The sequence below is a fragment of the Tachypleus tridentatus genome, chromosome 12 (genome assembly GCF_004210375.1).
Source record: "Tachypleus tridentatus isolate NWPU-2018 chromosome 12, ASM421037v1, whole genome shotgun sequence".
Classification (NCBI taxonomy): domain Eukaryota; kingdom Metazoa; phylum Arthropoda; class Merostomata; order Xiphosura; family Limulidae; genus Tachypleus; species Tachypleus tridentatus.
In genome coordinates, this window is record NC_134836.1 from 51,994,253 (window position 1) to 52,047,625 (window position 53,373).

The following is a 53,373-nucleotide window of genomic DNA, read 5'->3' on the forward strand; positions in this document are numbered from 1 at the left end:
AGGAAGAGGTCTGAACAAACCTGACCCTCCCGGGTCTGTATGACCAGAAACCTGATAAGGAGAAAAATCAAAGAAAACAAAACTAATTTTCATTCTTTTCATCAAATATTGAAATCAGAACTATTTCAAAAACTGAATTTAAAATAACTGTGTGTGTGTGTTTTATTAGAGCAAAGCCACATCGGGCTATCTGCTGAGTCCATCAAGGGGAATTAAACCCCTGATTTTAGCTTTAAAATAGCTAAAATTATTATACAATAAATGAGGCTGTGTTTCGAACTGTAACATAACACAGAACCTTGTGCCTTAGTTCTAATATAATTAATAGTTGAAAGCACACTGGGCCACTTTTTCGAGCTCCAACTACATAAGTGTTTTACACTAAACTTACATAATATAAGAATGTACAAATCGCATGACCAGAATGTTTTAATTCTTGTTAAACATGATATAAAAATATGTTTAGTACTACAATATTAGGAGAGAATATAATAACAAACTATAGTATTGATAGTTTTGGTTTTTCCTTCCTGTGTAGGAATTGTAAACATTAGTATTTCTGGGTAGAAATAAAGAAGCAAAGAATAGAAGTAAAAACTGTAATGTGACATAAGGTTCAATAATCAATCCTTGGAGAAGATTACAGGGAATCAGTAAAAACTGTAATGTAACATAAGGTTCAGTAATCAATACTTGGAGAAGATTACAGGGAATCAGTAAAAACTGTAATGTAACATAAGGTTCAGTAATCAATCCTTGGAGAAGATTACAAGGAATCAGTAAAAACTGTAATGTGACATAAGGTTCAGTAATCAATCCTTGGAAAAGGTTACAGGGTGTCAGTAAAAACTGTAATGTGACATAAGGTTCAGTAATCAATCTTTGGAGAAGGTTACAGGGTGTCAGTAAAAACTGTAATGTGGCATAAGGTTCAATAATCATTCCTTGGAGAAGATTACGGAGTATCAGTAAAAACTGTAATGTGGTATAAGGTTCAATATTCAATCTTTGGAGAAGGTTACAGGGTGTCAGTAAAAACTGTAATGTAACATAAGGTTCAATAATCAATCCTTGGAGAAGGTTCAAGGTTACAGCATGACTGGAAAATGCAACGTGAATTGTAACGAAATAGCAAACCTTTAAAACTACATTAAATGCTGCGTATTTGACTTCTGTATAACACTGGAAATAAAATGATGTAATCGAGGACTTGCACTTGCAAAATACTTCAGTAATTATACATTTTCTTACAATATGGTTCGACTGTCATGAGAATACGAATTAGTTAACAAAAACGTTCAGTTAATTGAAACATTAATTTAGGTCCATCAAGGAGAATCATAGAAATTTAATAAAGATTTACTAATTATTCTTTTGAGAAATAAAATTACTCAGAAACTGCAGTAAGGTTTTATGGCTGCTACTCATGTGTTTACTGTAGGTTTTCCATTATTTTGGCAAGTTTAGTCATATATATCAAAGAACCTTTGTACAAAGAGAAGGAAATTATCAAGAAATTGTCATAACACTTTTATATAGCATATAAGCACATATTACAGACATCAAAAACATATACATATGTACAAAAAGTTCGACTTTTAAAGTATATAAAAAACATACTTAGTATTTGCAGGAAACAATTCTTCAATTTAGCTAATGAAATATCTTAGTCATAAACCTCAGACATCTTCAGAAACCCATAATCTACACAGACTTTAACATGTACATGTACAAAAAAAATTTAAAAACAAAACAGATTTGTGGTATAATTTTATTTTGGAAATTAGACTAATTTCTAGAAGACTTAAATGCACTTTTACAGCTTAGATTTATGTAGAAAATTCAAAGATTTTCTTAAACGTTTATACATACAAAATAATTCATATTCTTAATATTTAGTTTAAGAAACTGTATTATTAGAACAATTTAAACAAAACTCAATATTAAGAGTCAGTAGAACAAACAATTGCTACACCTCGTGAGAAATGGTTTCTCTGTCGTGGGAAGAGCAGTAGTATTTTTTATGAGCAATAAATGAGGGTAAGTACTTAAATGAGATATTACAAGACTTGCAGAATTTTGGGCCTTGATCTTTCCTTGTTAATCGGTTTTCATTGGAAACTTTTCTTTTAGATCTGTTATTCTGTTGTACATCCTTACCGAGATGTTCATCTGTATCAGAATCTTGTTTGAGCTCCTTGCAATTGATGTAGCTTTCAGTTTGGGTATTACTTTCTTTTGAAAGATTGGAAGCTTCATCATCATTAGAAGTTTTATTTATATCTTGGAAAAATGTTGAACTACTTAACAGAAACATTGTTGTATTTTGTGGATTTACAAGATCCTTGTGTGTATTTTGAATATGGCGGACAACGTTTCCTTTGTATTTAGAATAATACGGGCACAACATACACCAGTGCAGCTGTTCATTCAAAAATTGATGGTGAGCATCACTGGGTTCGTCATCTGAAGAAGATCTTGCAATTATTTCTTTGTCTTTAGAAAGTTTTAAAAGTCCTCTAGCGTCAATAGTGTCTTGTATGAAACTGGATGCCAAAACTGAGAATTCTTCTGTTTTGACATTTTCTTTTCTATCATCACCCATTTTAAAAGAAACCTGAGTTTCGTTTTGGATTTGACGAACTGGTGAATTTTCAGGGGACCTTCTTTCAGTTTCTGCAAAAGGGTACTCCCTCTTAGAGCAAGTATTGTGAACTCCTTCTGAAGGTTGTCTACTCCTAGTGGCCATGCTCTCAAACAAACTGAAACTATATTTAGGATTGTTGTCATTATTTTTAGACGACGCTGGAGTGCTTTCAGTTAAATTAATTGGGCTGTTGTCCTCTTCCTGATGTCTTTCTAGTGAAATGTTTTTGTCATCGTTCTGTAATGGGTGAGTTGATTTTGAGACGGATCTTTTTTCCTTTTCATCAGTAGCAGTAGTTAAATGTGTTGGGAGTTCACGATTTTGATGCCTGTTCTTGTCCTCGTCAAAACATGTGCTATTTGGATCTTCTAGAGATGATGCATTAGCTTCCAGATGGGCACGGACGTGCGTTCGCATTCCACGTACTGTGTGACCTATATATCCACAAAACCTACATTTAAAACTGGAAGCTTCATTAAACATGTTACGATCAGCTGTGGCAGAACTCAGCATAGATAAAGCATCAAATGGACTAAATATGAAGTTTTGTATTGGTATAAAACATGGATGAGACCTAAACTCCTCTTCAGAGGTATAACACATTCTACACCGATTGCACATAAGACCTTGTGGTGTTTGTTCTGATGTTAATCCAACCATTTCACTTGGTTTTGGACAGTAGTAGGTTTGATGGGCCTTCAAATTTTTTAGAGAAATAAACTTTACACCACAAGCTAAACAAAAAAACTGAAAATACTGTCGTTCTGTAGGTTGACTAGGCAAATTTTCCAAAGTTTTGTTTACTGCTGCTGCCATTTTACTTGAATCTATTTCTAAATTACGTGTCCTCGATTTTTGTGACTCTGTGTCTATTATCATAGAACTTGTGACACTTGGAGTAACTATGTTATGCTTTGTTTTCTGCTGACGTGATGCACAATAATTTTGTTTGTGTATCATGTAATTTTCGTACTTATAAAAAACAATATTACACTCTTTGCATTGACTGCTACCTTGTTTGACTAGAACTTGAGAGTGTGTTGAACTGCTAGGTACGTCACAGAATGGATTACTAGAATGGACCAAAGCTGGTTTGTGACAAGACATTTTCAAATGTGGAGGAAGCAATCCACAACTGAGGGCACACGAAGACTCCGTTTTCATAGTGGTATAAGGTTGTTGAGTTTCGATTTTTTGGTGGCATTCAGACTTGCATATAACAGGATCTGTTATATTTTCATCAGATGATGATTGACTATGTTCGCTTAATGCATTTGCACTATTAATATTTTTCCCAACGGTTAGATCAATTGGACTTTCTGGTGCTTTGTGTTCCGAACATTTATCTAAGTCTAAAACACATGATGGCTGTGTCTCCAAGATCTCTTTTTTGTGTTTTTTTTCAAAACCTCACCACAATTCTTCATTGGAGAATTTTCTTGTTGATTGTCACTTTCTAGTGACATATTTGAACCCTGGATACACAGCAGATTATCACACGATACTCCTATTTCTAGAGGCAAGGAGTTTCTTACTGAACTGTAACATGTTGGGTCACTTTCTGAAAGTAACAAACCATTATGTTTTATTGTCGCTGATGGCAAAACAACATTTGAAGTTATGGTTTTCACAACAGCTGCTGGAAGATGAGACATGGAATTGAGAGTGTCATTAGAAGAGGTATAAGGACAACTATTAATTAACGGTTCCGTTGTCCCTAAAGTGTGGATCAGCCGTAATTTAGATTCTTTCGAGTCCTGTACATTCAAGCTTTGAGACTCCACGAGTCGTGATTCTAAAGATGTTGTTTGTGGTACTTGGACTTTCCTACTATTACAATAATGTTTTTTATGTACTTGAAACGTATTCATAGAACAAAACTGAATATGGCACAAAGAACAATACCTGGAATGTGGGGAAGATGATTCAGAAGTGTAAGAACCAGGAGTCTCGTGGATACGCATGTGTCTTGTTAGTCCACTCTTTTTGTCTGACGCATAAAAGCAATACAAACATCTAAATTTTTCAAACTTCGATGGAGTTATTTTGCTCTCCGATTTCCCATGTGTATCTAATGTTAAATGATTTTTAGTTACATCGACCCGAAATACACTGTTTTTGCTGCAGTTTTCTTCTCTGGCTTCTTCCTTTTTAGGCTTAGATTCAACACTGTTTGCAGAAATTTCAACTATAGGTTCTTCTTGATTAGCTATGAAGAAGAAAATTGTTTTGTTAACAATACTAATTTCACAGTTGATTGACTTTATTTGTTTTTAGTATTAAAAAAAGTACTTGAGAAATTTGGATTATGCTTCTTTTATACTTAAGAATAAGACGTTACACAATTTTTATGAATATTTCTTTCAATATTGAAATGCAACAAAGTGTTACATCGTATGGTCCAGTTGCTTTGCACCATAAAACAGCAAACCAACCAACTACATCATATGCTTTTATGATGTGTAATAATGCAAATGCTTCTGTGCTACTTCTAGTAAGAAGAAACAAATGGTGCTATTGACTCACCATTAATATTATTCACCACCAAGTCAAGCAGCAACCAGTTGTTACTATAAAGACTAGAATAACTTTAAAAATAGTGTGAACAAACTAAAAGGTATGAAATACATCATGTCCCCAACAGGTCAGCAGTAATTTTACAGACTTATGATATATAAATCCAGGGTTAGATCCTGTGGTAGGTAGACTACAGACACATTAATATAATGTTTTACTCTAAAATATAAAAATATAGAGGGAAGACAGTTAGTCATTACTACCCATTGCCAACTGTTGGGCTATTCTTTTACAAACGAATAGTGGGACTGACCGTAACATTATAATGCCCCCACAGGTGAAAGGGCGTGTATATTTGGTGTAACAGGGATTCAAACCTGTGACCCTCAGATTATGAGTCGAATAGGCCATACTGGGCCTATTTCAAATAACTTTTCTTTTAATATCATGACCAGGAGTTACAAAAACTGAGAGTTAGTTTCAAAGACTTTCTACTAATAATCATAAAAGTAGAAATCAACTTCAAATATTTCAAAAAACAAATTAAGGGTGTATCAAAACAAAATTATCATCACAATATTCCACTTAATTCTTCCTGAAATTAATTTATTTAAACGATTTACCTCTAATACTGCATTTTAATTTTTGTAGCTAGAATTACTCTTAGCAACTGAATTTTATCCTCGGTGTTTTCATAATCAACGCTTCAGATAATTACAGTACGAACATTTATTTTATGTGTACAAATTGGTAAAAATAATGCATCATATCCTTGACAGATGTGTGTAGTGCCGTTTTCTCTTCACAGAGGGCGCCACTTCAAGAAATAGTGAAGGTGGTTGTTAATACCATCTTTAGGTTCTATCCCCTCCCCAACATATGGAGGTGGATAAAAAATTCGAGAATTTTTTTCAAAATTTTTATTAAAGCATAACCCCCTGTACAATACTTTTGAAAATTAACACAAGCAAAAATGCTAAAAAAGCACTAATCATTGCAAGGTTTAGACATGTATTTCACTAGACATGATTTCTATGTGGATAAAATTTATCCAAATGGTTGCAGTGGAACTAAATTTAGTTTAATATAAAAACATTCGTATTTTTCTTTCCATAATTCTATGTTTTAAATTGAAAATACTGCCATATTGCTTACACTATTCACACTAAGTATTTCAATGCAATCTGGATTAGTCGATCTTAATGCTCCAAAAATGCAATCAAACACAGTTTGCTGCTTTGATATAGCAATTAATACACATAAAACTAAGTTTAATCATTATCAAACTTGTTCTCTGTAATAATTACAAAGTGTTATTCAGGATACCCAATGACATCAATTGGTCTGTTGAGGTCCTCTGCTGCGACCTCATCATTTGGAACTATATTGTCTATTATACAGCTTCATGTTTGCAAAGGGAACTTCTTATGGTAATTCATTAGTATAAAAATATCACTAATTTTTAGCCAGAATAGAGAGGTGTCTCTTAAATACCTCACTTCTGAGTGATTTCTTTCATCAGCCTCAGATGTCCCATCCTTATACTTCGAATGCTGAAACACACTCACTGTGACAAACTTAAAGGCAAGTCCCTTCACATTTAAGAAATTACATGGTTCATTTTCCATCAATTCATTGTAGAGTATTTTGAAGTCTGGGATGAGATTTTAGTACACAGTTGCACAGGATGTAGTGAGTGATAACAATGGTTCTTACAAGTTATATTCCAAGAAAGGCACCCATACAAAACATCACTTTAAAAAACCCAAGTCTATAAAGTATGAAACAGTGCATGCCAACTGATTTGTCACATGTTCATACTTTTTAAGAAATGATGCAACATCATCACAGTGACATGGAGTAATAGCACATGTGAAAGCTAATAACACTGCACAACAAAATTTTTGTTTCTTGAACACTGTTGGGTGTTCCTTTATAGATTTTTGGCTGCTGATCACGAAAATCACATCCAAAGTTGCCCATCACATACTATTTCATTTAAATCTTCAGTTTTGCTACAATGGAAAAACGATATCAGGGCGACTGGAATCCGTCAATGCTTGCTGACTACTGTTGGACACTGCAACGTGATGCACCGGACATTGAATACAAACTAAAATCAGGAGCAAAACACTTTTAATTATGTTGAACTTAATTAATAGTGTATCAGAAAGATAAATGCAATTAAATACGTTACTGCTGGTAAACAGTTAACTGTCTATTTCTCAGAGTTCCTATGTGATGAAGCAAAACTAAAACTATATTTGTTCATACCCACCAGGTACCTGTCACAATCAGCAAAAACTTTTCAGGAAACAAAACTTTCCAAAAAAGTGTTGTGCAGTGTATAATTAAAGTGTAAATCCCTTTGACTTCTTCCTTGGAAAAAAAATGTTTGTCAAATTCATTTGCCTTGTTCCAAAACCTGCAATCACAGTGTTGGTTTATCAGCCTTGTAATGCAGTCAAGAGTTTTGTCAGTGACACTAACTGCACTGTGGAATTAACAAGAAAGTTTAAATATATTTCATTATATCCAATGGTTCTTTCAAGCTCTGCCCAGTGCTTCACAATTATACAATTAAACATGAGGCTTGAATGGACATTACAAAATAAATGGCCAGACACTTTCTCTAAGCCTACATGCTCTGAAATATCAGCTTCCATGTTAAAACTGTATGTTGTCTGATCAGTTATGAGAAAGTCAATTTTTTCAAACAGTGTTTTTTGTTTCAAGAGCACTTGTTGTGGACAGTAACTAAAAATGGCTTATTTATACACATCAAACATATAAATGGGTGCATACAGGGGAGTTACATATTTTTATAAAAATATTAACAAGTTTGTGTTTGTTTAGTTTGTTTCGAATTCCATGCAATGCTACACGAGGGCTATCTGCGTTAGCCATCCCTAATTTAGCAGCGTAAGACTAAAGGGAAGACAGCTAGTCATCACTGCTAACTCTTGGACTACTCTTTTACCAACTAATAGTGGGACTGGCTGTCACATTATAATGCCCCCATGGCTGAAAGGGTGAGCAAGTTTAGTGTGATGGGGATTTGAACCCACAATCCTTGGATAAGGAGTCAAGAATCTTAACCACCTGGAAATGCCAGGCCAAGTTGTTTTGATCCAGTAAATAAATTCAGGGGGATAGAACTTTAATATTTAGAAAAAAAAAAGTGAAATAACACCCACAGCTAATAATAGGCATTGAATTATGTGTTATAAAAGATTAATGGAAATAAGAATATACAAACTATCATTTAATCATATTTAATGTAAAAAAATCTTAAGTTCTACAAACGTTCTGAAAAGTTGCAGTTATACCCAACTGATGTCATTGCTAATAATCTACACTACAATGTAAATAGGATTTAGTACTCATTCTGAGCATATTTTACAAAATTGTACAACTTTGAGGTACACAAACAAAATAATATTCAATATTATAAATGATATTAGCATATAAAACAACTGTAAAACTGAAATTTTGCTATTTTAGTTTGATTGTCTGGCAGTGCCTATTGTTTATTATTGAGCTTAGTTTGATGGTTTAGCAGTTTTTACTGTTTATTATTGAGATTACTTTGATTTATTAGCAATACTTACTCTTTTTTGGTACTGAGTTTACTTTGACTGTTTAGCAGTACTTACTGTTTAGTGTTTAATGTATTTTGATATCTTAGCAGTACTTACTGTTCTGTACTGGGAAAGAGACATCATGTTTCATTTCTTGACGATGAGAGCAATAAAACGTTTTATGAGCAAGAAGCGTCTTTTCGCTGCTAAATGTTATTCCACACGGATCACAACGATAACCACCTAATAGTAAAGATAGGTTTACAAAATACATTTTCAGTCATGTCGGAGTAGAACTTTACTTCTCATACAAAATAAACTCATTTATAACATTTTCTACCAGTTGTTTTAAGGTCTCAGCAGTTGAAGTTAGGTATGTACAAGTATGCAGAGCTTTGGCTTTTTTCCACGTAAACTATTCAAATAATGTTCAGAGATAATAAGTAACTAAGTGAAAATCCATGATAATGTAAAGTACAAAAGTATTAATTATTGTTTTAAATAAAACTACTTAAACAGAGTTATCTTAACTGAGAGGCAAAGCAGTCATTTCCTTAATGTATGGAAAAAACAAGAACAGTAGTAGTAGTAGCAATAGGAAAATATAAGAAATAGAGTTTAAGTAAAGTGAAAAAGAAAGCAAGTAATATGTAGACAAACCGTAAGGGAGATAATAGAAATAAAGAACTTAACAGAAACAAACTGATGAAAGAAAAATAACAGTTGCTGTACAGTGCCAAACATGTCACAGAACAAGCTAAATTCAAGAATATTACCTCTTTCCCTTACTTTGAGATACTTTACCTCCTTTCCTTACTGTGAGTTACTTTACCTCCTTCCCTTACTGTGAGATACTTTACCTCCTTCCCTTACTGTCAGATACTTTACCTCCTTTCCCATACTGTCAGATACTTTACCTCCTTCCCTTACTGTCAGATACTTTACCTCCTTCCCTTACTGTCAGATACTTTACCTCTTTCCCATACTGTCAGATACTTTACCTCTTTCCCATACTGTCAGATACTTTACCTCCTTTCCCATACTGTGAGATACTTTACCTCCTTCCCTTACTGTGAGATACTTTACCTCCTTCCCTTACTGTCAGATACTTTACCTTCTTCCCTTACTGTCAGATACTTTACCTCTTTCCCATACTGTCAGATTCTTTACCTCTTTCCCATACTGTCAGATACTTTACCTTCTTCCCTTACTGTCAAATACTTTACCTCTTTCCTTTGCTATGAAATTTTTTTACCTCTTTCCTTTACCATGAAATTTTTTACCACTTTCCTTTACCATCAGATCTTTTACCACTTTCCTTTACCACGAGATCTTTTACCACTTTCCTTTACCACGAGATCTTTTACCACTTTCCTTTACCAGGAGATCTTTTACCACTTTCCTTTACCACAAGATCTTTTACCACTTTCCTTTACCATGAGATCTTTTACCACTTTCCTTTAACATGAGATTTTTTACCTTTTTCCTTTTCTAAAAAATGTTTAACTCCATCTTTTAATGTGAGATTTGCATCTTGATTATTTCATGATTAATTACTGTCTACTATATAAAAGGATGTGAATGCAAAGCAGTTCAATAAAGAAAACAGAATTTTCACTTATTTTTTCCTTAGTCTCTAATTACTCTAGTTATTAGTGTTTACTCACAATGGCACACATTGTCTGTCAGGAAATAAGTAGAGGAAACAAAAAGCAGCAACAAAAAAGTGAGAAAAAGAACATAAAGATTTAACAGACACTAAAAACAAGTGTAATATTATTATATAAAAAAGCACAAACTGTGAAAGACGAAAACAAACAAACAAATTCTAATAGTAAGAGACCAGATGGTGCTAGCACCGTTGATTACAAATTATGTATGAGTACTAATAGTATGAGACCAGAGAGTGCTAGCACCGTTGATTACAAATTATGTATGAGTACTAATAGTATGAGACCAGAGAGTGCTAGCACCGTTGATTACAAATTATGTATGAGTACTAATAGTATGAGACCAGAGAGTGCTAGCACTGTTGATTACAAATTATGTATGAGTACTAATAGTATGAGACCAGAGTACTAGCACCGTTGATTACAAATTATGTATGAGTACTAATAGTAAGAGACCAGAGAGTGCTAGCACTGTTTATTACAAATTACGTATGAGTACTAGTAGTATGAGACCAGAGTACTAGCACTGTTGATTACAAATTATGTACGAGTACTAATAGTATGAGACAGAGAGTGCTAGCACTGTTGATTACAAATTATGTATGAGTACTAATAGTAAGAGACCAGAGAGTGCTAGCACTGTTTATTACAAATTATGTACGAGTACTAATAGTAAGAGACCAGAGAGTGCTAGCACTGTTTATTACAAATTACGTATGAGTACTAATAGTATGAGACCAGAGTACTAGCACTGTTGATTACAAATTATTATGAGTACTAATAGTAAGAGACCAGAGTGCTAGCACTGTTGATTACAAATTATGTACGAGTACTAATAGTATGAGACCAGAGAGTGCTAGCACTGTTGATTACAAATTATGTATGAGTACTAATAGTATGAGACCAGAGTGCTAGCACTGTTGATTACAAATTATGTACAAGTACTAATAGTATGAGACAGAGAGTGCTAGCACTGTTGATTACAAATTATGTATGAGTACTAATAGTAAGAGACCAGAGAGTGCTAGCACTGCTGATTACAAATTATGTATGAGTACTAATAGTATGAGACCAGAGAGTGCTAGCACTGTTGATTACAAATTATGTACAAGTAAGACAGTAAAACCCTGATAGTATAAACAAACAATGACAGAAAAAAACATGTTGACAACAATGGCATAAATGACTAGGATCACTGAATCAAAGTCTCAGTAGTTCCTGTAGACCAAAGGATATTAGAGATGATTTGAAATGACTGTTTATATACCAGAAGGTCCACTACAAGTAAAATGTATAAACTTTCCACAGGGCAAAAAATAGAAGATTTGTTGCAACTTATAACCATTATCTTGCCAAAAGAGAAGTAATACAGATACCTTGATTACTTCATCAATTTAAACTATGTACAATGTATTTGTACTTTTGAGAGCTGCTTGCTTCAACACAATTTGTTTAGACTAACCTCCTTGTCTGTTGCTAAGCACAAAGTTACAAAATATCTAATTTATGCTGTACCTACAGCTGTATCTAAAGCATATTTTTAGTGTTATAAGCTATCAGCCTTACCATCAGGCCACTGAGTAATGCCTTGGTTAATAATGATATGTATGACTGCCAAAACAACCAGTGAAAATAACAATCTTTAAGAAACTTGTAAAAATGTATGTTCAGAAAAGGTAGATACCATTAAATCAAAAACACTTTAGGGTATGATGGTGGATGAAACAAAATATGTGACCGAACTGACAAATGAATGTTTGCTGTAAAACTATTATTCATGCTATAAGGTAGCTACCAATTTGACTCCCAGTTTTGATTTCATTCTTTTAAGCCGCATGCTCAATCCTATTTTAGCCAATCCTTTTTTCATGCCTAATATGTTTGTGATTAGATATCATGACTTTTTTGTCAATGCACACCAACAAACCACAACAAGAAAGTTACATTGAAAAGTAGCCAACATTAACTTCAGGATAGCAACCCTGTTATTCATAATAGACCCATAATCTACAGAACCAACAAGATTCTTTAAAGTACCTGGTGGTAGTTTTCCTCACTAAAACAGTTTAAATAACTTCTTTAATAGTAACACCATGGAACTCAGATTAAGACTATTTTGTCATGAGATGCATGCACTTGGTGCAACCATATCATTCATCATTATTTATGCTAGTTGTGCTAATATTAAATGACACTAAACACTCTTTAATCAGAAGAATCTCATGTAAGTTAACAAATTTGAATAATGACCTTCCACTTGTATAATAATTTTAAAAACTTAAGCTAGAAACTCCTAACCTAGTTTGCTTGGCCTAACCAATACTTATGCATCTCCACATGGTTTTACCTTATAGTTTTGCTGCTCTAAATCACCTGACCAAATAAAAATAGCTATAAATGGTATATTTTTAATTTTAAGTGAAACTGTAGTAAAAATGTTAGTCTGATGGCTCATTTGATATTTCACATAAGCGTGCACAATGATGTTAGTTAATATTGAATAACTTTGCACATGTGGCTTATACTAAGAGAAAATTTGACAGCTTTATATCTATCAGTGTACCAAATTAAAAATTCCCCAATGTTAAGTGTAATTCCTACTGAATAAAGTTTCTGTATTTACACTGCAAAAAAAAAAGGAGACATTCAACCAAAATTGGAAATTTTAAATTTCAAGCATTTCTTAATGGATTGTCTTATAATTTGGTTTATGAAATAGAAGTCCAGTAAAGCACACCCACTGAAAAGTGTGTGTTAGTTTGGATTACCACAGTCTGAACTACAGTAGGTTGAATATCTCTAAACTATCACAACATCTGGTAATAACACACAGTGTTTCTTTGACTGCATGACACATTATGCGCTGCTGTATCTTGATTACTCAAAAAAATAAAAAGTTAGATAGCACCATATCTTGAAACTTAGCATCAGCAAGATGTTTTACAGAAGTATAACTATTACATAAAGTGCTTTGTTCAGTACTGCCTTTCAACTACAGGGCTATTCAGAGCTTTTATACAAACACAAAAATTTAGTTTCTAGGATGTTTGCTTGTTTAAAGTTGCAGTAAAACAGCATTGAGGAGTGGGAGTGGGGGACGTACAAGAGGGTAATGATCATAGTTCTGGAAAAATAATTAAAAATGAGCTAATAGGGCTGATAGTTGGTACAACAATTTAAAGAATTTTGAGTTTGCCCAAAATACAAACCACTTTTACATTATATTAATTACACTCCAGGTATCAGTAACAAACAACTTATATCAATGATTATTCAGTTCCTTAAATTATATTCTAATTATATTGAATTTAGAATGCATTTTATAAGATTCATATAAACTGACTCTATGGGTATTGAATATATAAAAAACACAACAAAAACATGGTTGCTGAGTTTAGAGTTCTGAAATTAAATTTAAAAATGTTCTTTGTGTTGTATGTTTACTCACTCTCAAGGGCATTGCAGCATTGTGACTCAAACTTGTTCTCTTATATGGATGTATGTGTTGCCTTTTTATTTTTTAGGCTTACATAAAGAATAGATGTTCTGATGAAGTTTGTAACCACAGTAACTGGGAAGCCACTTTCAAATAGACTTTGGGACAAGAAGGTTGTCATGCCAATAATTACCAAGTTACAAAGTAAACAATGCTTTAATAGTTGTAGGAAAAAGATATTACACTAATTGAAACTTGTGGAACAACAACACTGTGTGAAGCTAAACTATCAGAAAAGATCTTAAGATTTAATCAATAAAAAGTACTTTAGTTCCTAATGAAATCAAAATGTTGTCAATAATCACCACTAGGTGTCCAATTTATGCAATGGAGATAATTTATTAAAAGTAAAAATGTTTCTTTCTTCTCAAATGATTTTTTGTGGACTAGTTGAAATTTATAGTTTTCAAACTGTAATATAATTTCTTCTGGAAATGCCAACTACAAGTGCAGAATAAATATTCTAAACTTTAAAAAATATTAAAAACTGACCAGAGATCCATGATAATGCTGTATCATTCAGTTGGTCCTTTTACCATAACAACTAAACATCATTTGCTGAATCACTGAATGTGAAATAGATTGTTTGATATTGGGTTTATTAAAAGCTCAAAGATGGAATTTTAATTAAAGAAAAATACATATTGTTGTACTGTAGAAATATCACATTCATATCATTAAATGTTTATTTTTTTAATTGCAAATTTCAAATTCAAGTAATTTCATCTCTCTTACACATAGTAACTAAAGTACATGATGTACCATGTGAAACTGTACATCTTATTATCATTTACCTAGCCTTTGTATAGAGCAGTGTTTCCCGACTTTTTTTTATACCCCGCACCCCTAAAAAATTTTAACATGTTATCGCACCCCTCACAGTAATTATTTATTTAAGAATAAAGATGAAGGTAGCCAAAACAAGATTTTGGTCTGCACCGGTGACAGTAGAAACGATAGTTTATCGTAACAAGGTAAAAAGCTACGTCTGTAACAAGAAAAATATGAAATAAATATTAAATGTAATTTTTGAATATATACGACAGTACCCTTAATATGAACAAAAAAAAACTGAAATGTTATCTTGCACCCCTGGTTGGGAACCACTGGTATAGAGAAACCCAATAGTAAATTTCACTTCTACCTGCCCACCTCCCAGTGGCAGAACAGTAAATCTAAAGGTTTGTACCACTAAAAATTGATTCTTGATAGTTGTAGTAGGCACAGCACAGGTAGCTTGATATATATGTTGGGCATGACTTCAAACAAATACAATGGTCAACGTTGCTCTTACCTAACGTTCTATAAGTATTTGAGAAAGATAGTGAAATTTCAGCCACAGTTTCACATGAACTTTTCCAGAGAATAAAGCTCAGGATGTTTTAGAAACATTATTTTTAAAATCTCCTTTATACTATAAAAGAAAAAAAATACTATTCTCAATCAATAAATATTACTACCAAAATGGTGTTTATATTTGTGATTTTCTTCCAAACAAACAATCTACAGTGAAAATACAGTTTTCCAGAATAGCTACTATTTAAAATGACTTTAGAATTAGATGACACCCTTGGCCAAATTGTTTACCATTTTAAGAGGCCTCAATCTGGAATGTCTGGAATTTCTTAACACAGCCAATCAACCAAGAGATTACCACAATGTTATATTTGATTAAATTTGAATGAAATAAGCATTTAGTTATATTTGTATATAATTACATATCAGTGGCTCAGTGATAATTCCAAAAATTATAATGCTAAAAACTGGGTCTCGATACCTGTAATGGATAGAGCACAGATAGCCCACTGTATAGCTTCAAATTTATTAATAACCACTAATACACCACATGCACACACTCAGATATGAACACTATTATAATTTATATAAAATTAAATAATGTTTTGATGTCTTATTCATTAGACATAAAACAGGTGGTATTTTACTAATGGCTGAATTCAGACCCTATAGCAAGCTCTCTCTCCTTCCCAGGAAGTTAAACAAAAACTTATTTAAACTCTAACAACTGGATTTGTTTATCACAGACCTACTTATGACTGCAAACTACATAAAGTCAACTTACCTACACAGGGTGCTATGATTAATATAAAACAAAAGATCATTAACTAATGACATAAGGCTAAGAATTAAGTGAGGGTGACATACCATGTTTCTTAACAACATGGACAGATCCTCTACTCATATCTTGATCCTGAGAGGCAACAAGTGGCAAATAAAAAATTTGACCACCTGAAATGTAAGAAAATGAATTAGGTTTTTCTTTTGAAGCAACATTTTATTTACTTAACAATATAAAATGTCTTAGAACTCTAATGGTAGGAAATAAACCTAACTTAAGAAAAGAAACATTTTTTCTCCATATTGCTTATCACTAACAGCCATTTTAGAATAACATAACACCATGGACAGTGCCAAACAGTGTTTAAAAATCTCCTAAAAAAGCCTAAGTATAGCTACCCCTTCTTAACTTGAAGAAAAAGAAAAAAAATTACATGATTAATAGAAGATTGTTGTTAGCTTTATTTTTATATTATTAATAAAACATTATTATTAATTTACATTATTTTTGTATGATTAATATAACATTATTGTCAATTTATTTTATTCTTATAATATTAACAGCACATTGTTGTTAATTTACATTGACTTTCTTTTTTAATATGATTAATAGAACATTGTTATTATTTTACATTAGTTTTTGTATGATTACTAGAACATTGTTATTATTTTACATTATTTTATATGATTAATAGAACATTGTTGTTAATTTACATTATTTTTATATGATTAATAGAACATTGTTATTAATTTACATTAGTTTTATATGATTAATAGAACATTGTTATTAATTTACATTAGTTTTTGTATGATTAATAGAACATTGTTATTAATTTACATTAGTTTTTGTATGATTAATAGAACATTGTTATTAATTTACATTAGTTTTTGTATGATTAATAGAACATTGTTATTAATTTACATTAGTTTTTATATGATTAATAGAACATTGTTATTAATTTACTTCAACTAATGTTACACTTTATCCACATTTTTTTTTTCACACTACAATTTAAAATGTTATAAGGCAACATGTAAAGTATTTAAATCAATTACTTGTTGAAGAGAAAGTCCTTTAAACGGAAGGATTCGTCATTTTTTCTTAGGTGTATCAGATTTTACTAGAAATAACTGGTTAGTTACACATATTGTGCTGTGAAAACGTGTTAGAACAAGAGAATATTTTGTCATTCTTTCCATTTTATGGGACAAATTCTTCCATCCCATTACTGTATGCAAATTACCACATTATAGTAACACTTCACTGATCCCTGTTGACAACTGAATGAGCAAGGTTGAGAGTATGTATTCTTTAGAGTTCCCATATATTAGTATCAAGGGTATGTCATAAATGTTCTCGAATGAACATTCTGATCAAATTTAGGATATAAAGTAACTGTCATGGTACTCCCTACAGTATCTTAACTGTATAGAAAGAAGCTAACATATGGTACCAGTATATACCAGAAAAAAACCAATTTATTAGCACTCCACAAATAAACTTCAATAAAAACAGTGTTTAATAATAATATATATTTATATGAAGCTTTGTTTTCATGTCATAAAAGTTCTATGTGATGCTCACATGACATTTTATCAAATTGCTGCAGACTTGAAACACTGTCAAGTTCACCCTAAGTCGTGGGACCGAGACAGGTGAATTTTAAAATAGGAAAGTAAGATACAGAAAACCTAAACTCAATGTTACTAATGTTAAGCATCTTCGTTCATGCAGCCTTCAGAACAGAAGGAAGACTGACACTGATCTTAAGCATGAAATAAACAACCATGTACTAAATGATAGAAAAGTGTCCATACATACAGTATCAAGAAGACTTAATAATAATGAAATGTTTGGTTGTGTAACAATCATAAAAACAATATTTACTTCAATCTCCAAATATTGTCAAAAGAGTGAAATTTGTTGAAAAGTACAAAAACTGGACTTCTGATTATTGGAGGAGGGTATTATGGATGGATGAGTCCAGGTTTCAAATATTTGATTCAAAGTGTAGATTATACATCTGGCAGAAGAAAAGTGAAAAATGCTTAACTTCAATGCATCGAACCCATTATGAAGCATGGGGAAACAGTGTAATGGTTTGGGGGTGTTTTTCTGCTGAGGTGATTAAAAATATTTGCAAAATAGATGTAATAATTGACCAGCACAAGTACCATCAGATACTGATCTATAACAATCTGCCAAGTGGTTTGTATATTATTTGTAAAGGATTCTATTACCAGAAAGATAACGACCCCAAACACTCATCCAACCTTTCTAGGAATTACTTAGCTAAGAAAGAAGCTGCTGGAGTCACTCAAATGATGCAATGGCCCCAACAGACTACCAGTGTGAACCCAATTGAGCAGATTTGTGATGTGATAGATCAAATACTTGATAAATCAAAAGTTACTTCCAAAGTAACTTTTTGAGAACATGTTAAAGACATTTGGAGTAAAATTCCAAGGAACACTTTAGTTAAATAAGTTTAAACAATGCCTTAAAGATGGTCTCAGTTATTAAAGCAAAAAGGGGACACAGAACACATTAACTGTTTGCTGAACTCAAGCACTTCCACTGAGTTTCTGTTATACTAAACATGAAGATTAATAATATTTATATGTTTCACTTGTGATTTACCTACCAATTTTCTAAAAAGGTAGCCTTAAATTTAATTTTTGACACTGTCCTAGTTTTGTGCACAGTACTGTACAGTTTTGAGGTTATTACAGGAAATAGAAATTTGAGTATTTATCATTATGTAGGATGACAGTTGAGGGTTAAATCCTAAGATAGTTTAACCCATTCAGTTTGTGAACAAACCTAAAGTGAAAACCTATGCAACTGTTTTTTCTTAACATAAAACCAATATATCACATTGTTTATAACTGAGAATTATGTATTTTAATTTATATATTTTAAAGATGGAAATCAAGTTCTTCAAAGGTTAGGTTTTTCAGAAAAGTGTAAAAACATCACATGATAATGCAGTATTGACAACAAACATGTTGTTCCGTTGTCACAAAAATAACCACTTTCACATTTTTGTAAAACATAATCCATAAATTACGTTAGGTTTTTTTTAATATTAAGTTACATCAATGCATTTTGTGCAAAGTGGAAGCAAAAACAATTTCAGTGTGGAAATGTTTCCAGTTTGAGTTGTACGAAATTTATCAGACATACCAGGTGATACAGTAGGCTGTAAAATTGGTAATGGTGATAATAATTCTGGACTTTCTTTACATCCATTCTTTTCCAATGTCGAGTCCAAATTCGGGCTTTCATGAGACGTACTCGCATGGCAGTCTTCGCTATGCACAGAAGTACTTGTGGATGAGTCGCTTGTTGAAAGGGATCGTACCCTGTTCTTAACAGCTACTTTTTTTCTCTTTTCAGAAGACCCTACAGACGTGTCCTTTGTTTTCACGGTAACAGAGTCCTTCTTTTTAACCAGTAAGCGTTTTTTGACACAAGGGTAGCAACCTTTCGGTAAAATTATGTTTTTTTCGGTTAGAATTTCTTCGTCCACTGAACTAGGTTGTGAACTAACCTCGTACCAGGCAATTATTTCTTTGTCTCTACGAGCATCACAGCACACAGTGCACCATACACTGTGACCTATAAAGAGAAAGTATCGAAATAGCATGCTTAAAAGTATAATAATATTAACTACACGCTCTTGCACAATAACACCTTTTGAGTAGTATAACTGAAATACCAAAGTATTGTTACAACGTGTAAAAGAACATTGGGGTTGTAAAATAATTGTTGTATGCTAAGCCTAATTCTAAATTCTCCATAGTTTTCAATTTTCTTGCCTTTTTTTGCGGAACTTCTGGAGGTACAACACGCAAATTATGTGGTCAAAAATTCAAATGACATGCACATTTCGAAGATGGATTAAAGTATGCCAGAAATTATCGATATAACTTTTGAATTCGATGGTGTCAAATTAACGCACAATATATATAGACAAATATAGCATTAAATTGAATGTAAGATTTAGTCGGCAGATAAGAAGTAGGTAATAAAAAAACTTTAATTAATAATACATGTCAACAATAACAGGTTATTTAATTATGTAGTAATTCATGAAAACAGAAAACAGTTCACCCACTGACATCTGTCAGGACTTTCGGAAAGTTAGTCATGCTATTATTGTGAAGTGCATAACAGCCCAGCGACTCAAATAAATGTAGGTGTCCAGCTAAATTAAAAAATAAACGATACAACATCGGGAACAAACAAGATATAATAATCTCTTCACAGAACTCTTCCAGCAAAACGTTCCTAGAATAGAACTAACTTAGCAAAATACAAACTAAATATCGCACACAACTTGAACCTAAAACAAAAATGCACAAGTGTTTCTTCCGTCCTAGAAACCTAGTTACTGTAATGTCAGTTATGTTGGTTTTAATTGTATAATCCATTCCAGAAAGCTATGTTTGCGAGATGTCACTGCTCTTAGTTTATAATGGGTCATACATTCCAAAAGGAACACTAACTGAGCAAAGAGGAAAACAAACACTTATGCGCATTTGCGCATAATACAAATCTACATAACAAACATTTTACAACACAAATAAACTAATGTTGTCTTGTCTCACCACGCGTCATAAAACATAACAAATTATCAACAGTTTCGTATAACCACAAGCAGTAGTAACCAACTTTCGAGTCACTAAGTTGTAAAGAAATACATCTTTGGAAAAATATAACATTGCTGAGATGCTGGTTAATAATAGGTTTCTAAAGTCTAAAAATACATGTTTTATTAATACGTTAAAATGAAAATTATTGAATACATTTGATATAATGAGTGTTATAATTCTTATATAATCTCAAGTTACTATAATTTCTTTGTTCTGCGTAATTAAGCACAAAACTACACGATCTGTACTCTGCTCACCACGGGTATCGAAACCCATTTTCTAGTGGTAATACTTCGCAGACATACCGCTGTACCACTGGGATGCGATTACTTTTATATCTGAACTTGAAACTTAAGACGTAACAAAAGTTAAATGAAGTATATACCGGTAGAGTTGTGACACTTTCCACAGTTCGCATTTTCAACTAACCATACAAAATAGAATATCTGACCATTAATATGTACTCTTTCTAAAAGTTATTTTAAAAGAGAAACTGGCAATGTTGATACCGTGAGAACTCATCTAAATTTCTGAGATTTCAATTATTCATTGATGTTTATGCACCTGTTAACAGTTAAACGATTGTATACCACTCCTTCAAAATTTTCAACTAGTCATCCATGTTTTCACACTTGTTAAAAGAATTCTGAGAATCAAAACAAAACAATGAATTTGTAAACAAAATTTTATGAAATTACACACCAAAACTATTCTAAACTCAAGTAAAAACAAAATATGCTTCTCGCAGATGTATTTAAAATAAAAAACATGTAACATATTTTTATTAGCATACTCTGAGAACTTGTTTCTAAACGTCAATTTGATGGCACATGAAAATCATAATTCAAAAATTTGTGCAGAAAAACAATTTTAAAAAAATTTAACAATATATAAATAAAGAAATTAACATGCATTCATAAGAATCATTCTTAGTAGGCCTTACAACCATACATATAATTTTTTTTCTGTTTTTTTTTATTTATATTAACATGCATTCATAAGAATCATTTATAGTAGGCCTGACATCCATACATATAACTGATTTTTACTGTTTTCTTTTCTTATATTTTTCTTATTATTTATATTTACATGTAACTGACAGACAGACATCTGTTTTCCAATATTATGTTATTATGTGTGTGCTAGTTGATGTGTTGAAAAAATTAAACAAAATTTATATAGTTGTGGTATCCCAAATTTTTGAACTGTAAGTCCTCAAATGTATCACTGACCTATCAGATACTTCCCAAATTATATTTTTGTTAGATAAGATAGCACTAAAGCTAGTGTTATACTTATCTTACAATATAGCATTAAAACTATTTTTTTCAAGCTTAAGATAAAGAGATAGCTTTCAAAAGTAATTTCATTTTTTATACCTACAGCTCCTAACAAATATGAAAACCAAAAACAAAACAAATGTTTAAGAAGCATGAATGATAAAAGTCATTGAATGATAAAAAAAAAGGAAAAAAATTTTCATTCATAAAATGACTTGCTAAAAAATAAACAATTAGAAGCATGAATTTCTTAAATTTAATGACCATATACATTATACGACACTAAAACTGTTTCAGTCCTACCATTTATAGGCATTACATGAGGGACAGTGGTCTTGCAAACAACAGCCATAACAAGCTCATTCAATAATAGAAAATGACAGACAATAATTCCTTCTAAGTCTTGCGGAAGTTTACACGGCCTTTCTTAAAATACATTACATACGGCATTAAAAAAGAATACCATTTACATGAATAACTATAGAAGACATTCTTGAACCATAATCAGAGTAACAAATCTGGACCACTGTTCCTACATCCCAAAGATTAGGAAAGCATAGGTTGCAACTTGTCTCATAATTGGCTGATGGATAGTACAGTTGTGTAAGATAACCATGGCTGATGGATAGTACAGTTGTGTAAGATAACCATTCACCACTGATATTAAAACTGAAATTATTATCTTTAATTTCTTATATTTAGTTTCAGGCTCATTCTGAATTTGGATTTAAAGAGAGCACACACCTTAAAGTTGGGTCAGAGTGGTGCTAGATAGCTAGGCCCTTCTTATGAAGTGATCCATACACATTGTCTCTATTGTATTATAATTTTAAGTTTGCATATTTGGCAGAGGTTGTCTCTCACCATTCCATTCTAACAGCTACAGTTTATCTATTTAGAAAACTGATCTTGCAGTAATTTGGATGAGATGGCCATATACACAGAAAATTTCTTACTTGGATCTTAAAGAAAACAATTTGTTGTTGTTTCCACTTTTAGACTTACTGATGGAGGCAGTTACATTAGTAGCCCTCACTGGTCTACTAAAGAGCTTACAAATAGTGATAATTGGCCTAACAGTCCTCAAAATCCAAACATCACAGTCAGTTTGATGTTTAGTTTGTTTGGATATCTTCAGTTTCTGGCAAACACTTGGGGTCAGAGTAAGACCAGTAATTATCCTAGACATCATAAAGAGTGGTGGTCATCCCAACAGACATTCACAGTTGCTGGCAACCACTTGGAGTCACAATAAGACCAGTATTTATCCTAATTTGTTGCCTACTCTCTCTTTCTCTGTGAAGCAGAAAGCAATGCATTCTACCAGAGGTAATGTTAAGTTACTACCAACCAGTGGCTAAATCATATATTTATGGAGTCTCTACAACAATGTGAGAAAACATCTATCATTCTGAATTGAGTTTCTCTACATTGACTTGAAGTCCTTCATTATACCAAACAAGGTTATGGTTGGATCACAAAAGAGACACACAAGGCAGAAAAGATGAACCATGGAAAACTTGAACTTTATTAGAAGAAATTCTTGTCACAGCACAAAAGTCTTATTACTAGTTCACTTTGTGGTATAGAAAGACGTGTTTGAAATGGCAAATATCACTTCTTCATAAAAGTTCTGATCAGAGTAAATTATGTGCATTTAAATTATAATCATCTTTGAAGTGCTTTTAATGTTGAATAAAATTTATACCTGCTTTTGTATAATCTATAAGTAAATAAAACATTTGAAGCAAGCAAGATCTTGCAGAAAGGTATTGGTCATTTACCTTCAGATGGCTAAATATGATATTCGTCTATTCTACTATCTACACTAATAGTGGTTGCCATCATACAAGTGATACTGTTATAATGCACCATTTTCTGTTCTTTTACATGATGTGCATTACTTTGAAAATTCATTCATTAAAATTATATTATTTATTATTTTTTTCCGCCTATGCACACTTGGGAAATATTCTGTTTGTGACAGATTGTTGTTTCAAATCAAAACAAGACTCCTTTGAGCTGCTTTAATTCCTTCCTTTTAGAAATGATTTATAACAATAAAAGGTTAACTGTAAGTGTTTTGAATTTTTAGGGTGACACTTATTCATACACTAAAAGTGTCTCTGTCAAAACCTATAGTATTATACTATAAAGCTCATACCTTCCACAGAAACTATGACATTAGCTTCTTCTTTGCTTAGTGCTGTTTTTAAGATCTTTATCCACTGTCCACCTTCTCCATTTAGCTGGAGGTAGATTTGTTCTTCACCAGGTGTTTCATCCTGAAAGATGGAGTTAGCTTAAAATCGAGTTCATTACAAAAAAAACAACAACAACAACAAAGAAAACACAGTTTATAGTGTTTTGAAGACTTCTATAATGTCAATGATCCTACTTATCTATGACTTATTCAGTTATACATGTTCTGCAACATTTGACACTTATTCAAAATTAGCAAATTTCCTGGCCCAACATTCAGCACAAACGATGCTTAAAATTGACAATGTCTTATTGTGGAATAATGCAAAAGCTCTAACTGAAAATATATCAATTGTGTTATATTTATAAACTCTGAAAGCTGTTTTTTATTTTAATTTCTCCAGATTTGTACCCTTTCAGTTTTCTTCTACAAAGAAACATGCTGTACTAGTAATCTAAACACAAAATTGTCTCTTAATGCGTTATCATGTAGTTAAACAATAGAAGTGAACGAACCAGCGTTAAAGAAGGCTTAAACAAGCACAATGAGTTCGTAGTTATGAAAGATGCAACGACTATGATAGTCTTAGATAAATTAGAATAATCGTAATAACTGGTAACTTTCTGAAAGGACGTCCCTAATTACTGCCCTCCGCCGGTTTGACGGTTAACTTGAGAGCTTATAATGCTACATTTTGAGGCTTGGTCCTTGCGTGGACACAGTGCAGATATTCCATTGTGCTGCTTTGAATTTAACACTAACAAAAATAAAAAACGGCCAAATTATATTACAGGGCAAGCGAACAAAACTCGTTTCGATGTTTCTAATGAATCACAACTTACCGTCTATGTTATTTAAAGAAAAAAAATTACAAATATTATTAATTTCAAGTTTTACACTTTACGTATTGGTAGCGAGCATACGTATAAAGTTACCTTAATGTATGCAAGTATATCGTGTTTTAATAACAACACTAATGTTTTTGTATTGTTAGAAATGCACAATCCACTTTGAAGTACAAACCTCAGTATAAGATTTCTTGGAAAACGAACTAGACTGCTTAATGACTCTTCCCTTATATGGCCCGAAGGTTGTTCCTTTGACAAGACATTTTTTGGTAAACACAGTCTGGCAAGAAAAATCGCTATCTTCAGTCACTTTGATCGTGAGGGCCTCTGTTGGCAACTGAAGTGATAGAGCGAGTTCTTGTAGATCATCTTCTGCTTTACCTAAATTAATATCTTCAAAAAGTTAATATGTATGCTATCCTAAAATATACGTCCGTGCAACTGTTTTTATATATTTTTACAAATACTTTAACCTTCTGTAACTTTGAAGTATTTTAAACTGTATATTATATATACATAATAAGTCGTGTTCAAATCAGGAATTTAGAATTTCAAGATATCGCTTTCATTGAACTATATAGGAAAATATAAAACTTAGGGTACTCGGATCATCGAGAAAGACCCCTATAATACGTCTTACCTCAGCCATTGCTAGAAAAGTGCGGTGTTTTTGTTATAGATAAGAATCAACGAACACAGTGGTGTAAAACTTCTCTGTGTCCCAGGCAAAAGTGCACAACATAATCAAAAAGGAACTTCGGTTGGAAAAGCGACACAATTCAAGTATACAGACGTTGCATCCGCGACATATTCGTTCAACCGCCATGTATGTGGATCAACTACAGGATGAAACGGGTATTCTAGCTCTTCCACACGGAGACATAACGGTCAAGTCGCGAACGTAGTGCCTGTGAGTTATGCGTGATTGGACTGTCAAAACAGGCAACGAAAAAACCGTTGTCTTCTCGCATGAGATCAACTATGGAAAATATGCACGAAAGGATGGTGTGCGTTGGACATTATAGCCTTATAACGGAACTTCTTTTAACAATAAATACCAGATATATGATGTGATGATTAAGTACTAAAGGACATGATCCTTGATGAGCATAATGAGGCTAAATATTTAAACAATATATTTTCGATCAAGTTTTTGTTATGAATAAGTTATATAGTAAGATAAAGTTTTTACCTTCATTTTAAGAAGCAAAATAATTTACTTTCCAAGAATAATAAAGCTCAACATGGCCAAGTGGTTAGGGCGCTCGACTCGTAATCCGAGGGTCGCGGGTTCAAATCCCCATCACACCAAACATGCTCGCCTTTCAGACGTGGGGCGTTATAATGTGATGATCAATCCCACTATTCGTTGATAGAGTATCCTAAGAACTGGCGATGACTAGCTGCCTTCCTTCCAGTCTTACACTGCTAAATTAGGGACAGCTAGCGTAGATAACCCTTGTATTGCTTTGTTGCTTTGCGCGAAATTCAACAAACAAAAATAAAGAATTAGTATCTAAAATCATTCACATATAGAGCTCTGCTTTACACATTCTTAGCTCTATTCCCTTCCCGATGACAGGGTTGTTGGAGTTCAGATAGGTGGCAGTATATAGCACCTCTTATTGTAGCCTCAGCTCCAAGAAACTCTCCTGCCGTCATTTTCGGTTTGATTACATCACTCATGTGTTTAAACAAAACAAAACTTTCGTTTAGTACCCACCTACACGCAAAACCTCTGGGTAAGTGCACGCTTGAAAAGCATTGTTTTACGTAAAGTGCATGAAGTGTATCTTACTGAAAACAACTTGAAAAGTTCTGAATTTTATGACGCACACTTTTATGTTTCAATGCCCAGCAATAACTAATTTAATTTCAAACTTAAGCTAAGATACTAAATTTAAAAATGCCCACTCTGTGACAGCTTTCCAACGAGCTAAATATAACACGCCATCTATCTATATAAAGAAAACTATTTAACTAGATACCAGTTTTGTTTGTTTCTTATTATACACAAAACTACACAACGAGCTATCTGTGTTATGACTATCACTGGTATAGAAACCCAGTTTTAACCGTTGTAGGCCTTCAGAAATAACGTGAGCCACTAGGGGACAATTAACAATTTATAAACTTCAGGAAATACCAAAAACTCATTCGTAGTATTGAATGAATATCTGCAGAAAAAAAAAAACTTTTTTAAAAAGTCGATAATGCACACTTACATTGATACGCACTTAAAATTTTACGTTTCTACGTAATTTTACGCAATCTACTTTCCTGAAAATTTCTAGAACATCTCACACGGAACATCAGTAGCACGTGATCCATTGGAACTTTACTATCTCAATCAATAAACAAAATATATTTTTTAACATACAAAAAAAGTTATACAGGGTTATCAGCAATTTGATGTAGCACAGGCATGGTACTTAAGTAATCTAACATGTGCTATTAAGCAACCAATCTTGGCAGTAACACTTATGCACAAAACATCTGTGTTTAAGTGGCGCACTTACAATGTCATACAAACATATGCAAAATATTCTTAAAATTATTTGTATATCCCTCGTAACACGATAATAACATACACGTATCAGTGTACATTTACACGTGAGTATTACGTTTCAAGAAATACACAGCAAGATCTGCTCTCTCTCTCTTTCCTTGGCTAGCTTTTTATCATTTTGACTTGCAAACTATTTTAGCACTTCATCGATTCAAGTTCTTATGAAAGAAGGTTCATATTTCATCAAGTTTATCTTCTCGTGCAGCCAAAGGAAAATTTACGTGTGTGGATCCCAAAGGCAACGGTCCGTTTCGCTTATCTTATCAACTTCCCAATCACTCTGCCGCCTTCGTATGGTGCATGACTCCAGCCTTGGTTGCTTGGGTAGATATCCCCTCAGAATCGTGCGTTTATTTCGCGACCTAGATATGATTATTTCACTTACAATCTGAAATCAAGGAGGTTAGGTCGTGTGAAGAACGAAATAAAAATTCGATACCACATCGTTCTTTCGTGTTTGTCTTTCTGAAAAACCACGCATAACGTCGTGTAATATTCAAACGTGTAGACGCATTTGATCTGATACCCAAAAGTCAATCACCACAGTTTAACGATGATATTAGTTCTGTGTATATATTAAATTTATGGTTTCAGAGGACTATTGAAAACCACACAAAAACATTTTACACAAATTTTTCCGTCCAAAGGAAGCCGGAAAGAGCACAGCATAATTCATTATTTTAACACAGCATATATACAAAAGAGGGCCCTGTCATGGCCAGGTGGGTTGAAGCATGCGACTCGTAATCTGAGTGTCGCGGATTTGAATCTCCGTCGCGCCAAACATGCTCGCTCTTTCAGCCGTGGGGAGGTTATAATGTCACGGTCAATCCCACTATTCGTTAGTAAAAGAGTAGCCCAAGAGTTGGCGGTGGGTGATGGTGACTAGCTGCCTTCTCTCTAGTCTTACACTGCTAAATTAGGGACGGCTAGCGCAGATAGCTCTCGTGTAGCTTTGCGCGAAATTCAAAAACAAACAAACAAACAAATATACAAAAGCACGGTAAAAAAGAAATATTTTTCACTCGTATATGACTCAGCTCCAAGCATTCGTAAACACAATAACTCGTTGCTTTTGCTTAAAGTCGTGTAGACAAAGCTTAATATTGTACACGTACGGTGCAACTCGACTATTTAATATCTGCTTTGACTCCTATTAACCAAATGTCGCAGGTTTACTGGCGTTTGGTGTTTGCGAACTGATCTATTTATTATTTTTATTATTTACATGTACTCAGTTTTACTAAAACGATAAACACGTCTCTAAATGCTGCTATTGAAGCGTTAGATTAATTAAACCATATAATTTCGTGTTTGTTTAATTTTAATCTCGAGGACTGTCTGTGTTATCCGTCCCTAATTTGGCAGTAAAAGACCAGAGGGAAGATAGCTGGTTGTCATCCCTCTCCACCGAAAACTCTGGCCACACTCTTTAACCAATGAAAAATGGGATTGACCGTAACATCATAACGTCCCGACGGCTGAAAGTGTGAGCATGCTTGGTGGAATAGGGATTCGAGCCCGCGACCCTTATATTGAGAGTCTAATGCTCTGACCACGTGGTCATGCCGGACCTTAATTTAATGAACAGCATGGCAAATTAAAACGGGAAACAAAATTCCCATGGTAGGAAAAAACCCTGCATCAGAAATAAACATGACAACTATTTCAAACGTATTTCTTTACTACGGAGTTTACGATTTTTTTTTGTCATTTATAGATCGTTCTGAATATACACGTGCAAATTCAAGATACTTAACTAATATGTATTATTATTTATTTTTTTTTGTAGCTAAGCCCAAAGCTACACAATTAACTATCTGTGCTCTGCTCACTATAGGTATCGAAACCCGATTACTAGCACTGTAAGTCCGTAGAAATACCGCTGTGTCACTTGGAAGCATATATTATACTGATATATATTTTGGAGTTTATCGTGTCGGACTGTGAATCTGAGGTTCCGTGGTTCGTGTCCCATCGACGCAAAAATACGATCCAGGGTTTGGAGCCGTCGGTGCATTCTAAGAGTTATGGAATTAAACTAATTATAATTAGAGTGACTGAGTGTGATTGATTTGTCTCATAGTTCGAAATCAGGTAAGGCTTACAAAACAAGGATTAAAACAATGACAAAAAAAAAGGATATTGTTCAAAAGAAGACCGGTCAACATTCTACCAGAAAACAGCAGTATTCTCCCTGTTCTTCCGAGAAGCGGATAGGTAAAAATTGTTTATCAAAACCGAAGTATTTAAAATATGTTTAAAACTTAAATGCTACTTTTTTCAGCTTACCTTTAATTCTAATTAAAACTTAAAGTTTCTTATTTGAACCACCACAAATACTTTTCACTCCGTTCGTGTTAGCCTGCAATCGCATTTACATCTAAACCCTATTTGATAATTTGAAAGAACACATGTAATGTTAAAGCCTACTACAGAAGGAACTAACCCCCAAAGGCATGTTTTATTAAATATTTAATTGCTGCTCCCCACACACGCACACAGTGGTTCAGCGATATGTCTGTAGCCTGACGATGCCAAATATCGAGTTTCTATTACTGTTCTTTGTGCTTAAGAATAACCAATCAACGTGCAAACTTGTTATCTGTCCCAGCATGGCCAGATAGGTTAAGGCATTCGACTCGTAATCTGAGAGTCGTGGGTTCGAATCTCCGTCACACCAAACATGCTCGCCCTTTCAGCCGTAGGGGCGTTATAATGTGACGGTCAATCCCGCTATTAGTTGGTAAAAAAGTAGCTCAAGAGTTGGCGGTGGGTGGTGACGACTAGTTGCCTTCCCTCTAGTCTTATACTGCTAAATTAGGGACGGAGAGTGCAGATAGCCCTTGAGTAACTGTGCGTGAAATAAAAACAACAACAAACAAACATACTTGTTATCTTCTAGTTTATATTTCTAACGTCTATTTATTTACATAAGAACGTTACACGAATGTAAAATTAATACTTCAAGTTTAATTGTATTCTGCCACAGATTTTCCAGATTGGCATCTCCAGAAGCGTTTCCAGTTTCCTGAATAATTTATCTCTCTCGGGCACAGGAAAACACAAATCAATTTTGAAAAACTGCCTAAGCAAGCTTATCTAAATAAGATCGTATTAAACAGTAGAATGAGCAATAAACTAACCTTGTTTATGTAATTATGATAAGTAAAGACTGTGGGAAATCTTGGGAGAAAAGTCGGTGCAGTTTAATTGATTTTAAAAATCAGTAAAAATTAATTAATTAAGTATATACAGTTCAGTTGATGTTATACCGTCAGCTCGGCCTAGGCCTAACCATTTTGCTATACCCTTCAATACAAAAACAACGATAACTGTGATAGTACCAAACGTACATATTGTATACATTATTGTAATTGGTACTTTACTGAAAATACTTCCTTTAAAAACAAATATGTAAAAATTGACCGTTTGATTTAAGAACAACACCGAATATAAAAGATAATACCCAATTCGATAGGAATATTAAAACAATACAGAGGGCCAGTGTTCACTGTTAATAAATTCAATGCCTTTTGTATATTTCAATCTGTTTTTCAACTTAATTTTATCTTTCATCTGCCAGTAAATAAGCGAAGAAAGCACTTGACAGCCTGAGATAGTGAAAACTATTCTTCTATTCTAAACGTCTAGAGATAAGAGACAACTGTAATGAACACAGCTTGTGTCACGTTCCTTATCGTTTGATGCCTACTTTCAAGCACTGTTGATGAAAGCCATGGGTCTGTTTATAGAAGAAGACGAAGAAAAATTTGGAGGCAATAGTATAGTTCCAACTTAAAATATTGAAGAGGACACTGAACGCCAAGTTTAGTACTCACATCATATCAAATCATGGTGATGCAAGCTCTGTACTGTTTTTATTTCTGTAGAGTCAACAAAGAAACTATACCATTCAGGCGGAAAGTTTGCTTAAGTATTTGTGATAAGTAAACTTGAGTATTGAGAAGAGATTAAATATTAGATTACATACCTGTAGTATCGAAGCTCGGTGTATCGCTAAAATGTACTTTTTTTTATTATCTGGGGGACTGAAGAAAAGCAATCTTTCTTAGATGTGATCTTCAAATTAAATGTGGTCCTTTAACATCTTTACTCCATGTTTTGTCACGCGCAAGGTTCTGTACTTCAAGAAAGACAGGTATGGCTTTGTATGTATATATACATATATAAATAGGTAAGAATATGAAACTTACGTTCACTTTGTCTCGCACAAGAGTCTGTACTTCAAGAAATGTGCCCCGGCATGGCCAGGTTGGTTAAGGCGTTCGATTCATAATCCGAGGGTCGAGGGTTCGAATTCCTGTCGCACCAAACATGCTCGCCCTTTCAGCCGAGGGGACCTTATAATGTAATGGTCAATCTCACTCTTCGTTGGTAAAAGAGCAGCCCAAGAGTTGGCGGTGGGTGGTGATGACTAGCTGCCTTCCCTCTAGTCTTACACTGCTAAATTAGGGACGGCTAGCGCAGATAGCCATCGAGGAGCTTTGCGCGAAATTCAAAACAAACAATAATTTTTAAGGCAGTAACCCTTTTCAATTTATTTTATCATTCATTCCCTTTTTTTTTAATTTATTACGTTAAATTACTTGGATTGAAGTGTTCATGATTCGTAAGAAAAGTATAATACCATAATTTATTATTTCAACTTTCACACACACACATATATATAATTATTGAAATAATGCTATTAAGATACTCACTACATAAAATTATTCTGTCATTATGCATGGAAATCCTTACCTTGTCTTTCTCCGCCTTGAAAATATATTCCCACTGTTGTAGGATTCGCGTATCACCCAGGATATGGAACATGATGAATCATTGCATGTTCGTTTTTGTTTCATGCCCTAGTATTAGCTAGGTCAGTATGTTCAATTAACTAAATTAATTTCTGGTTTAATAGTTATTTCTAATCTGTATAGATAGCTTGCTATGACCAAAACCTAATTTTTGATTTAATTTTTTTGTCTAATTTATGTAGATAGCTTATTATGATAAAAACCTAATGATACATCCTTCTGTTTTCTATATTTCAACTTAACAACTGCCTAATTGTGCTCCACTCCTAAAATAGTTGGGATTTTTTAGTTGGTGCCTAGTGGCGATAAAATAACCTTGTCAAGATAAAGTATAAATCCATACAAAAGTTGGTTTGTAATTTGTTGTTTCTGTTTAAACTCATAAATATGTGTTACTTTATAACACGATTAAAGAAAGTAGCACATCTTGGATAATTATATATTTCTCAGCTGATGAAAGTAAAATAAAACGATACAGAAATAAATATATATATATTTTTTTCTAAATAAAAAGCAAAACTCTAAAACGACCAATAATTTACCACTCATCAAGGTATTGTTGAGAATACAACTATTTATTAACATTACAATCAAACATGTGTGTTGTTAAGCGTAAAGCAACACAATGAGCTCTGTTTGCAATGTCCACCATGATTATTAAAATCCTTCACCGAATGTGCTAATTTCTTTGAGTTAAGGGGGGGGGAGCATTATAATTGGAAATACATCTTCTTAATTATGTCATAAGGTAAAGTTTTACTCCATTTCGTTGTTTATTTTAAACACATTTATTTGCTATATAAACAAATAAAGATATCAAAGAAAGTTGTTTAGAAGACAATAAAGTAATTAAACTATTTTCAGTTGTCACTGTATGATATTAATTAACATTCATAGGAAAATTAGTAACAATAAGATTTAATATTTGTGTAAATAAAATAATATATTAACATAATGTAAGTCTTGAAATACAAAATCAGATAAAAAACCTGCCATTCGTGCTAAGACTTTGCTTGTGTGTAACCTGTGGCCTATAAGTCATTACCAATTTATATGAAATTCATATTCTGGAAGGTAAAGGAAAAAAGACACACTATTAAGTAAACCAGTAACAGTTGTAATGGCATTCAGGATATAGAAAAAAAAACTTGAAAATATCAGGCCTCACACACACCCGAAGTATAATGACAGACTTTTAATGCAAAGATACACAATGGACTTTCTCCGCTGCAGAATCGAACCCTGAATGTTAGCGTCATAAGTATGGAAATTTATCACTGATCCATTGAGAGACTTCTTATAAGACAGCTGAGATTCTTTACGTGGGTGATGTAGTTTAAAGGCATTTACTTAGGTTGTAAAAGCAACAATTCTATGCATTTTCCAATTTTGAATAGAGTAATACTCTGAATTTGAAATACCTATACAGAATCGTCTCGTCTCAGTTGAATCTGTGTATCAAATTCACTTACTTCAATTGAAGCTGTGTGTCAAACTCAATCATTTCAGTTGAATCTGTGTCAAACTCACTTATTTCAATTGAATCTATGTGTCAAATTAACTAGTTTCAATTGAGTCTGTGTGTCAAATACATTCATTTCAACTGAATTCGTGTGTCAAACTCACATTTTCGTAAAACTAGTTTAAATTTCTGCTTTAACTGAAGAGATCTTGAAAACGATCATTATGAAAATAAGTTAAAATACACTACAGTAAATACAAAACAATGTTATTGCAAAAGTGTGATCAAATTATAAGTGTTATAACACTTGTTATTATACACTCTTCCCATTCTTAAAAATATCTGCAAGGTATACCTACAAGGGAATGTTTAAAAAATGCAATCGGTCTAAAACTAATATCTCACGACAAGTGTAAGTAATTGTGGTCATGCTTTGCCAGCTTGTAAAAAGCATTCATACCGTATCAATGTTATTCGAAAACGTAAATGAATTAGCAATATTCATTAACAGTCTGGGCCCGGCATGGCCAGGTGGATAAGGCACTCGACTCGTAATCTGAGGGTCACGGGTTTGAATCCGCGTCACACCAAACATGCTCGCCCTCTGAGCCGTGGGGGCGTTATAATGTGACGGTCAATTCTACTATTTGTTGGAAAAAGAGTAGCCCAAGAGTTGGTGATTGATGGTGATTGCCTTCCCTCTAGTCTTACACTGATAAATTAAGGACGCCTAGTGCAGATAGCCCTAGAGTAACTTCGCGTGAAATTCAAAACAAACCAAATAAACTGAAATTCATCATGCATTTCTATTTACAGTCAAGTTCCCCGCTGGTACAGCGGTGAATGTATGGATTTACAACGCTATAATTAGAAGTTCGATTCCCCTCGGAGGACTCGGCAGATAGCTTGATGTGGATCTGCTATATGAAAACACAAACACACATTCCTAGTCAAAACAACCGTAAATTTTAAAACCAATGAATTAAAGTGGTTGAAATTAACATTCGCATGCAGAGTTCATTTAAGTTTTAAATATTCTGAAATTGAAATATTTTATTACACGTTTAAGATAATATTTTACCATCGCATTCGAGGCGCTCTTACAAAACATTCGGTCCACTGGTGAATAAGGGGCAAGTTTACGTAATTAAACAGAGATAAAATCAGGGGTTCATTCCCCAGTGGTGAATACAGCAGATAACCTTATATGGCTTTGTGGGGAAAAAAAGGGACATATAAAAAAAACCAAATTATCTATGAATTGTTTCTTTGAAAGGATTTTTACAATCGCAAAGAAAAAACTCTTCCATAGACCAAATTATCATTTCGTTTAGTTTAATGAATATTTTGTATTATTATATTTATTAACAAAAACACAAACAAACTGAGGAAAAGGGATAAACATTAATGTAAAATGAATATACATCCTCATCTGTGAAATCTACGTCTTTTAGTGTCAATCAACATGTTTTGGTTTTTCTCTTACGTCTTACATCTGGAGCATCTGGTTTTAATCATGTTCCACCTTTCCTCACACCTTCTCCGCATTTCCCTGATGTTTCGATGAAACCTTAGCATAAATTTCATGTTGAAAACAATCCATTTCTATTAACATCATATGAGACTGGCCCGGCATGGCCGGGTGGGTTAAGGCGTTAGATTCGTAATCTGAGGGTCGCGGGTTCGAATCGCGGTCGCACTAAACATGCTCGCCCTTTCAGCCGTGGGAGCGTTATAATGTGAGGTCAATCCCACTATTCGTTGGTAAAAGAGTAGCCCAAGAGTTGGCTGTGGGCGGTGATGACTAGCTGCCTTCCGTCTAGACTTACACTGCTAAATTAGGGACGTCTAGCGCAGATAGCCCTCGTGTAGGTTTGCGCGAAATTCAAAAACAAACAAGCAGATGAAACTGTATGAAGAGAGTCTGATGGACTAGGTACAAGTACATCAGGTCCATGAGTAACAGATCTTATAGGCGATTGAAGGTTCGGATAAGAAACTTTCTTTTTTTATCGAGTGTTGTTGCCTTTCACGTTACATGAACAAAAAAGCAGTCATCTCCATGGTTTCTAGGCTCACTCCAGACCATTAGCATTCCAAAAGGCAAATATATATATATTTGTTTTACCTTTATACATTTTCTCAACTCTTCGACACAAACGGTGTAAACTTTGTGTGTATTCCATGATTTGTCTTGGACTCCAAGTTCTCTTCCAATATACGCGTAATATGCTTTTTTTGACGAGTTTTTTAATGTTTTGTTTTTATTTATTTAGAACAAATTGACCACAAATATAATGTTTTGGTTACTTACATAACCTCTTGTTGCCAGAGCAAACAAATAAATAATATTGAAAAAAAAACAAATAATGTCAAAGTGTACGCACAAACTCTTTGAAAAAATGACGCGTCATGTTGCAAGTTAACTGTTTATACACTAGCGGTGTAGTTCGCATGGGTTCTAGAACGATCGGTGGCCCCGCCATGGCCAGGTGGTTGTGGCGCTCGACTCGTAATCTAAGCGTCGCGGGTTCGAATCCACATCACACTAAACATGCTCGCCTTTTGAGCCGTGGAGGCGTTTTAATGTTACCATCAAAGCCACTATTCGCTGGTAAAAGAGTAGCCCAAGATATGGCGGTGAGTAGTGATGGCTAGTCTCACACTGCTAAATTAGGGATAGCTAGCGCAGATATTCCTCGTGTATTTTTGCGCGAAAGTAAAAAAAAACAACAACAACAAAAAGAACGATTGATAATACTGTCACGTCGCGACTGGTCAATAGAAATCTACAAGCAGTGGTTATCAATATTTTAAGCACAACAAAATGTGACACCGAGGTCAATGAAAGTGATTCGCTTACGTAAAAGTATATTTGATGTTTTGTGAAAAATCTGAACACGATGGAGAAAAATGGATATCATTTTCGGATTCAGCGTACCGGATTTACCGTAAGTAGAACATGTGAAAATGTCTAGGCTATAAAAATCATCGTAGGTCTGTGTTATTCTATTCGTGAGAAAGTCTAGCCTTTACTAACGTTACTGTGAACTGATCGAACGAAAATGTTTAAAACCCTAAGGGCATTTTCGTTTTTGTAAAACAAATTAATGGGTATAATTTTTCATACAAAAGACATTACTATCGATACCGTTTTCTGATAACGTTTAGAGAAGACGTAAATCACAGGATATAAATATAATTAATATATAAAAAATTAAAATGATAAACACAAATGCTGAATAAACTAAAATAATGAACCTATGTAACTATCTACGTAAGTAGACATAACGAATTCAAGAGAGTTGAGCCAACAATGGCTAACAATTTACTGCTGTACTTGCCTCTAGAAACGCACCGTAAAAATAAACAACTGAAATTTGTAATGATAATGTCACTTTGATTTACACGTTAAAGAAACTGTTTTAACTGTACATAAATCTCTACAAAAACACTAAAGTTGGTTCATAAAAAAATAAAAATATTCAGTAAACCGCATTGAAAACGTTCAATTTATTTAAATTATCCAATACAGATTATGTTCGTCTGACGATTTTACGTTCAGAGCATCACCACTGTCAACATAATAACCAAATAGTTGTTTAGTCAAGTGACAAAAAACAAATATGTGCTCTAATTAGATGATTTATATTTATGGCTTTTTTTTTCGGTTTATTATTTAATAGTTATGTGACTATATAACCCCTCTTTCGTGAATTTTGTTTTCTTAATTTGAGGTATATTTTTTAAGGTTATTTCTTGCGCATTTTATATAAATTGAGTAAAAACTACATGCATCGGGTGGCCCTCTAGTGATTAGTAAAGTGATGAACGCTCATTTTACTAATACGAAAATACTGATTACCGTGTTTTTTTAGACTATGACTCCGAAGATTCATGGTTCACAGCTCAATGCTCTGGGGCATTAGGTGAAATATACGAGTTTCTTTCAAATCTCACAATTTATTCAGACAAGAGAAGGACAGAAGTAGGTGGTGGTATGTTGACTGGCTGCCTTTCCTTTAGTCTACCAATTCACTGATATGGGCGGCTATACAATTTTGCGCGAAGAAATCAGACAAAAACATCTGAAGAACAGAATTTTAAACATTTGAATAATATCGTTTATCTTGGTTTGCTTCTTCCCAAAACGATAGTGTATTAATAATTGCAGCCTCTAAAAAACCAAGGTGAAGTTTCTCTTCGAAATGTTAGAGAAAACACATATTCAAGTTACATTTGGTTCGGTTTGTTATGAATTTCACAAAGTTACTCGAGGGCTATCTGAGCTAGGCGTCCCTTAATTTAGCAGTGTAAGACTAGAGAGATGGCAGCTAGTCATCACCACCCACCGCCAACTCTTGGGAGAGAGTGTGTGTGTGTTTTCTTATAGCAAAGCCACAGCGAGCTATCTGCTAAGCCCACCGAGGGGAATTGAACCCCTGATATTAGCGTTGTAAATCAGTAGACTTACCGCTGTACCAGCGGAGGCCCAATTCTTGGAATACTCTTTTACCAACGAAGAGTGGGGATTGATCGTAACATTATAACGCCCCCACGGCTGAGAGAGCGAGCATGTAAGGTGTGACGGAGATTCGAACCCGCGACCCTACGATTACGAGGTCGAGTGCCTTAACCACCTAGCTATACCGGGTCCTCAAGTTATATAAGTATATGTCAAAATGTAATCTAGTTACTTCATTCTGATTTCTGTAGTTTATAGTTTTATGAAAATTTAGCGATGAAATTGAACAGTTTTTCCCCAACTACAAATAGGTTTGTTTTTAGATAGAAAATTGTAATTCCACATAAACATTTTGTATGTTTACGTAAAAGGCATTGTTCGAATTATATATATATAGTAAAACCTGTCTAATGCGGAATCGTACGGGACCAAGTAAAATTTCAGGCTTAAACAGGTTTCCCGGCTTAAACATAGTAAACATGCATTTCTTTAAATATATATAATTTTCTAGCAGAACGTTTTACTTGCTTGATTCAAGGGAAGTAGGACGTTTATGAATAAAATTATTAGACTGTTTACATTACCCTCCGCTAGTACAGCGGTATGTCTCCGGATTTACAACGCTACAATCAGCGGTTCGATTCCCCTCGATGGGCTGAGCAGATAGCTCGATGTGGATTTGCTATAAGAAAACACACGCTGTTTATGCTATATTTATCAGAATAAAAAAACAGATATTCAAAATATACATGAGTACACAAAGTCTTACTCAAATTTATTTGAAGAAAGTGTCCAGTTTCAACTGTTTTTTTTAATGGGCTTTCTCATGCGGTCAATAGAGAACGCTAATTCTACGGCCTTTTCATGAAGTCCATTTTCCCTCTTCATTTTTGCATACAATTTTATAGCGTTAGTATAACTTAAAACTTGCGATCAAGTCGGAATTTCTATTTCCTCGCTATCTTTTCCATTTTGTTCATCTTTTGAATCTCTCACACTGCTACCGTCTTAAGATTCCATTATAGATTTCAAATCAATTTTATCAGTTTCTGTTAAAACATTCTTGTCAACGTTCACAAAACTTTCCGCGTTCACAGAATCATCTGCATCAATCTTCTCAATCAGAGTTTGGATTTCACTAGAACCATCATAACAAACAACTTCTCCACAATCTCCGCCATTATCAAGAATAAATTCACAGTTTTGAAAGCACTTTATTACGCATTCATCTTTACTTATTCGATTGAATGACTTAAAAATGCAATTGCATCTAACACATCAATTTTCATGGTCATTTCAGATGCTCTCTTACAGACGTCCATGTTTGCAATAACATGCTGAAGCATCAATTTTCTGTATTTCAATTTTATACACTGTATAATTCCTGATGACGAGATACCTACTTGAAATAAAAATGTATCCATCTCAGTACGGCTGGTGTGGGTGTTAACATTTTTATTGATAAGAAGAGAACAATGTTTCGACATAAAGATAGACTTATTTTTGTACTCTTGAATTTTAACATGGAAAAAAATTCCAAATTGAACATACTCTGGACAACAGCAATAGAAGTAATTCCAGATAATCGTACTCTCCAGCTAACTTTAAATAAACAATTGAAAAAAACAAACAGCATAAACATAAATCCTGTTATTGCCAAATTAAAGATAGGTTTAAATACTTAAATTTAAAACGGGATGAATGGGTTAAAATGGGAAAGAGGACAACCAAAAGACAGAACTGTTTTTAGTTACGCATAAAGCTACACGAGGACTCTCTGCACTAGTCGTCCTCACTAGTACAGTGTAAGACTAGAGGGAAAGCAGCTAGTCATCACCACCCACTGCCAACTCTTGGGCTACACTTTTACCAACGAATAATGGGATTGACTGTCACATTATAACGCCCCCACGGTTGAAGAGGTGAATATGTTTGGTAGGATGGGGATTCGAACCCGCGACCCTCAGATTATGAGTCAAGAGCCTTAACCACCTGGCCATGCCGGGCCCTCTCAGTTCAGTAAAAGCTGTAATGCGTGAGTTTACAGAAAGTTGACAGATTTTTTTTTTGAAAACTATAAACATCAAATGATATCAGGCTCTTCGTGAATGACAAAAACTGAAATATGTATTTATAAATCATCGGTTGGTTACACAGACGAAAGTAAAAAATGTAGATGTCAGTAAAATAGAAATGTTTCCGAAACCTTAAAGGAACCCACAAAAAAAATGAAACCAAAAAAAACAAAAAACGTTTCAAACATGTATGGTCAATAACAGATATCTGAACCAGTAATGAGAGAGTTCAAAACCACTTCTGTATTAGCAGATGTCAACAACACAGTAACATAATGAATGGTTAACGTGTCAGCACCTGTATATACACACAACGGTAGCACAATTTATATAATTAAAGTGAACTTACGTGAGGTTTCTAACAGACACTAATGAATACAGATGAACTAAATGTTACAGTTAACGAACGTTTATTATTTATATATGATATGATAACTAGGCTGCATAATGCTCTGACAAGAGAAGACATATCAATACTGTTATTATTTGTATCCAGTAGGATTTCAGCAAAAACATTTAATAAATATCCATATAATATTTCTTGCCAATGTATTTTTTATATATATTTCGTCCAACCAAAGACGCAACTGATTAGAATTTAATAACAGCTTTAAAGAAAAGAGCTGAGATTTCGTTTACTCTGAGGTAAAGTACTATTGATGTATTAAGTTTCAAAATCTATCTTATATCCAGCTTAACGTTTTGTGTTCTAACATTCTGATCTGAAAAAAAAATGATTTGTGTTGAAAGTCATTACCTTTTTCGAACTTTAAGTCATTGCTTCTCGTCTTGGCGACTAGTGATAATCTTCAGGTAATTAGCCTTATAACCAGAAAATACGTTACAACACTTCATTTAACAAAGAACTTCGTCTCATAGCTTTTCCTTGTTACAAAACAAGATTTGGAATTAACCTTAGAGTAACCGTTTCAAGCCAAAACAAATAAGACGTTCGGTGATTTAGTCATGTTTTCTGAATTTAATTTGTATACATTTTTCAATCTAAAGAAATTGATTGAATGAATCTAACTATTTCTGGTAAAAATAGAGGTTAATGCATGGAGATAAACCGATTTAATACTGAAGAAATATGAACATCAAACATCTCCCTGAAAGTCAAGAAGTTAAACATTTAGATTCCAATGGCAGGATTTGATCCAACAAATCAAGGTCTTCTGATTCATTCTTTAGACTCTCTTACAGCTTTATAGTAACGTTATTGTAATCGTCACTTGAAAAAAATCTGGTAGCTAAGTAAGAATTTTAATCATATATTCTTCTACAGTTCATATTATAAAATAACTTTAAATGTAATGTCTACACAGATACAAAATCAAAGTACCGTCTTCTCCTGTATCATCTTTGATGGCCGTGCAGAGATGACAGAAAGGAATCGAGACAAAGCAGCTGTTGTAACTTTGTCGTTATGAGGTGTTTTTAAAGAGATCTGATACAAAGAAATTAGCCTCACTGACGTACGTAACACGTTCACAAAGCTTCTGATTACATTAGAATTTTCCTTCTATGTTACACACTAACGATAAATTTACACCCTTACTTAATAGAGCTGTGATGTCATAAAGCACTTAAAACGTAACAGGAAAGGCATTTAGAAAAGACCACTTCCTGCTACAGACGAGAACAGGGTTTATTATTACGAGATCACGTGACCGATTCTGCTACCAATAGAATTCCCAGAATTACGCAAACGATACACACAAGAAGGTGGCATGAACGTATAATTAATCATATAAGAATAATGAATATCATGAGCTTATAGCCATAAATACGTGAATTCAAATAAATAATGATGTTTTAAACATTTATATATAAGGAACACGTATTTTGATAACTCAACATATTTCAAATGTGAACAATTATTTTACCACTATGGGTACCTATTATTTAGCCACAATAGGAAATAAGACGTAAATGCGTTACAACGTTATACCTTCATAAATCTGTAACTGTATGCTGGTTTTGTTTTTCACACATGACATATACAAATGCTTGCTCTATATTAGTGCAAGCGCACAGTACAGAGTTCATTGCTAGCCTACGGTGGGTTATAAACCGAATTACTCGCACGTGCATGACACAACATAAATACAGCTCGTCACGCGTACGTTGCAAGAAATAACGAAACCCAGACAATTTGAAAACAATGTACATTTTATAAAACAATAACAATGCAGGTTTATCTGATGAATGACGCTAATGACATATCGGTCTTATATTCTTTTTTTTTTACGCATGTAGCTTCGGTCAGTAAGAACAATAGGGTATTTGAGTTGATTAATATAATCAATTAATGTGTTTAAAAATCAATATGAATACGTACGTGTATATGATTTTTCCTCAAAAATTAATAGTATACGCAAGTTTTTCCTGTTCTGTATTCCTACATGAACAAACAAAGAAACTGTCTCCTGATGGAACAACGTTACGTTCACGGTCATAAAACGCCGAAATCCGGGGCTCGATTACCCGCGATAGAAACAGGTTATAGCCCATTGTGGCTTTGCTCTGAAACAAACAATTCTGAAAGAAATGCGTCTCTGTGTGTTTGTTTTTTGTGCTTTAATTTGAACAGTTATCAATCGTAAAGTTACTTGCTTAACTCATTCAGTTACAACTTATTTGTTTCATAAACTTATAGTGGTACTTAACTGCTCTCCATACGATCTTTGTGTTTGTGTTTTCTTATAGCAAAGCCACCTCGGGTTCTCTGCTGATCCCACCGAGGGGAATCGACCCCCTGATTTTAGTGTTGTAAACCCGTAGACTTACCGCTGTACTAGCGGGGGGCGTCATATGATCTTTACCTGTCCATCTTTGAATATTTAAATAAGTAGAAATGTACCTGCCTATTTGTGACATGCCCGAATTTATGTGGCCATAAACTATATAATAGTTATCCATGTACTAGGTTAATTTCCATATTTTTTTATAACTGTTTCTGTCTCTCCTATGACTTGCCACATTAAGCTTCCTTTTCATAATCGGAGGCGGGGCTCGAAGATAGAGACTGTGATAGTCACATCCGCGTGTATCAACCAACATACGTGCTGCCTTCGTGATCAGACTGGGCATATCGCTAACTGATAGCATATCTTGATCTTGATGGCGCCTACAGCGGCTAGAGAGATGTCCACGGCAGATAAGACTGCAAACAGACACGGCGAGCGTTCGATGGTTATCTCTTCCATTTCGTTTAGTTTATATCAATGGTTTTAACTCGTTATATCAAGCCATACAGGGACAGTCTCTTTAAAAATTCTAATTAAAACGACATTATAAAAGAAAAAGCGGCCACATCGTTATTTGAGATAACAAGTTTCCTTAAGCGACAGACAGACTTACAGACTCTTATTTCTACTTGGTCATTACTCCTGGAGCTTTTATAAATCTATGTAAACGAAATTGGACTTCTGAGATATGTGACACGATAAATGTGTAGACACGCATACCTCACGTTATTATAATTTCTGTACGGCTGAGCTCAGATAACTCTTAACTTTTGTAAGCGACGTTAGGGCGTGATGTATTAAACTGTCGCCATTAGAATTTAATAAATATTTTTACTTAAATTTTTCTACATCAGATTTCTGAACATTTTTCTGATAAGCAAGCCTCCTGTAAAATCTTCCACGAAGATCTCTCTTCCAAATTTGTTTTAAAAACAAAATTAGGTAAAGTCCAAGCAAATCTAGGAAAACTAAAACCAAAACTTTAGAATCCTTTGATATAAACTCTAGCAAACAAAACGTACCTTTGAAGAGAAATAAGCAAAAAAAATGAAATGTCCACAGTTATAAAAGAAAGTATCTTTAAATGTTCCAAAAGGTATAGAAATAAATATCAAATCAAATATCTTTCATTCTACATCGTGTTTCCATTCCTGGTGTGGTTATTTCAATAAGGTAGAAATGTTCTCAACGCTGCTTCATATAAACAAATATTAGAAATAAAAAATGTCTATGAACATTTGAGAGAGAGAAAACACAATTACTTTTTTTTTAAAGGTGTTTTTCAAACCTTATATCATTATAGCTTCATGACACCATAATTAAAGAAAACCTCGCCGACTATTTTTAAGGTTCTGGTGCGATAACTTCAAAGATCGATAAATAAACGCACTTGTTCATAACGCTCTAATACACAGATAGATTGTATCGATTGTATCATGCACAGTTTTCTGTGATCTGCGTAAACATACACGTAAAACTAAAGCGTATAAATACGCTGTCCCCATCCAGAAAACACAACAAAATAGGATGGATAGCAAACGCAATTTGATGCGTAAGAGAAGACGAACATGAAAAAAAAAAAAAAATCTGTTATGTTCCAAAATTAACTTGAGAGGAAATAACTAAATATAAGATTGAAATGTTCAATGGAAACTCGTGAATATGTTACAACTTTTATATATTGATTTACCCAGCACGTCAAGAGTGATCAAAATAAAGATTTATTTTCACATATTCTTAGCTGATTTATTAATATCTCCATATAACAATAATATTAAATAACTAATCCAACCTTTGTGCGTTCATATATTATTATTTTTTACATTAATAATTATTGAATAAAAATTCAAGTTATGGTTACTACGAGATACTGGAAACGCTACGTTAAGCCTACATTACGGTGAGGGTTTGTTCACACGTGATTTCTTGCTTTTCGGTTACGTCTAGGAATTCACATTATAATAGATCAATGTGGGCTTCCTGAACGTCTCACGCGTGCGTAGTTCGAATTTGCTTTCAAACAGCTGATATTTGCTGTGATTTTTTTTTCTTTTGTCGTAGCACACGAAATTGTACAGTAACGAATGTTACTCTGACATATGCCCATTGGGAACTATGTAGCGTACATTGGTGTAGTGAAAGTATATTTATGACTGTAATGTAACGAGATATTTAGGCATTTAAACGTCGACACATTCATGTTATAGACAGAGTACAATCATGCTGTATGTGAGTACGATCACACTGTATGCATATGTAACAACAACTTATATATAATGCTGCAACGCTTATACATAATAATGAATGAGTATGTAACAAGCGTACTCGTCTTTCTAGGTGTATATATTCGCATGCGTACTCACATTTAATTACATGTGCATTTTAACTGGTATGAGTATTTTGCCCTAATGTCTTTAAATTTATGTTAAAGTATCCGTTATTCATAGTACCAGTGGTGGATATAATTCCACGTTTCTGACTAGCAAAACACTTGACCTTAACGTTACAAAACACCATTAAAAACGAGTACATTGCCAGCCAGTTACGAGTTTAAAATCTCCTAAATTTTTGCAATGCATACTTACGCTTTATCGGTTTCGGGTGTAACTGTTTGCGACGAGACATGAGTAAAGTAAGCGGCCAATCCCACGAGGATGTTGTTTGTCATGTGAAACCTGGAAAATAGGGTTGCGGAGTTGATATTGTTGGATATTTTTCCGCAGGATTTGCCTAATCCTAATTCCAGGGGAATCGTGACACCGTGTTGTAATCGGTTACCAACCTCCTTTGCTGACAAACATAAGGTTTGCGTCGATCCGGTAACCGCGATCTAGCCTGTTGCGCAGTAATATCGTGCGCACGTGTCGCAGCCTCGCTTTGAACGAGTGTTATGACGATTTGGTTGGAGCACCGAATAAAAACGAAACAAAAATAAAATCAACAGTTTTATTTTTTTAAATAAGCACTTATAAAGAATATTTTGCATTTTGTGTTTTTTTTCTTGTTTTACATTAAATTAATGTACAGATTCTATTAATGTTCCAAGGTGATGGAGCTGATAACGTTTGATAGCTGTAAAGAACAATAACAGATAAAAAAAATAAAGAAGTGAAAATATTTAACACCCGACATGTTTGTTTGTTTTTGAATTTCGCGCAACGCTACACGAAGGCTATCTGTGCTAGCCGTCCCTAATTTAGTAGGATAAGACTAGAAGGAAGGCAGTTATTCATCACCACCCATCTCCAACTCTTGGGCTACTCTTTTACCAACGAATAGTGGGATTGACCGCATATTATAACGCCCCCACGGCTGAAAGGGCGAGCATGTTTGATGCGACAGGTATTCGAACCCGCGACCCTCAGATTACGAGTCGAACGTTTTAACACGCTTGGCCATGCCGGGCCCACCCAACATGCAAGACACGACAATTTCAGACACTTGCTTTTATCTGCGACAAAAGGCAGATATATAAATATGTGTAAGATAAGTGAAAGTTTAGTGTTATTCATCGTACTGCAAAGAAAATTAGAGAACCAGCAAATAAAGAGAAACATTAAGTAAATTACATCTACTTTTATATCCAAACGATGTCCTAACGTTGTTTTAAAATGAGCTTAACAAGTGCTTTTGACGTGGACGTATTTTGTGGACCGTATTTTGTGGACTACTTCTGTTATGATTAAGTGTTGAGACAATCTTTTGGGTTTTATTTCACTATGAATTGCTGGCTGTCTTGTAAATGCTGAATAAATCAAATATCACTTACTCCAGCTAAACTAAATATTTTGACACTTGAAGACTGTTGGTTTTTAAAATAACAGTTCAGAGTATGTGTGTGTGTTTTTCTTATAGCAAAGTCACATCGGGTTATCTGTTGAGCCCACCGAGTGGAATCGAACCCCTGATTTTAGCGTTGTAAATCCGTTGACATACCGCTGTACTGGCGGCGGGCGAGTTTAAAGTAATGTATAAAAAATAAATTATTTTTTTTTACAAATTTATCTCTGCAAAATTAGTGAAGGCCAAGCTAGAACACTTGACAGCTTTAGAGTTCTACTTGTTAGATAGCTAGGACGTGTTGTAGATCCTTAAGAGTTTTTACCTATTAGATGGCTAGGACGTGTTGTAGATCCCTAATAGTTTTACCTGTTAGATGGTCAGGACGTGTTGTTGAACCTTTAGAGTTCTATTTGTTGGATGGAATGGGGTATTGTAGATCCCTAACAGTTCTACCTGTTAGATGGCTAGGCCGTGTTGTAGATCCTTTAGAGTTCTACCTGTTGGATGGCAGGGGGTATCGTAGATCCCTAACAGTAACACCTGTTAGATGGCTAGGACGTGATGTAGATCCCTAACAGTTTTACCTGTTAGATGGCTAGGACGTGTTGTAGATCCCTAACAGTTCTACCCGTCAGATGGTCAGGACGTGTTGTTGATTATAAAGGTCCGATTCAGTCATATTGATTTTTACCTTGGTTTAATTTTGAGAATAGAAACTCGTGGCTTTGCTGTAACTTCAGCATAAAGAGGATGGTCTGTTTCGTTTACTATCGTTTGAAGAGCGGAAGCTGTCAACAACGACACTTATGTCTTTAGTCTAGTTGCTGCTGAAAATAGAAATAGTAGAGAAAGAGTTTTTAGTTAAGATAGAACACTTAACTACAATGGTAATTCCTACCAAACCTGCAGAAAGATGAAATAAGCGTTATAGTTATAGTCGCTATTGTACAGAGATAGTAGTGTTTAAACAAACCCTGGTCGAGCTTCTAAAGTAATCCGTGGACGGATCATGACTTTATACTTGCAAATAGCCTTTCATATTACTCCATGTAAAACTCGCAGGTTATAACGTGGAACTCGTGAAACAATACAAAACAGATCATCATGAAGTCTTGTCCTAGAATTAGCTACATAGACCAACATGAAGTGTGGTCCCACAAAGGACTACATAGACCAAAATGAAGCCTTGTCCTCTAAATGGCTACATAAACCAACATCATGTTTGGTTCCACAAAGGACTACATAGACCAACATCACGTCTGGTTCCACAAAGGACTACATAGATCAGCATCACGTTTGGTCCCAAAAAGGACTATATAGACCAACATGAAGCCTTGTCTTTCACAGAGCTTTAGAGGCCAATATGAAGACTGGTCAACATAAAGCTACATTAAGGCAGAAACACAATAATGTTCACCTGTAACTACACGGTTTCAAAATACAATAGGCAATTAGTATGCTGGATCAAAGTCAGTAGAATGGTTTCAAGAACAATGAATTGGAAGACATTGGTTCAACAGCAGGGAGGATAACAGCATTCAGATAGCTTTGGTGCAGCAGTAAATTTTCAGTAGATCAAGGAGTAGTTAACTGTCAATAACTCATTTGAGTCAGAGAATTTGCATAGATTGTATTGTAATTTAGTATGATTGTCACCATTGCTTTAAGAAGTTTCTTTTCAACTGTAGATACATGACTCATTTCGTTTGGCTAACTAATTTGTCTTTATTTCTCTTAGTTAATTTTGTATATTTATAGATGCAGTACATAGACTTTAAAAAGCTATATTAAGTCAATTGTTTTAGTAAAGTAAGGTTAAAGTTCAAAATTGCTACGCTTAAATAAAGTGATGTTAACATAAATAATAGTGTTAATCTTGTAATTTAATTTAGGAATATAAAATGTATATGTTAATGCACAAATTACATAAGTTAAGATATTTTATTTCCATTTGGTTTGCAGCTAAAGTAACTGTGCTTCGATGTAACTGTTTACAGATAGGATGAAAATAGTTATTTATATGCTGTAAATATGGATAAAATTTCCCTTTAAAAAGATTACACTATTATTTTTATATGTATAAAGGTTTGAAGTATTCATTTCTATCACATATATCATTGGTTAAAAGAAGGAAGAGATTTTCTTTTGATTTTTTTAGATGTATCGCATTTAAATATATTGTTATTGAGATGTTGGAAACTAAGATATTCTACTGATAGCTTTTCAAGGACAGATTAAAACCTATTATGTTTATTTTTTCCTGAAATCTGATTGAATTGTAGAATTTTTTCACTTCCTAGCTTAAAGTGTATAAATTTTAAAACACCGAGAGCTACTTACATTTTGTATGGAAAAAGGATGCTCTAATTTCCATGTTGCTCTTGAGAATATTATCTTATTCACTCATTATGCTTAGCGAGATTGTCTGACTCTATAATTTTCATTTTATCAAGTCTTCGAAACAACAACAAAAAATAGAGAAGACAATCTTAGGACAAACTTTTCATTGGTTCTTCACTGTAGGTGGATATTAACTTCCAAAACCAAGTTACGACCAAAATTAATAAAAGCAATTTCAACCATACAGGTGGAACATAATTACACTTATTACAACTTTTTTTTTGGTCAATTTTCTCGTGACAACGGGCTTTAATTTTGAAGTTCTAAGAGTTGGGGTTTATTGGAACTAGAAAAAGATAAAATACCAGGCTCAATGAAAGCGGATCTTTCGATAGATGGCTCTCTTTTCTCGTTACAGTTTTCATCTTGTAATAAGGAAAGTTTGCAGTGATTGATGGTGTCAACAGACCAGAGTTGATCTAGGTTTAACTTTGTTTTGTGAAATAGTTTCTTCTCTGCTTTAAGACCGCAACAACCTTTCATGTTCTGTTACATACTGGGAGCTTGGATTGTTTTGGTTTGTTTTCAATTTCTCGCAAAGCTACACGAGAGCTATTATCTGAGCTAGCTAACCCTAATTTAGCAGTGTAAAACTAAAGGGAAGCAGCTATTCATCATCACCCATAGCCAACTCTTGGGCTACTCTTTTACTAACGAGTAGTGGGATTGACCGTCATATTATAACGCCCCCACGGCTGAAAGGGCGAGCATGTTTGGTGCGATTGGGATTCGAACCCGCGATCCTCGGATTATGAGTCGAGTGCCTTAACCACTTGATCATCACAGGCCGGAAAGTTTGTAGGCTTTAAAATTTTTGAATAAAATGTTTTGTCTGTGACATTTACAGCACAAATTATAAACAAAATTCTCTGTTTGTAGGATTTTAATTTTCTTTGGTAATTTAATCACAATATAGTAATCCACACGACAATAATTGTTTTCTGAGAATCATGCGTTACTTAAAAGATTACTTAAAAATCTGCTATAATGTTATTAATTCCATCAGAAAATAAAACAAAAAACCTTTTGTCACGGTGATATGTCTGCAGACCTACAACGCTAGAAACCGTGGTGGGCAGAGCACAGACAGTCCATTGTGTTGTTTTGTGCTTAATTACAAACAACCAACCAAAGCATAAGCTAATAAAAACAAAGAAAAATGCATTTTTCTTATTTTTTCAGCCCATATTTCATCAGTTGTTTTATAGCTTGACCAGTGTAAATAAATGTAAAAAGATAATTTATTTTGTTAAAAATTACAATTTTCAACTATTTTTAGAAAAACTGAATTTAGTTAGTAACAAATTTTTGTGGTATAATTACTTCACTATAATTATTATTATTTTACTAATTTAGCTATAGATAACACAACTGGAAAGGTATGCTTTGATTAAGGTTAATTACGACAGTTGTTTTTTAGCAGTAAGATAGAATGTAAATTATACTTTACAAAGATTTTTGCTTTTATTATATTTCACTGCATGAGTAAGAGCAAAAATTAAGGACGTATTTCATGTGAAAGATTATGACGTCATAGTTCACGCTCAATTTGTTTGTTTTTGAATTTTGCACAAAGCTACTCGAGGGCTATCTGTGCTAGCCGTCCCTAATTTAGCAGTGTAAGACTAGAAGAAAGGCATCTAGTCATCACCACCCACCGTCAACTCTTGGGCTACTCTTTTACCAACGAATAATGGAATTGACCGTCACATTTTAACGCCCCCACGGCTGAAAGGGCGAGCATGTGTGGCGCGACGGTGATTCAAACCCGCGACCCTCAGATTACGAGTCACACGCCTTAACACGCTTGGCCATGCCAGGCCGGTTCACGTTCAGAGAATATGTCTATCGTATAATTTCTTGAGCCAAAGTTAAATTATAGAAATAATATAAAATGTTAATTGAAATAAAATAACATTTTTTGGTAATACTTGCAAGTTCTCGACTTACCTAAGGACAGTTTTTCTTCAAATTCAGTGTTCAAATCTGAATTCATTTCATGCCTACACCCAGACGTAGTTTTTGCGACGAGCTTCTGTTAGAAGTACAGTCTTATCTAAATGATTTGACGAGAGCCAGCCACTTTTTCATAGCCTTTGTCTAAATGGATATTTATTTCTACTAATCATTAGCAGAATCGTATGTCAGACCAAAGACGTTAAACTATCAACGTAGCTCAGTGCATTAACCGCAGCAGTGATAAGTTTTCCGTATCAATTTCTTAGTCGTCACACGTACAACCTGACCGTCGATAAGAACGTTTAGAATTGAAAGGTGGCAGATATGTAAGAGTGAAAAGCAATTAAAACGTAATATCATAACGACGTTTGTGTAAGGAAAAAATATATAAAAGATCCTTGTTCTGTCCCAACGTATTACCCACGAGCTCTTAGTACAGTCTTAGAAGTCTTGAGTTAGTTGTTTACAAGCTGTAAAACAATGACATATGTTACAAAAGTAAAAAAGATTTATTTGGTTAACAAAGTACTTGTCTTTAGACATTTTCTTTAACTTATCACGTATTTCAAAGACAATCGAACACCTTGTTGAATGTTCCTCAGGTGGAGGGGAGGCAACGGTAAGTTTAAGGACTTAGAATGCTAGAACCCGAGGCTTGATGTGGTGAACACCGCATATAATTCAACACGATTTTACTCACAAAAACAAACAAGACACTTTACTAAAGCACTAGCATTAGGAATAAAGGCACTTTTGCTTGTATTTTGAATTTCGCAGAAAGCTACACGAGTGTTATCTACGGTTGTCGTCACTAATTTAGCAGTGAAAGACGAGACGAAAGGCAGCTATTCATCACCACCCACCGCCAACTCTTGGGATACTCTTTTACCAAAGAATAATGACGTTGGTTGTTAAATTTTTACTCCCCCAACACTGACAGGGTGACTCGTTATCTAAGGGTCGCGGATTCGAATCCCTGTCACACCAAACAATCTCGCCCTTTCAGCCGTGTGGGCGTTATAATGTGACGGTCAATCTCACTATTCGTTGGTAAAAGAGTAGCCGAAGAGTTGGAGATGGGTGGTGATGAATAACAGCTTTCCTTCTAGTCTTACCCTACTAAATTATGGACGGCTAGCAAAGATAGTCCCCGTGTAGCTTTGCGCGAAATTCAAAACAAACAATATTCAATGAACAAACAAAGTCCACTTGAGCCCCACGAGTTGCGTGTTTGTTCCTACTCGAAAACAAAGATACGTAAATTATAATTTCATTAATAAATTTTTAGCATCACAAGCCTCCGGACTTACATTTGAGCCACATTAGCAAATAGAACACAGTACCTGTTGTTTTTTTATTTCATTATTCTACAAAGTGATCATAAACATAAACATATAATTTTCACATAAAACCTTATTCTCTGTACTCATTGTAAGGTTTCTTGAAAACGTTAATGTCCATAGTGGGTAGAGCTTCCCATACTGTTTAATGTATAGAAGGGAGGTGAACCTGCTTGGTAGTACCTCATTTATCCGGTAATCTCTTTAGACTCACGAATGTTTAACTTTAGAATAGATAGACTAAACTTGTAGAAATTTTAACTAGGGAGTGATTCACACGTGTAAAAAAACAAACAAAAAACAGTAATGGTTTTCCCTCGTTTGAATTACAGCTGGTTTAAAATCCAGTATAGTTTCTCGGGTATTGATTTTTATCATGAGAACCAGTGTTGTTATAACATTACAACAGACTCACAATCATTTGGCATAAAACCGTTTATACAAATCTAACCGAAACGCTGCTGTGAATGAAAGTAACAAATTTCATTCTCTGACACTGCAACGTTTGTGAACGTTTTAACGCTACCACGTGTGTGAATGCTTTAGAACAAATATATCTTCAAAATTATCAATGGAGTTTTATTGAAAGTCGCTATCTCGCGAGCATAATTACATGTTTCAGGATTTTAGTGTACTATTCCCACGACTTTCCTGGCTTTTCCATGTTCGCTGGAAAGGTCTCTGACCTTAACGCAAACCCTTTAAAGCCACGGAATCTGAAAATGTGCCTATGTTCAAGTAGTTTATGATGAATAAGTTACGTTCATCTG

At 33.9% G+C, this 53,373-nt stretch overlaps 1 pseudogene across 1 annotated transcript; it reads right to left on the bottom strand.

Moving 5' to 3' along the window:
* Positions 1-1,517: 1,517 nt before the first annotated feature.
* On the bottom strand, positions 1,518-51,315 carry LOC143233322 (zinc finger protein ush-like; annotated as a pseudogene). The gene is made up of 7 exons (XR_013018099.1): positions 51,255-51,315; positions 25,153-25,358; positions 24,091-24,211; positions 19,175-19,609; positions 16,075-16,158; positions 8,863-8,988; positions 1,518-4,856 (listed from the first exon to the last, which is right to left on the bottom strand). The product of XR_013018099.1 is annotated as a zinc finger protein ush-like (transcript).
* Positions 51,316-53,373: the final 2,058 nt, after the last annotated feature.